General features: G+C 42.4%; 1 protein-coding gene across 1 annotated transcript; it reads left to right on the top strand.

Annotated features, from left to right (window-relative positions):
* The first annotated feature begins 6283 nt into the window (after window positions 1-6283).
* On the top strand, window positions 6284-37504 carry rbm28 (RNA binding motif protein 28). The gene is made up of 19 exons (XM_033040014.1): window positions 6284-6475; window positions 7730-7873; window positions 9288-9379; window positions 12769-12841; window positions 18669-18761; window positions 19266-19337; window positions 20047-20194; window positions 22166-22335; window positions 22561-22642; window positions 23105-23214; window positions 24085-24158; window positions 25435-25570; window positions 27460-27524; window positions 27983-28138; window positions 29910-30059; window positions 31282-31356; window positions 32635-32852; window positions 34213-34312; window positions 35748-37504. Exons 1-19 carry the CDS (start codon window positions 6319-6321, stop codon window positions 35883-35885), a joined length of 2253 nt encoding a protein of 750 aa, XP_032895905.1. The 5' UTR covers window positions 6284-6318; the 3' UTR covers window positions 35886-37504.
* Window positions 37505-72089: the final 34585 nt, after the last annotated feature.

A 72089-nucleotide genomic window follows, 5' to 3' on the forward strand; every position in this document is an offset into this window, starting at 1 on the left:
TCTGTTAATGGAAATGTTATTTCTTTTTATAACCTTCTGAAAACTTTAGGCACCTTAATTCAATATCCCAAGTGGCAGTGTGAGTTGTGAGGAAGATGGCAAAAAGATTCAAAGAAAGGTAGATAAGCTAAATGACTGGGTGAGAACATGGCAGATGCAAATGCAGTTTAGAACAATGTGCGGATTCCACTTTGGTAGGAAGACAAGAAAAGTAGAGGATTTTTTTAAATGGTGGGAGGTTGAACATTGTTGCTGTTCAGAGGGACCTGGGTAACCTTACACAAGAATCACTGAAAGTTACATGCAGGCATCTCAAGCACTTAGGAATGAGCTATTTACCTTGAGAGACGTTCAAATGCCAATGGCATGGATCTAAAGCACATGGTAGAAAGATTAGAGGGGAGATAACACGTTGTGGAGGGAACAGTCCCTGTAGAAACCGGTGTGGACGGGAAGATGTGACAGGTGGCGGAAATGTAAATCAGCTATTTGCATAATCTACAATTCCTCTGTCTACAATTCACGGTCGGAGGCCATCAAATAAATTACTTTTGAAACTGACAAGGCAATCTCTTCTATTGACACTTAGAACATACTTTATCAAACAATGTAACATCCATTGATATTTTAAGGTCATCTAAACTATCCGTTGGATATAGGCCATTCTGTTTTGTACTATTGTAACACATCAGACAATAAATCATTGTTTATGTCAATCCACTCTCAATGAAATTGTGTCTGACAACACCCAACCTAGAACTGGGACTCCCTGTATTTAATTGTGCTGTTGCAGGGGAAATCAAGGATAGTTAGAGAAGGGTTTTTTTGTGCATTGAGTATGTTTCATTATGTTCTGGCTCTTTCTGGACTATACATAATGGACGATTAAAGCAGTCTTGCTTACTAGATCTTTATTGTCTTTGTGCAGTCATCAACCGAACTAGCCCGGTGTCACCTCTAAAACAGTCCCCCGTACAACAGTACTTAAATAAACAATCCTATTGTTACATCTTTCTTTTTCTTTTTTCAAGTTAGTCTCTTTCCCTTAGGTATTCTAGTGCAACAAATTTGTACCATATGTTCTGCTCATTTACAACAGATCTAACAACATAAGCAATAATAAAGTTCAAAACATCCGTTTTCCAACAAGTGCATCAACAACACATTTTCATTTTTTTTCTTTTTTTTTTTCCATAGTCCATACTCTAATCACTGAGTATAGTCTGTCAGGTAGCGGGGTCTGACAACTTGTCGACCTGACCTGGTGACCGTGTCTTGGTTCTCTGCTGGGCCCCCTGGCGGTATGGCCGCCTCAGTCACTGTTGGTGTGGGTGTGTTTTGTGTTGGTGTGAGCGTGGTGAGATTGTGTCTGAGGTGGCGACGATTTCGTCTCAGAACACCTCCTGACTCTAACTCCACCTCATACGATCTCTGGCTCACCTGTTGGACCACTCTCGCTGGTCTCCAGCCCTTGTGTGTGTCACAGGGCTGTACTCTCACACTGTCCTCTCTTTTCAGAATGTCCATGTCTTTTGCTGTGCGGTTGTAGTACTTTTCCTGTCTCTGTCTGTTGTATTTAAGTCCCTGTTCGTCGTGTGTCACCTCTGGCTTCAGCAGAGTATCCTTTGTGGGAAGCAGGGTCCTGGTCCTCCTGCTTAGGAGTCTCTGTGCCGGGCTTGTGTTGAGGCCCTGGCTCGGTGTGTTGCGATGATCCAGCATTGCCAAGTACGGATCCTGTCTCGCTGCTGCAGCCTTCAGCATCAGGCGCTTGGCTGTCTTTACCGCTGACTCCGCCTTCCCATTACTCTGCGGGTATCCCGGCGACGATGTCCTGTGTTCAAAGCCCCACTTCTGGCTGAAGTGCTGAAACTCTTGTGATGCATACTGGGGTCCGTTATCCGAGATAACAATGTCAGGAATCCCCTGTCGAGCAAAGTGGGCCTTGAGTTTTTTTATCACTGTGTTGCTCTTAGTGTCAGGTAGATAATCGACCTCCCAAAAGTTTGAATAATAATCTACTGTTATCAGATAGTCTTTATTGTGAAAGGAGAAAAGGTCCGTTCCTACCTTGGCCCAGGGTCTGCTGGCCATGTCATGTGGATGTAGTGTCTCTCTTTGTTGCTTTGGGTCCACTGACCTACATATGTCACATTTGGCGATGAAGGTCTTGATCTCCTCGTTCATTCCAAGCCAGTATACACACTCCCTCGCTCGCCTCAGACATCCTTCTACTCCCAGGTGAGAGGAGTGGATCCTGTGAGTGATGTCCACCCTGAGTGCGTCAGGTATCACGGCTCTGTCTCCTCGGAACACTATGCCGTCCTGGAAACTCAGTTCATCTTGGAAAGTGTGGTAGTGCCTGATGTCACTTGGTAAGTCCTTTTTTCTCTTGGGCCACCCTGCCAGTATTCTGTTTGCCACACTCTGTAACTTTGCGTCATCTTGTGTTGCAGCCCTGATGGCACTCAGCCTCTCTGCTGAAATGGGTAGGTAGCTGACCATGTTCACAGTCTCTATATCTGTCTCACTCCCTTAGTGCTCTCTGGTAAGTATGCTCTACTCAGCGTGTCTGCAAGTAGCATGTCCCTGCCTGGAACATAGGTCACACTGATATCATACTGCTGCAGCCTGAGTAGCATTCTCTGCAGTCTCTTAGGTGCACTAAGTAATGGCTTTCTGTGTATATTTTCTAGAGGCTTGTGGTCGCTTTGTACTGTGACCTCTCTACCATAAGTATACTGATGAAACTTTTTCATCCCAAACACTATGGCTAAGCATTCTTTCTCTATTTGGGCATAGCCCCTTTCAGTTGGTGTGAGTCCCCTACTACCAAATGCTACCGGTTTACCTTTCTGTGTCAGGGCGGCCCCCAGTCCCGTGTCAGATGCATCACACTGAAGTGTCAACTCCTTTTCCTTGTTGTAGTACTGTAGAACTGGTGCTTTAGCGATTTTGTCTTTCAGTCTTTGAAACGCCCCTTCTTGGATGTCCGTCCATTCCCACATATTCTCCTTGTGCGTGAGTTGTCTCAGAATCTCAGAGTCATCTGAAAGGTGGTCATAGAACTTAGAAAGATAGTTGACCATCCCAACTAATCTCTGTACCCCTTTCACGTCCGTTGGCCTTGGCATCTCTCTGATTGCCCGTACTTTCTCCGGGTCAACCCTCAGTCCCTCGGCCGTGAGCAGATGACCTATGTAGGGTACCTCTTTTTGTCTGAGCTTGAATTTGTCCGCGTTCAGCTTGATGTTGCGCTCTCTGCACCTGGTTAGAAAGCGTCTGACTTTCTCGTCGTGGTCCTTTCCTGCCTCCTCTTGTGTTGCTCCTTCCCCCGTGATTAACACATCATCTGCTATGACGCAGACTCCTGGGAGGCCCTCCAGGGCCTGCATGAGCTTTCTTTGGAACACTTCAGGTGCTGGGCTTATTCCCATCGGCATCCTTAGCCAACGGAAGCGACCAAATGGGGTGGCGAATGTGGTAAGGAAGCTCGACTCTTCCTCTAGTTTGACGTGCCAGAAGCCTTGCTTCACGTCGCAGACTGTGAATACTTTTGCCTTTGACATCTCCGGCAGGATGTCATCTATAGTTGGGAGTGGATAGTGACTTCTTTTTAGTGCCCGATTCAGAGGTTTTGGGTCTATACAGATCCTCAGCTTCCCATTAGGTTTTCTCACTGCGACCATGCTACTGATCCAGTCAGTGATGCGTTCCACTGGTGTGATTATCCCTCTTCTCTCTAGATCTTTGAGTTCCTCTTGTAGAGGTGTCATCATAGCTACAGGCACTCTGCGCTTTGGCAGTTTCACTGGCGGTACTCTGTCATCTATCTCTATTCTATATTCACCCTCTATGCAGCCATCTCCGGTGAACACATCCTCAAACTCCTCATTTATTTTGTCCATGGTCACGTGTTTGCCACTTTCTCCCTTTGTCACTGGGCTCGGCTCTTTCTTCACTATGTTGTCTATAGCCAGAATATTCTCGTACTGTACTTTTATCAACTTCATTGCCTCGCTGGCTTTTCTGCCCAGTAAAGGGATTCTGCTACTCTGCTCAACCACTTGAAACTCTAGTCGGTACACCTTGTTGTTTCTGGGGTTTCTGACCTTAACCTTACATGTACCCAGAGGAGTCAACTTGGTCTTGTTATACATCACTAGCACCTTCTCAGTGTGCTCTAACGGTGTGTCTGGGTTTAGTAGATCGATGGGGATGATATTACAGGTGGCCCCACAGTCTATCTGGAAGTCAACTAACTTTTCCCCCATCTTCATTCCTGCAAAGAGCTGCTGGCCCTGACTGTGGCTGTTTTTAACCTGGTTTACAGTTTCATCCTCTCTATTTGCTTCAGTTATACAGTTGACATCCTCATAAGAGTCACTGTCACTAGTCTGCTCTGTAACTGCATGCACTTTCTTAGTTTTCCTACTGCTCTCTTGTCTCGATCTGCACTGAGCTGCAAAATGATTTTCCTTTCCACACTTCTTACACTTTTTTCCAAAAGCTGGGCATTTTTTCTTATTCCTCTCGTGTGTTCTACCACAAAACTTGCACAGTATCTCATTGTCTTTTTGTCTCTCTTCTGCCTGTTTCAGTGCATGTACCTCCTCCACTGTCTGTCCTTGCAGTGTTCTGCTATTCTCCCTTGACAGCTCTGTAGCTCTACAAATGTGCAGGCATGTCTCAAGAGTCAGCTTCTCTTCCCTGAGTAATCTCTCCCTCAGTGCTGAGCTATTTGTACCACACACAAGTCGATCTCTAATCAATGAATCTCTAATGTCCCCAAAATTGCAACTACTAGCAAGTATCTTCAAGCCTGTTACATAGCTGTCCACGTTTTCATCCAATCCTCGGTTCCTCATGAAGAATCGGTACCTTTCCACAGTCTCGTTTACCTTTGGGTTGCAGTACTCGTCAAACTGTATGATCATTGAACTCACTGTGGTCCTCGCTGAAGGGCTAGCACTCGACAAAGTTGCCCGAAGTTCTCTGCCTTTTTCTCCGATGAGATCGTTGAATAGCTTGACTTTTGTGGTCTCTTCGGCGTCTGGCATGGTAAGGTCTATGTACAGTGTGAACTCCTCCTTCCAACTTTTCCATGACTTCGCCAAGTTGTTGGAGTCCAAAACCAAAGTTCCAGGGGGTTTTAGCCCTTCCATCGCTGTCAGCTAGCTGTTGTTTTTTGTTTTTTTTCTTTGCCGGCTTCTGTAAGGCTAACGTTAGCCTGCTGCTAGCTAGCTAAACTTTCACTTTTCTAGTTAATTCTGACAATTTTCGACGTCGATCCCACCGCTGCCACCATGTTTCTTTATGTTCTGGCTCTTTCTGGACTATACATAATGGACGATTAAAGCAGTCTTGCTTACTAGATCTTTATTGTCTTTGTGCAGTCATCATCCAAACTGTGTCACGAGCCCGGTGTCACCTCTAAAACAGTCCCCCGTACAACAGTACTTAAATAAACAATCCTATTGTTACAGAGTACATATCAGCTCCATGCAAAAGTACAATAGTTATCATTTCTTCATAGACTTTTAAATTGTTTCACCTCACATACTTCTCTGACTCAGTTTTGAATGCTTTGATTGAATTCGTCTCCACTCAATGCATTTCAGACTAACAGACTTGAAACAGCTATATGTCGGGACCACAATCTGAATTGTTCTGAAGTGTGAAGAAGGGTTCTAACCCAAAACGTCACCTATTCCTTTTCGCCAGAGATGCCGCCTGACCCGCTGAGTTACTCCAGCATTTTGTGTCTATCTTCGGTTTAAACCAGCATCTACAGTTTCTTCCTATACATATGTTGGGGCCCATCCAGGTTTAAGAGAAATTGATTGTGAAAATATTTCACAAAGGAGTGCCCTCTTTCCCACTAAAACGAATTCCTTATGGGCACTTTATCTGCAAATATTGAATATGGGCCTGATCCAACCAGTCTTGGCTGAGTATTCGTCCTGCACTCATGAAACGGAAAGAAGTTGTGAATTGTAGTGGCTCAGTTTAGCGGAGCTGATAGATTAGCAAAAGAAAATCTGCTTTTTGTTACCAAAAGGTCGAATCATGAAGCAGGCCCTTCAGTCCACCATGTGCCGACTGACCATGTGCTGACTTAAGTACACGTCCACACTAATTTCATTTTATTCTCGTCAGATTTTAGTTATTATTGAGAAATCATCTTTTGAATGTTAAATCAAGTAATTTGAGCTCTTCTAAAAAGTGTGGAAGGAAACAGACTTTTTAATTTCTGAAGCGGACTGTTTGGTTTAACGGTTTGGTTCCCGTCGGAAGAGTTGTTCAGGCGGCGCAGTAAACATGGCAGCGCCCGCAGGGGAGGATCAGGCTGCCGCTCAAAGCCGTTTGAGGACCGTGTTCGTGAGAAACCTGCCGACCTCGGCTAACAACGAGCGGCTAGAGGAGATTTACAGCGAGCTGGGGCCGGTGAAGCATTGTTTCGTAGTGAAGGAGAAAGGTTAGGGAAGAGGTAGCGGGGTGCACACGTTGGGAACAGCAACAGCAGCAGCAGCAACGTGGTGCTGTTGTAGTCGGGGCTGTTGTCCTGCTGCTGCACTTTGGTTTTGGGTTGGTGGTCGGTTCAGTGGAAGGGGTGATATGAGTGAGGGGGTTGCTCCCTTTGATCAGTGGCTCAGGCTGACGGGACCCCACCATCTCGACGCTGTAGAATTATAACTCACCATTATGACCACCATTTCAGTGGGCTTCACCTGTAACGAGCTTGTTTTTCAACATAGCATATATAAATGTAAACACACAACGTGAATCACGGTCAGCAAAGCAAGAGTGACGAGTTAAAAAAAAGCTACGGTAGACAAAAATGCTGGAGAAACTCAGCGGGTGAGGCAGCATGGACAGCAGAGTTAAATCTGTGTTGAAGGTTGGCAAAATACCAGAAAAATCTTTAAGTTTGATCTGAAGTTTCTTGATCTAAGGTTGTCAGCAGGCTTGCTAACGCAGAAGTTGCTGGAATGACAGAATTGCATGAAAATTCATAGAAAAGTGGGAACTAGACGCCCTTCAGATTGTATTAAACGGAAAAAGTAAGGTATCTAAATTATAATGGGGCAGTGAGATGGAACCCCATGAAGTATTTACCTATATTATTAACGGATTAAACTTAATGTATAAGAAAGAAATATGATTGGCAGAAGTTATGAGTTAGTTATTAGGTATAGAAAAGGATATGTAGAGGAAGATAGGCACATCATTGAGGAGTAACTCAGCGGGACAGGCAGCATCTCTGGAGAGAAGGAAGGGAAAGTGGATTGGGTGAGAAGAAGTTGAAAGAATAATACATCTCAACATAGCACAACTTCTGGCTGGAGTGAGAATTAACAGATTTGTTTTTTTGGGCCTTCAAGTTTGAGTTTGTTGGAATTATTAATCCTCTCGATAGAATGGCTTTTACAAAGTGGATCTCCACCCCCTTGTGGTTCAGAACAATAGATACTGGCCAGTATTTTCAAATCTATACAGGTGTGGGGCCTGAAGAATGGATTGATATCTTCTGAATAATTTGAGTAAAGTTGACACAATTAAATTTAAAATTAAATTTCCAGTGCAGGATTGTCAAGTCATGATTTACATGGAATAACAGTTTGTGCTTCCACTTTATATACATGTGATGCTGTGCAATTTGGAATGTTGTAATTTATATAAGCAGATTTTGATGCAGTGCAGTAATTGATTTTTTCCCCTCTCTGTCTAGGTAGCCAGACTTGTCGTGGTTTTGGATATGTCACTTTTTCCCTTCCGGAAGATGCCAAAAAAGCGCTGAAAGAAACAAAGTTCTACGATAGCCAGAAAATATTTGCTTCTCTTGCTAAGAAGAAACTTCTGGGGAAGAAAGAGGGTGAGTGCTGCAGCTTCCAGGACAGATAGGACTGTCTGCCAGGGTAACCAATAACGTAGTAGCTCAAACATTGCATTTTTACATAGTCAGCAAAAAAGTTCATTCTTTCTATTAGCTGCAGGTATTAAATATATTTGGACACTCTCAAAACATTTTATAATTTGCATGGACTCGCAGCATTTTGGACTCTTCTCTACCAGTGAATTCTCTACAATATGTTATGCTGTAGATTCTGGTATATGCAGTTTGTTGTGTCGTCACTGTGATTTTCAAGCCTGCTTCATTGAAGTACAATCACAACCATAGGTTCAATGTTATCTCCTGACAGTGAGTTGGAGAGACCTTCAATAAATGCTGTTGTTAATACATTGCGTTTCAGAGCTCCAGTGACTTCAGCAAGTTAAGGTTCTGCTGTATACTGGATAAATAGAGTTTGGTTTCTGCATGTATATTCCATCCTGGTGTTAGAATCCGTAGTGACTTGGTTGAGAGCCCTCTCAACTTTTGAGTTAGAATGTTGCAGATTTAAGACCCACTCCAGAAATCAGCATAAATATTTAGGCCTCATTCCAGTGCCAGTACTGAAGCACATTGACATTGTTTGAACCTCATCTTTCAAATATGTAAAAACTGCAGAAATAAAACATTACATAACCTTCATTTGAAGAGGAGCAGTTAAGTTATACCTGAAGAAGGATTTCGACCCAAAAAAATGCCTATTTCCTTTGCTCCATAGATGCTGCCTCACCCGCTGAGTTTCTCCAGCATTTTTGTCCACCTAAGTTATACCTCATGTCGATGCCAATACTAATTCCCCAATCTGTTTTTGCAAAAGAGATTATTTGTATTTTATCATTCAGTACTGAAGGTCTCTTGCTCAAAGGAGTCGTATGAAAACTTAAGACCAGTCTCTTGCTAGTCTCTACAAGGTATGAAATAGCAGCACAAAATTACCTTTAAATTGGACAGGTTTCCAGTTATACTTTTAAGTAATCTGAAAATAGGAATAAAGATTGGGGGATAGAAATGAAGGTGGGATAAATATGCTCTGTTGTTTTACAGAGGGATCTTTACCCTGTATTTAAACTCAAGGGATTTATATTGTGTACTGACCAGGAATACTGAAAACACACGATAGACACAAAAAGCTGAAGTAACTCAGCGGGACAGGCAACTTCTCTGGAGAGAAGTAATGGGTGACGTTTCGGGTCGAGACCCTTCGACCCGGAACGTCACCCATTCCTTCTCTCCAGGGTTGCTGCCTGTCCCGCTGAGTTACTCCAGCTTTTTGTGTCTTATCATCGGTTTAAACCAGCATCTGCAGTTCCTTCTTGCACCTACTGAAAACACACTTGTTTATGAAATCATTTTCATTAATTTAAATTAAATTAATTATTACGTTTTAATTTTACAGCCCCCAAGGAAGCTCCTAAAATAAATGTACAACAGAAAACACAGAAATTGCAGAAAAAAGCAAGGTTGATTGTTCGAAACCTGAGCTTTAAGGTACTAATTAAGAATCAACTTGTGGTCTAACATCAGTTGTAATCGTCATTTAGTTTGACCATGTCTGAAATAGTCTGTTTACCTCTTATTTGTTAAACATGTGATGATCTAAACAAAAACCAAAATTGCAGTAACTGTGGGATGGGAATAGAAACAGGATTACTATTTCAGCTTGTCAGAGTTGGGAAAGAGAAAAGTTTTTTTCTAAATATTTAAAGAAGGCAGGGAAAGGGATGGATAGGACAAAAGAGAATAGCTGAAGTTCAGGCCAGTGTTGTAGGTATGATGGGAAGTTAGAAGGTGACAAAGGAGTAGAATATGGATGACTTACGACCAAAATATCCAATTCTTACCCGTACAGAGAAAGTGCCGTTCCCCAATCTCCCCCCCATAGCCCAGCAAATGCAATCCTTTTCGATGCTCATTCAGGCTTCCTTTGAACATAACTATCGAATAATCCTCCATTAGTATACTTGACAGTATTTAAAAAAAGTATCCTCATCAAATTTTTGGTGCTTCTGCCTATGTCCCAGGTTCTTGACCCCGGCCTCCAGTGGAATAGTTTATCTCTGTCAATCTGATGACACGCTCCTTGTTTTTAAATAGCTCTATCAGATACCCTCAAAACTTCCTATGTTTCAAGAAGAGCAATTCCAATTTCTTCAGTCCGGTCTTCCCTGGAAGCAGTGTGTTTTTTTTTTGGTTCTCCACCCTCATTAAGTGCTGCACTCTGAACGGGACATGGTACTCTGCGTCAGTGTTTTATAAGAGTTTGTTGTGACTTCCTGTTCTTGTATTCCATGCCTCTGTTAAACAATGCTCGGTATCCCAGGAGATGGTAGTTAAATTACCCAAGCTTGTATCCCACAATGGCAACTGTGGGAAATAGATTTGGATAATGTAAAAAAAAAACTAGCCAGAACTACAAAACCTCCATGTCGGTCTGACTGATTTGTGAAACAAACTAAACATTGTAATTGGCTCAACCACGACAGTTCCCTTGTACATTTGGATGGCTTGATTGTAATTATGTGTAGTCTTCCTGCTGAGTGGATGACACGCAACAAAAAAGTTTTCACTGTATCTAGGTAGACGTGACAATAAACTAAACTAACTCCACAACAATTTTATTGACTCTGAAATAGCCTAGAAAGCTAGGGGCAATTAAGAATGGCCAATAAATACTGGTTTTTCCAGCACTACCAATGTTTTAAAAATGAATAAATAAAAGTCTCTCATACTTTTTTTTGGTCATTTTCTTTACCTGTCATGCCACTTTTTATGAATCATGTACATATTACTGACTCCAATCCTGTGTAATCCTTATAGAATTGTGCTCTTTGATTGAAGTGTTTCTTTTTATTCTTCTTACTGGAAAGTAACCACACATTTCTTAGTGTTGAATTTCTTCTACCTTTTATCTGCTCATTTCACCCACCGTAATTTTTTTTCCCTTGATGTCTCGACTTGAAGTCTGCTGTTTTCTTTAGTTTGCCGTTTTTCTGTGTCTAGCACCTCTGGTGAATTTCACTGTACACTTCCCGAAAGTCCAATATCAATTCATGGTTTCCTAGCCAATTTTCTATCCCTGTTACTACACTCCCTTTCATTTTACACCACCAATCTTAATATACTTATTTTGTGGCTCTGTTTACTTATCAACCACCTTGGTCTACATCAATAAACTCCAGCAAGATTTGTTTGGTACCATTTGAACATTTGCATGCTGACTTTCTCTACTGAACGGACACTTGTCCACTTGATTCATAATTTATGTGAATGTGAATTTATGGAATTCTCTGCCACAGAGGGCAGTGGAGGCCAAGTCACTGGATGGATTTAAGAGAGAGTTAGATAGAGCTCTAGGGGCTAGTGGAGTCAAGGGATATGGGGAGAAGGCAAGCACGGGTTATTGATGGGGGACGATCAGCCATGATCACAACGAATGGTGGTGCTGGCTCGAAGGGCCGAATGGCCTCCTCCTGCACCTAGTTTCTATGTTTCTTTATGTTTCTATAATTCTGTCCCCAATTATTGTTTCTCATGCCTTTCTCATCATTGAGGTTAAACTGGTCTGAGAGTAAGTGACTTGTTCCTACAGCCTATTTTATGAACAATAATCTAGCATTTGCAGTTCTACAGCCTTATGCACCACCCCTAAATCTATTGTTTGGAAGGTTATGGCTAGGACTTGTGCAGTTTCCTCTCAACTTTCCATCTGGCCTCAGTGGTTTATCCATGTTAAATGTAGCTTGCTTGTCCTTCTAGGAGATCCTCTTTTTACTATTCCCCCCCCCAAGATTGAATCCCAACTGAATGTTTATTTGGTGAGACTTCAGCAGTATCGTTGTCCTTGGTGAGAACTGATGTAAAGTTACTACTTCAGCTGTGCCCTTAATGCTTCATGAGAAAAATCTTAATTTAAGTATATATTTAATGGTGGAAATTATATTTTTCAAGTATATAGATAAGTATAAAATACATAATTACATTTAAATTCAGCAAATTTTAATTTGTAAGTGGATCTGTGTGGGAATTTGGTTGAAATGATCATTGATTCAGAAAGTGACCCAGGATTTGAGTATGGAAATATTTGGGTTATCTCTGCGCTGTCATCTTTTGAGGGCAGGGTTTCTGATGCATAGTTTGTGAGAAATACTGACACCTTGAAGGGAATTTACATAAATGAGCGTTTCATTCACTGGGGCTCAGAACATTAAAGATTGAATTGACGGAATTTTTCACGATATTTGGACAACATGGTGAGGTTGGAGAAAAATTAATTGGAACCAGAGGATATGGTTTAACATTAGATCCAGGTGTTTCGGAGATGAAGGGCCAGGGTATAGAGTTTGTGGTTGGCAGAGAAAATGTTGGCTTTGGTATTCTTACTGTTGAGCTGAATAGAATTGTTTTTGGTCCAAGATTGGACACTTGAAACACACAGCCAGTAGAAGGGGAAAGTGAGGAGGAGGGTAGTGATATGGGCAGCTGTGCCAAATACTGCAGGCAAGATGATCCAAGATAATGCTACATGGACACAGTCATAGAGATATCAGTCGACCAGGTCTCTTAAATGATGAACCCGAGAGAGATTTGAATATACATAAGACGGTCATGGGTTTGGGGGATGAAGATAATTATATTGCAGAGGGATTGAGACATGAATCAGTATTTTGCACAAACTGTAATTCAGAATTAGTTTTCTTTGGACAAATTTATTGTTATCTTTTTCGCAAGAAGCATTAGAGATGAAGTTGTTGATGTATCAATCATCTCCAATTTCTATAGGCTACATTTTATCCATTTAAATATGACACTGCTTGAGAGAGTGATGATTGACCTCAGAACAGTAATGTTTTGCCCAATGGATGTTTCTTTCCTTTCAGTGTTCAGAAGGTGATTTGAAGACAAATTTCTCACAGTATGGGACTGTGCTGGAGGTCAACATACCTACCAAAGGTTGGTTTTAAAATCGGGAAACCCGGTGCTTTAGATGGTTAGCTAGAACCAGAACAGTACAACACAAGAACAAGCCCTTCGGCTCACAATGACTGTGCCTAACATGATTTCAAGGTCAACTCTTATCTTTCCATTCCCTGTATATCTGTATGTCTCTTAAGGTCTCAAAGGTCTCTTAAATGCAGCTGTCATATCTGAGTCCGCCACCACCCCTCGTAATGCATTCCAGGCACTCACCACCCTCCCTATTTTTTTTTTTTTAATTGCCTTGCGCATCTCTTTAAAACTCTCACCTTAAAGCTATGCCCACTAGTATTTGCTATTTCCATCCTGGGGAAAAAAATGATTCTGACTGTCTACCCTATCTGTGCCTTCCATATTTGTAGGTACTTTTATATAAGGCATGAGGAACGTGTAGCAGCCAATGCACACCCATTGCCAGACACCCATCCCTGAAAGGTACTTTTACATTCCTTGTAGCCTTTTATGCCACAGTCGCCTGACTTCTGTTTGATTACGGAGATCATACTTACCCTTCTTGGACAGTGTTTATCATTCTTCTTGAAATCTTGGATTTGCACTTTGGCACAGAGTGAATCTCCATGTTCATCCAAACCTCAAGAAATCACTCCCCAACTTCCACCAACATGTCTCCTGCTGCACCAGAGGACCTAACACCCTCGACCACTGCTACACCACCATCAAGAATGCCTATCGTTCTATCCCTCGCCCTCACTTCGGTAAATCCGACCATACCGCGGTGCTGCTTCTTCCTGCCTACAAGCAGCAATTAAAGAGCGCACCCCCAGAAGTGAGGACAGCACAGAGCTGGTCGGGGGGGGGGCAGAAGAACAACTCCAGGACTGTTTGGAGTCTGTAGACTGGGCAATGTTCAAGGACTCGGCAACGGACTTGAACGAATATGCCACAGTCGTTACAGACTTCATAAAGAAATGTGTGGAGGTCTGCATCCCTACAAAAACCTTCCGAGTGTTTCCCAATCAGAAACCTTGGATGAACTTTGAGATCCGCACTCTCCTGAAGTCCAGACACAGGGCATTCACCTCCGATGATACAGTGGCCTACATGAAGACCAGATACGACCTTGGTAAGGCCATCAAAAAGGCCAAAAGGGACTTCTGCTCCAAACTGGAGGACGAGACAGATGTTCGGCAGCTGTGGCAGGGTCTGAATGCAATCACCTCCTACAAGGCAAAACCAGGAGGCAGCTCGAATGCCGGTGTAACATCACTCCCTGACGAGCTCAATGCATTTTACGCACGCTTTGACAGGGAGAATACTGATGTGCCTTCCCGATCCCCCATTCGCTGCGATGGCATTTCAGTCTCAGTCACAGAGGCCGATGTCAGGAAATCCTTCAGAGGGGTGAACCCCCGAAAAGCACCTGGTCCTGATGGTATACCCGGCCGTGTTCTAAAAACCTGTGCGGACCAACTGGCGGGAGTTTTTACGGACATTTTCAACCTCTCACTTCTGAGGTCTGAGGTCCCCACCTGCTTTAAAAGGGCATCAATTATACCGGTGCCCAAGAAGAGTAAGGTGACATGTCTCAATGACTATCGACCAGTGGCACTAACGCCGGTGGTGATGAAGTGCTTTGAGAGGTTGATCATGGAGCAAATCAACTCCTACATCGACAAAAACCTGGACCCACTGCAGTTCGCGTACCGCCACAACAGATCAACGGTGGATGCGATCTCGCTGGCCCTCCACTCCGCACTGGACCACTTGGACAACAAAAACTCATATGTCAGGCTGTTATTCATTGATTACAGCTCGGCATTTAACACAATCATCCCCTCCAAACTGGTTACCAAACTCGCAGAACTGGGTCTCTGCGCATCCCTCTGCAACTGGATCCTTGACTTCCTCGTCCACAGACCACAGTCTGTTCGTATTGGTGGAAATGTGTCAGCCTCAATAACAATCAGCACGGGAGCACCTCAAGGCTGCGTGCTCAGCCCCCTGCTGTACTCACTCTATACCCATGACTGCGTAGCGAACCACAGTGCGAACTCCATCATCAAGTTCGCTGACGACACCACTATTGTGGGGCGTATCACTGATGGGGATGAGTCAGAGTACAGAAGAGAGATCGAGCAACTGTCCATATGGTGCCAGCGCAATAACCTGGCCCTCAACACCAGCAAAACCAAGGAACTGATTGTGGACTTTGGAAGGAGTAGGAGGGGGACCCACAGCCCCATTTATATCAACGGGTCGATGGTTGAAAGGGTCAAGAGCTTCAAATTCCTGGGCGTGCACATCTCTGAAGATCTTTCCTGGTCCGAGAACACTAATGCAATCATCAAAAAAGCACATCAGCGCCTCTACTTCCTGAGAAGATTACGGAGGGTCGGATTGTCAAGGAAGACTCTCTCTAACTTCTACAGGTGCACAGTCGAGAGCATGCTGACCGGTTGCATCGTGGCTTGGTTCGGCAATTTGAGCGCCCTGGAAAGGAAAAGACTACAAAAAGTAGTAAACACTGCCCAGTCCATCATCGGCTCTGACCTTCCTTCCATCGAGGGGATTTATCGCAGTCGCTGCCTCAAAAAGGCTGGCAGTATCATCAAAGACCCACACCATCCTGGCCACACACTCATCTCCCTGCTACCTTCAGGTAGAAGGTACAGGAGCCTGAAGACTGCAACAACCAGGTTCAGGAATAGTTACTTCCCCTCAGCCATCAGGCTATTAAACCTGGCTCGGACAAAACTCTGATTATTACCAACCACTTTCTGTTATTTGCACTATCAGTTTATTTATTCATGTGTGTATATATTTATATCATGGTATATGGACACATTTATCTGTTTTGTAGTAAATGCCTACTATTTTCTGTGTGCTTAAGTAAAGCAAGAATTTCATTGTCCTATACAGGGACACATGACAATAAACTAACTTGAACTTGAACTTGAGTTTCTGGTTAGGATGCACCCTAATTATCTTTGTCGTAGCGCAGCTGTCTATGCATTTCTTGATGAAATCAGTGCTGACCGAGGATGAAGTTGTCTTGAACACATTTCAGTCCTGCGACTCAAGGCAGTCCTGAACTAGGTACTCAAACCATTGCTGTTTGTTTTGTGCCTGGGATATTTGTGTTGGGCTAGGCAACTTCCCACTCATCTGAAAGATGTTTTTGAAAAGTAAGTGTCGCAAAATAAGTAAATTGTTTTAAATAGAGAGGAAAATACCTGGTACAAATATTTTGCAAGGAAGGGTGATCATATGAAAGAGCAGCAGAGACAGAATAATTGGCCATCACTTTCAAAGAATGGGTGGCGCAGTGGTAGTGCTGCTGCATTACAGGGCTTGCAGCGCTGGAGACCCGGGTTCAATCACGACTACGGGTGCTGTCGGTACGGAGTTTGTACGTTCTCCCCGTGACCGCATGGGTTTTCTCCGAGATCTTCGGTTTCACAGGTTATAGTAGAATTAGGCCATTCGGCCCATCGAGTCTACTCCGTCATTTAATCATGGCTGATCTCTGCCTTCGAATCCCATTTTCCTGCCTTCTCCCTATAACCCCCGATACCAGTTTTAATCAAGAATTTACTTATCACTGCCTTCAAAATATCCACTGACTTGGCCTCTACAGCTGTCTGTAGCAATGAGTTCTACGGATTAACTACCCTCTGACTAAAGAAGTTCCTCCTCGCCTCCTTTCTAAAAGAACACTATTTAATTCTGAGGCTATAAACTCTGGTCCTAGGCTCTCCCACCAGTGGAAACATCCTCTCTATCTACGCCTTTCATTATTCTGTACGTTTCAATTAGGTCCCCCCTCAACCTTCTAAACTCCAGCGAGTAGAGGCCCAGTGCTGTCAAAAGCTTATTATATGCTAACCCACTCATTCCTCGAATCATTCTTGTAAACCTCCTCTGGACCCTCTCCAGAGCCAGCACATCCTTCGTCAGATATGGGGCCCAAAATCTACTTGCAGTACTCCAAAGATACAGGTTTGTAGGTTAATTGGCTTGGGTTTGTATACTTGGTATAAGTATAAATTGTCCCGTGTGTGTCTAGACTTGTGTTAATGTGCGGGGATTGCTGGTCGGTGCGGACTCGATGGGCTGAAGGGCCTGTTTCACTCGTACCGCTAAACTAAACTAATCTGGTTTTCTGCTGCATCTTTGATTCTGTGCTGTATGATGTAGTTTTCTGTTTTCGTGCTGGAACTATGATTATTAAGGCTACAAAATCTAGTTCCTGTGAAATAAACAGTGAGTGAACATATTTGTTGTGCACTCAACAGCAGGTCAAGTCCCATGTTGAGATTACCTTGTGGAAACCATGTCTTTTAAAACCGCAACGTCCAGTTCCCATCAAATAAACAGTGAGCATGTGTTAAGGATCAATGATCTTAAATATTAGTTCTGTTTCTCTTTTTACCGATGCTGCATGATTTATTAGCTCCAAGCATTTTCTGTAACTGGCCCTTGATCTGCTGCTGAGTACACAACAGCCATGTTCGTCTTGACTCCCGCATTGAGATACCTGACTTGGTATTTTTAAAGTGGGATTACTGAGGTTAGATGTTACAGAGGTTCTGTTAATTCCCATAGTGCTTTTGTGATCAACTGTTAGGCAGGATTGGCTATGGGGATTTGGGTAGCTGGCACATAGGCAGGTAAAGGAAAACCAGGTGGGGTTCTCAGTGAAATCAAAGGATCAGTTTTTTGGTTTTTGCCAGGTACTCTCCCAGTAGGTAGTTTATTGATTAATTGAGCAGTGTTCAACTGCTCAAGGGCCAGTAACAGAAAATGCTTGGAACTAGTAAATCATGCAGCAAAAAGAGAAACAGAGCTAATATTTCTAATCATTTGTAAAAGTTTGCTTCTTAAAACAGACAACAACATACACAAACGGTTAAAGGTAAACCAAGTCAAGCTTTAATCGATCGTCAGACGGGAGTGGCGGGGACCAGTGCAAATAGTATACAGCTATACTCTTTTGCTCAACATGCTTCCACTCTCCGAGCAAAGAAAGGTTAGTACAGTTGTACTCATCCCTTATCAATAAAACACCCCTACCAAGTCCGAATATGACATGACTGAAAGATACTACAGCCTTTCAGAATACAAGAAAAGCTGGGTCCACATCAGATTCCTCCAATAACAAGTTATTGCTTATCTTTGCAATGTCAGCTATATTTTTCAATCTTGTCTCGTCGTCCTTCTTCATGGCCTTGGACAAACACATGTTATTACTGCAAGCTTCCATCTTAATTTCTATAATAAAACGACAACTTTTACTCCATTTTGTGTACTACATAATATCTGCAAAGTCAGCAGTATTATACAAACTTGGCACAGTCATTCTTTTGTTCTTCACCAGACCTTACGTTCTTATAGTAAGTTTCCATCTTAAATTAGTAAGAAGAACAATTACAATTACTCCATTTTCTGAACTCTAATAGATTTGACTGTATTAACTCGTTCACATTGATCCTTAACCCTTGCTCACGGTTTATTTGATAGGAACTGGACTTTGTGGCTTTAAAATACATGGTTTCCACAAGGTAATCAAATGCTACACCTTGGGCCCGAAATGTGCATCATGCTTGTTTCCAGCATTATTTGTTTTTATTTTGTGTCAGCTTTAAAAGAAAAAATTCAATAACAGATTAAAGCGGGCTTATATTGATGAGGATAGGACAAGTAGAAAAAATGGGATACACAGCAGCAAACATTTTAAATCCGCTGTGCAGAAAATAGTCAGTAAAATGATTCATGAAATGTTTTTTTGCAAATCATGCTCCAGGTTACTGAATGTTTTGGATATTTTCACTCTCTCTCTCAGATGGGAAGATGCGAGGGTTTGCATTTGTTCAGTTCAAGAATGTTCTGGAAGCTGGGAAAGCCTTGAAAGGAATGAACCTGAAGGAAATGAAGGGTAATGAGAGAATTTTGACAAGTACGGTGAAATGGGGAAGCTGGGTTGAGGGATAGCAGGTTGAAGGGCACAATATCACTGATTTGGGACTCCTGTGATTTTTGGGGGTAAAGGTGGATGTGGGATTGGTTGAGGTGGAGGGACAGGACAGAGGCAGAGTGGGTGAGGCGAGACATGATTTACAGAGGGTGGGGAAAGGGGAAGGATATCAGCAGGTGGGTGGCAGTGGAGGAGGGGTTGCTGAGATGAGAAGGGGAAAGTTGGGAGGAAAGACAGGAAGGCTGATTGGGAGGGGTGAAGGAGAAAATAATGAGAATTGGGAGTTGGCAATGAGATAAGAAGGGTGGGGTGCATACAGGAGGATAAGGTCATTGGTGGAACGACGAGATGACGGAAGTAGTGGGATCTAGTGAGAATGGGCAACTCTGGGGCAGACGGAGAAGTGGTGGGTGGCAGCAATGGCATGTGGAATGGATTGTGTCTGATCTTGTGTTGTTCATCCAGGGCGTCCGATGGCAGTGGACTGGGCAGTGGCAAAGGACAAATACAGAGCAAAGGTGGATGCTGCTAATGCAGGTAATACTAATACAACAACCTCTTACAGCTTATGAATAAATTAAAGTTGTGGGGAGTAAAGAGTTCGGGGACATTTTCCAGTGTTTTCCCACTCAGCAGCTTTTCCTGCAGTTTGTTGCTCATCTTTCTTTACTACAACATTAATTGCATTTATGTAGCATCCTCAACATAATTCCAGTGAATGCTTCAATTCTAATAAGAGTATACATTCCAATAAGTCTAAAAAGGACAGAAAAATTGGTAGGTTTTAGAGATTTTAGAAATTTAATGAATGACAAAGAGGAATATGTCGAGAGGGTTTTCAGATGTGAGGTGATTTAATTTCAATGTCCAAGAGGCCAAAACTGAAGGAAAGTAGTGATCTACAAGGGTTGTAGAATTGATAAGTGATGGAAATTGGAAGGACTAGAGCCTGCAGATATTTGAAAACAACTGAGCTGTTTAAAAAAAAAAAAAAAGACAAAGTGCCGGTGTAACTCCAGCATCTACAAACTCCATCCTCCTGTACGCACCGCCCCTTCTCATCCCACTGCCAGACCCAATCAACCCCATTCTCATTTTGTAAACCAGCATCTGCATCCTTGTATCCACATGAGCTGTTTTAAACTAGGCTTTTCTGAACCGGGTGTGAGTGTTGCTAGTCAGGAAATAATTTTCTCTTTTAGTGCCATTTGGAATTCTCAATGCAATACATGATTATTATTGACAGGAGCTGGGAACAAGGAAACGCATTTGGATGTAGTTAATGATGAAGAGAATGAAGAAGAGGATGGTGAGAGTTCGAGTAACTACAAAAATACTGAACCTACAAAAGACCAGAAACCCAAGGTGCCTTGTAAAACAGCTCCCAAGAAAAGGTAAATGAGCATAAATACTAATTGTCCCAAACACTGTTTTCCTATCCATTGTTCCTGGACCAAACAGCTGCCTTCTCTGTAGAAAAAAACTGTCCCGTGATTGGTGTCACTGAAATGTGAGCTGAAGGGACTGAACAGTTTCATTGTGTTCATAATACACAGTTTACACAGTACAGCAAGAAATGGTCAGAAGCAAGAGCCATGATTGTTTGGAGCATAGAGACACAAAATGGTAACAGCCCCTTCGGCCCAACGAGTCCATGCCGAACATTGATCATCCGTTCACACTAATTCTACGTGATCCCACTTTCCCCATTTTCATTTCCTCCACAGCCAGATGCAGTGGAAGCTGATTCTTGTATCCATTCTACTGTCCGGTTGGGATCCTGGAATTCTAGAAATTGAATTGATTATACTAGACAGAGGGCTTGTATACAAAAACAGGGATGTAATGTTGAGGCTCTATAAGGCACTGGTAAAGCTGCATTTGGAATATTGGGAGCAATTTTGGGCACCATATCTGATGAAGGGTGTGCTGGCTCTGGAGAGGATCCAGAGGAGGTTTACAAGAATGATCCCAGGAATTAGTACGTTAACCTATGATGCGGATTTGTCGGCACTTGGCCTGTACTCGCTGGAGTTTAGAAGAAGAGGGGGGGACCTCATTGAAACATACAGAATAGTGAAAGGCTTGGATAGAGTGGATGTGGAGAGGATGTTTCCACCAGTGGGAGAGTCTAGGACTAGAGGTCATAGCTTCGGAATTAAAGGACATTCTTTAGTCAGAGGGTGGTGAATCTGTCAGAGGGTGGTGGAATTCTTTACCATGGAATGCTGTGGAGGCCAAGTCAGTGGATAATTTTAAGACAGAGATAGATAGATTCTTGATTAGTACAGGTGTCAGAGGTTATGGGGAGAAGGCAGGAGAATGTTGTTGGAGAGATAGATCAGCCATGATTGAATGGTGGAGTAGACCTAATGGGCCAAATGGCCTAATTCTACTCCTATTCCTTATGACCTTATAGAAAAGAGTGCAGAGAGGATTGATCAGGCTGTTGCATGGGATGGAATATTTGAGCTAAGGGATAGACTGGACAGGCGAGGTTTGATTTCCTTAGTGTGGAGAAAACTGATTAAGCTATTCAAAAGTATGACATTGATCTCAGTCCTACTGAAGAGCTGGCCATCTGATGAATGACCTGTCCTGGCTTCCCACTGTTCCCAAGGCCCCAAGAAAGCCCCCCTTCTTGTTTCTAACTGCATACCAATCTGCTTTTCGGTTTTTACCTGTGTAGCAGTGGGAGTAATCCAGAGATTACTACTTTTGAAATCCTACTTGTTCAACTCTGACCTAAAAAGATCTCAGTTCCTGTCCTCCTTATATCATTAGTACACATTTAAAAAAAAATAATATTTTTATTAGAAGTAGACATATTATAAAGTATAGTTCATATTATAGTAAAAAAACTTTTCATATACATCAGTCATACATTATTAAAATTTTCAATTGTCGATTACTTCTACTTCTAGTGGTTTTTTTTATATATAGAAAAAGAGAAAAAGAGAGAATAAAGAGTTACAAATATCAAAAAAACAAAAAAGGTGGAATGGATTACTTATAATACGTCATTAGATGTATGTAATTTTTTAGCTAACTCACCTCATTCATCTACTTTAACTCTGTCGCTTCTTTCAAAACCTTTTCTAATCCTGAACAACTTTCGTAAATTCCCATCTCCAGTCTCTGTCTTGGGGAAATCTGCCAGCTCCACGAAACGTTGTGATGTTATTGCGCTCAGAATTCCACGTGCAGCTCAACCTTAAAATGACAACTAAACCGAGGTTGATACATCAATCTGATGAAGACTTGGGCTCATCAAATGTTCTGCATTATGGATTATATTGCAACTATGTCACAGGAAAAGGTAATTTGGCCCAATTTGTCCATGATCAGAATACAATGTGTTTCAGATCAGTGGTGGAGGAAGAGGAAGAGGAAGAAGAAGTCACGGCATCAGATGACGAAATGGGAAGTTCAGAAGCTGAGACTAAAGATGATGACGATGACAATGATGATGATGATGATGATGATGTGTCCATTGATGAAAACTCAGAGGATAGCGACTTGGAGGAGGAAGATGGTACGTTATCTCTTTAAGATATATTTGAAAATTGGTGAAATTTGGGACCTTGGCCAATGATGGAGGGGAAGAACTTTGTGTAGAATTTGCACTCTTTAGTTTAGAGATACAGCACCAAAACAGGCCCTTCGGCCCACCGAGTCTGCGTCGACCAGCGATCCCCGCACCCTGACACTATCCTCTTAAGAGGTGGGTTGTTTTTATATTTCTGTCTTTTTCCTTCAGATGAAAAGCCTGTGAAGAAAAAGAAGTTGAGCAAGGCCAGTCTTTCAGTGGATGTCCATGAAGGACGGACGATCTTCATCAGGTAGGAATAGAAGCCTATCATGGAAGAGTGGACGAGAAATCCAAAAATAATTTGATGCCTTTGAATTGTAGTCTTCAATGCAGCAAAACTAGTGGTGAAACACTCAACACAGCTCATAGAGAAAAGAATCTGGTGACTTTAAAAGAGGATTTGTACATTTACCGTTGCCCTCCAGATCAGTAATATTTGTGCACCCAAACCTCTGGAAAAGTTTGGAGGAATATATATATAAAAACTGAGGCATGGGTGATCAGTCAAAGTCAGGGGCTTTGGACTTCTTTTTCCCTAACAGTGGTCCAAAAATCATCACTGATAGATCATTTTGTGTCCAGCTATGTTCTTAACATGGATCACCCTCTGGTTTTAATTCATTCTGTGCTGTTTGATGAGTGTAACCTTTTGGTTTCAGCTGGTTTCTCTTGATTTATATCATAGTTTACCACTTTTCTATTTTTCCTGCAGGAATCTGTCTTTTGACAGCGAGGAAGATTCACTGGGAGAGCTATTGGAGCAGTTTGGAGATCTGAAATATGTTCGTATTGTCATGCATCATGACACAGAGCACTCCAAGGGTGAGGCAAGAGACATAGAACGCTGCTTGGCAATAAAATAAATCAGTGCTCAATTGCTGATATTAATGACAAATGCACAATCCATTGTACAGGTCCTCCCCAGGTTATGAATGCCTGATATGTACAGCCCATACATACGAGCTTTTAGGAGAGTGGCGGAATGGCTTTGCTTGCTGCAGCGGGTCTGCTGGCATCTTCTGCCGTGTTTGTGGCAATATCTGGTTAAATATCTGAACATAGTGCCTTCAGATGGCTTATGTTTTATTTAAATATATTGCTGGGCGGCTGCATTTGCATTCGTGAACTTGTTTGGGGTTATGGACAGTTCTCCGGACTGGATTCCTGTCATAATCTGGGAGGACTTTATTTAACATAGGTGGAGAGCGGAAAGGTCTAAGAAGTGCTGAGGGTGAGGAATAGTAATTTAGTTAAGTTTAATTTAGAGTTACAGCATGGAAGTCATTCCGCTCACCGAGTTCTTGTTGACTAACAATCACTCGTTCACACAAGATCTATGTTATCCCAGTTTCTCATTTACTACCGACACACTAGGGGCAATTTACAGAGGTCAATTAACCTACAAACCCACATGACTGGAATGTGGGAGGAAACCAGAGCACCCGAGTAAACCCACGTGGTCACAGAGAGTTGAAACGAGAGCATTTTAGACCAGCAAAAAACTGACAAAGAAAAGAATATGGAATATAGAAACCGATGAGAAACCTAAAAACAGAGTGGAAGGGCTCGGGAGTTGGTATTAAGTCGATGGACTGAAGTGGCCACCTCTGTAAAGAAATATGGAAGAGCAAAGTTTATTTAGCTTGTTTTGTCTTTTCTTTCTTACAAGCACTTGATTTCCACTTGTTGCAGGTTGTGCATTTGCCCAGTTTGTGGCAAAAGAATCAGCACAGAAGTGTGTGGAAGCAGCAGACAACCAGTGTGAGGTGAGGAACTGGTGTGTTACCTGAACTGGTGTGGCTCTCTCCAAAACGCTTGCCTGGTAACCATCATCATGCCATCTCCAATACTCTTCTTCCTGGGAGCTTGAGGATCGCTATACCTCTCTTATTCTTCCCTTCCTCTATCCTTTAATAGTCTTTAAAACAAGAATCCATAGTCATTTGATCCCACACATTGAATTAATGGGATTTGTTTTCATTCATTGGTGATATGCTGCACAGTAAGCTGCAGTAATGCTTCAGTTTCCATAGGCCAGGAGGAAGAAAGTCCATTGATAAGGGAGCGACAAGCACATTTCACTCAAACATGATGATTCTATGCTGAAAGGACAGGGCTGCTGAGTGGGGGATGTACTTGTGGGACATTGTGCACAAGGTTTTTTTCCTTAGTTTTTTAGTCAAGAGCGTCATAGGCAAGGTCAACATTCATTGGCTCCCCTTCATTATGCCTGAATAAAGTGGTTATGCCATTTCAAATAATATTATTTTGTATTGTCCATATTGCTGTGTGTCTGGAATAGCATATGGGCCAGTTTGCAAACATGGCATATTTCCTTCTCTGAAAGACTTTGATGAATTAGATGAGTTTTTAAGGTTTTGTGATCATCATGAGTTTTGGTTTTAATTCAGTTTATTAACCTCAATTTCCATAGTGGGATTTGAAGTGGGCACTATGGATTGTTAGCCCGGGCCTCTAGGTTACAATCCCACATCTTAACCATGGCACCAATAAAGTGGTTTAAGGTATATGACTGTGGAGTATGACATGTTGATTACCACTTTTTCCCCCAGTATGGAAATAATATACTACTAGTAGCCTGTAACTCATCATCTCCTCAACTCCAAAATACTTCCTGCACTAACTCCATCTCAGTCCTACCTCCTTCAGAGTCATGGTCATCTATTACAGTACTCTTGTTCTACTAATGTTGTACTTCAATGAAACGGGGTCAAAATCATCATCTGTAATTTGATGACCTTGTCTCACACCACCTGAGGCACAATTTCAGCTGTTATGTGGCCATCCATTCTTCATTGGTGGAAGAACAACTTTATCCTGCTAATACAGGATTGCTTTGTAGGCTTGTTACCATTCTCCTGTCCCTGCTCAGAACCCTTGCTTTGCTTATTTCTTTAACTAGCTCATGGGATTCTTGGGAATTACGTTGGTTGTTTACTGATGTGTGACCCAGGCCACTTTTACCTTTCTTTGAGTATGTTCATGGGCATCTGACGTAAACTGGATATTTTTGGTTTTCAGACTGGAGGTCTCAAGCTGGATGGGAGGAAGCTCAACGTGACCATTGCAGTCAGTCGTGATGAGGCTAAGAAACTGCGGCAAACAAAGTCGGACAAGCCAACTGGAACACGCAACATGTACCTGGCACGAGAGGGCTGTAAGTATCCTGAGTAGCAGTTGATCAGCAGGGTTTCACTGCATAATCCCTAAAAGATCTACTGTAGCTAAGGTGTGATGGAGTCATAGAGTGATACAGCGTGGAAACAGGCCCTTCTTGTCCACACCGGCCAATATGTCCCAGCTGCACTAGTCCCACCTGCCCGCGTTTAGTCCATATCCCTCCAATTCTGTCCTATCCATGTACCTGTCTAACTGTTTCATAAATATTCAGATAGTCCCTGCCTCAACTACCTCCTCTGGCAGCTTGTTCCATACATCCACCAGCCGTTGTTACCCCTCAGATTCGTATGAACTCTTTTCCCCTTCGCTTTAAACCAATGACCTCTGGTCCTCGATTCACCTACTCCGGGCAAGAGACTCTACAATACAATACCGTTTATTGTCATTTGAACTTCAAATGAAGTTTAAACGAAATTTGGTTTCTGCAGTCATACAACAAGAAAAGAACCAAGACACACAATTAACACAATTTACACAAACATCCATCACAGTGAATCTCCACCTCACTGTGATGGAAGGCAAAGTCTTGTCTCTCCCCTGCTCTCCACTTCTTCTCCAGATGTCAAAGCCCCCGGCGGGCAATGGTAAGTCCCGCGGCCATTAAGGCCGCGCCAGGCGATGTAAGGCTCTGCCCAGGTCTTGATGTTGGAACCCCCGGCGGGCGCTAGCATGTCCCGTGGCCGTTAAAGCCGCGCAGGGCGATGTAAGGCCCTGCTCCGGGTCGCCTTCAATCCCGCAATTCGGGCAGGAGAAGATGCCGTTGCGGAAGCTCCATAAAGCGGTCTCTCACCAGGGACCGCGAGCTCCCGATGTCAGCGGCCACCGGGCTTGCGGCCGAAGCTCCGGAGTCAGGCCGCAGCAGCGCGCCACCACGGCTATCCACGCTCCAAAGCCGGCCAGCTCCACGATGTTGAGTCCGCAGGCTCCGTGACTGGAGCCCCCAGGTCGTTCCGGTTGGAGGCCGCTCCACGGTGCTAGGCTCCAACGACAACGGAGACACGACGGGAAAAAGTCGGGTCTCCGGTGCAGGGAAGAGATTTAAAAGGTTCCCCCACTCCCCACCCCCCACACAGTTAAAAACAATAAAAAACCACTACAAACTATACACTCAACGGGACAAATTTTTTTTTAAAAAGACAGACGGACTGCAGAGGCCGCTGCAACATCGGTCGCGCCACCTGACTATGTGCATCTATCCGATCTATTCCTCTCATGATTTTATATACCTCAATAAGATCACCCCTCATCCTCCTATGCTCCAAGGAATAGAGTCCCAGCCTACACAGCCTCTCCTTATAGCTCAGACCCTCTAACCCTGGCAACATCATCATAAATCTTATCTGTACCCTTTCCAGCTTGACAACATCTTTCTTATAACACGGTGCCCAGAACGGAACACAATACTCTAAATGCGGCCTCACCAACGTCTTATACAATTGCAACATGACCTCTCAACTTCTATACTCAGATCATCAGATGTCGGCCATATTTCAATGAGCATCATTCTCGCCTCTGAAATACAAGGTTGTGGGGGCTCTAAACCATCGCCGGAGAACTGAGAGCCCCTCTGATCCATGCTATGATGGATAAAGAGGTGCAATTGTCCAGACCAATATTTATTTATTAAACAGGTATCATTGGATATCTAGCTTTTGTCATGTTGATGTTTGGGAAACTTTGGTGGGTGCAAATGGACTACTAAATTTCTCAAATAGCAACGGTGACTGTTCAAACGAATCTTAGTTTTTTGCAGAATATATTTTGACATTGTAATGTTTAAAAAGGTGAAAAATAATTTTGTCCATTCAGAGCAAAAATCTCCTGATACTGGTAGGAGAAAAAAAGTAATGTTTTCTTTTTTTCCAGTAATTCGAGCTGGAATGAAATCTGCTGAGGGTATGAGTACTTCAGACATGACCAAGAGGATGCGGGTGAGCTATTTGATCATCCCTCGTTACAAATACAATTACTGTACCCTATTCTCATCCACTTGTTTCTGGAGGTTGAGAGAATGCTTTCAAGCAGGATTCTTAGCTGGGAAAGATATTTACAGAATGTCAAGTGTCCCAATATATTGGGGACCATCTTCTCAATGGGTAGAGCATTGCTAGTGGGTATATTTAGAAGATACAAATTGAACAACCAAGTCTGTGTTTACTGGTTTCATGCTGAGAGTGTGCATAGCAGGCTGGGAGTGCATGAGGGAGGGAGACATCAGCTAATTCAGGTGGGAGCAATGTAAGGTACGTGTTGTGGCTCCAGTACCCCTCAGTCCTGCAGTTCTTTCCTGACCATTCCGCCTTGATGTCCTCCACGAATAACCATCTTTGTCCAGTGAAACAGGTACAAATTTATTGCAAGACTGACCCCACACTTGTTTTGTGTTTAGTTTGAGGAGCTTAAGCGGCACAAGTTGAAGGATGTGAATATTTTTGTCTCGCCAACAAGGCTGTGTGTCCACAATGTTCCAAAGTCAGTGACCGATCAACAGCTTCGGAAACTTTGTTTACAAGCCGCTGGTACAAAGGAAGCTCGGATAAAGGAGGTAAGAGCTAGTGACAATGACATTGTAGTGATATTGGGGGGAGGAATGCACAGACACATTTATGGAAGAGGAAAGAAAACAAAGGGATACCTGACTTTTCTTGATTAGTACAGGTGCCAGAAGTTATTGGGGAGAAGGCAGGAGAATGGCATTAGGAGGGGGAGATAGATCAGCCATGGTTGAATGGTGGAGTAGATTTGATGGGCTGAATGGCCTAATTCTGCTCCTATCACCTATGATCATATGACCTGACTGTTAATCCACCTCCTGTAGTTTGCAGTAGTAATGCTTGAGAGAATGAGCCCAGGGCAGCAGTCAGGTTGAATATTTGAATCATTTTAAATACAGTTGATAAAGTACTTTGTTTTTGAAATGCTTTTATTTCAAAACCTGACAAGTTGTTTGGAAATACAGGCAGTCCTGCTCTAACTGGGTAGTTGCGATCTTATGAAATCTCCCATTATAGAAGATTGCATCTTAAAACAACTGTGCCAATGGGGGAAAAGGGGGGTTAGGAGCTGAAGAGCTTCAAACTTGCAATAATGTTGTTTTTCCTGCAAGATTTTCAAATGTCACAACCTCTTTAATACCCCTGCTTGCAGGAACAAAAATTAACTTATGGGTGTTAAAATGACCATTCTTCCTTAATGTCTTCCTGTGTGTGAAGAAGTTGCCCCACGAGTCATCTTTCAATCATTCCCCTCGCTCCTTAAACATTCGACCTCTAGTACTGGATTCCTGTGCCTTGCGAAGGAGACTGACCATTTACCTTATGTATGTCCCTCATGATGTTGAATGCCTTAATAAGGTAATTCCTCAGCCTTCTACAACCCTGGGAAAAAAACATTCCAGTCTATCCATTTTAACTCAAGTCTTCAAATCTTGATATGGTCCTGGTTAATATTTGCTGTATCATTTCTAGCTTAATGGCATCTTTCCTATGGCTGGGTGACCAGAACTGCACACAGTAATCCAAATGTGGCCTCACCAATGTCTAGTACAGCTGTAACATGATGTCCCAACTCCTGTACCCAGTACCTATATTGATGAAGACAAGTGTTGCAAATATCTTCTCACCAGAGTTAATACTTATCTCAAATAGTTAAAAATGAGCTGCTGGAGGAATTCAGCAGGTCAGCCAGCATCTGTGGAGGGACTGTAGATATATCGGGTCAAGACTCTTCATCTGGGCTGAAAGGTCCATTTCTCTCCACCGATCCTGCCCGACTTGCTGAGTTCCTTCAGCAGCTCATTTTTTGAGCCTCTTGTCTCAAATGAAATAGTTAATGTTTCATGCAGTAATTAGGCAGTATCATGGTTTGGGCTGTTTGGTGGCAGATACATTTGTGTTGGGCAAATGTGACACAATGACCATCACCAGCAGGAGGGAGAATCGATTTCTCTACTGGGCACGCAATGGCACTGCTGTCAATACATTATGCGGATCACCAGTGATGAGAAACTTGGCTGACCTGGGCTTTTGTTCAATGTGGCAGCTAAGTCGAATTACTGGCCACTTCAATACTTTGTGGTTCGTAATCACATTTCAGTTGACAACTAGGAATGGACACTAGGTGTGGTATTGCCTGTGAGGATGACATCCTGTGTGTGAATAGTAGTAAGAAAATCATGAAAGGAACAATGTCAATTTAGTTTTTGAATCAAATGTTGATTGCTTTATTTGTGAAGTTTAGGGTGACAACTGTCATTTAATATAAGACCTTTAGCATATAATGCCCTTGTTTCACATGTTTTCTCCATTTTCCACTAGTGTCGGATAATGCGGGACCTACAGACAGCAAAAACTAAAAAGGATGGACGGTCTCTGGGCTACGGATTTGTAGATTTTACGGAGCACAGCCACTCCCTGGCCACTCTGCGCCACCTGAACAACAACCCAGAACCCTTCGGTCCAGAGAAAGTGAGTGAAGCCAAATTTGGTGGGACTGTTCCGATTGGGATTGCTGAAATGTTTGCGGTGGCATTGGCTTTCATTGGCTCCAGGGTAGGCACAAATAGCTGGAGTAACTCAACGGGACAGGCAGCATCTCTGGAGAGAAGGAATGGGAGACGTTTCGGGTCAGGCTGAAGTCTGAAGAAGGGTCTTGACCTGAAACGTCGCCCATTCCTTCTCTCCAGAGATGCTGCCTGTCCCGCTGAGTTACTCCAGCATTTTGTGTCTACCTTCGATTTAAACCAGCATCTGCAGTTCTTTCCTTTACGTTTTGTCCAAGCTCCAGGCTTTGGTTCAGGGCTGCAGTTGGGACATAGAACCTGAAGGCTTTCTGCACTTCGGACTAGGCAGAAGCCGTCCACCCCCTGGTCATGTGTTTAGATACAACAGAGAAGGGCAGGATGCAAGTCTCTACTAATAGTGAAATAGTTTTGGACAAGATTGTTTTTGGCCAAAATCCCAGTTTCTATCAAGCTTACATTAAATAAATATAGCTTTTTCTCCAATAGTTAGTCCACTGCATTCTCCAATATTTCACCTATTCCCCATAGCAATTAGTGGGGAGACTGGGAATGTTTCCACGCAGTGTCCCCAAATTGACATCAACACTCATCCCCATTATGGGAAATGTTTTCTTAAATGATCAAGTAAGAGAAGCAGTTCTTTCCTGGGAAAGTGTTTGAATGTTACTGCTCTTAGTTTCAAAATAGTTAACAGGACGCATTTGTAAGAGAAGGAGCTAAGAAAACTGGGGAGAATCTAGATTGAATATCATTTGAAGAGCTGGTGGGGGTATGATGTATTGAATTACCATTTTTCAGAGCTGTAAGATCATATATGTACCCAATACAGGGGCAGAGGTCCCATCCTGTTTCACTGTCAGAACTAATCTGAATAAGAGGGGAAACGGATACTAAATCTTACACTTTAAATTAAAGGCTAAAATACATTTCATAGTTTAGATAGCATTCCTTCTATGCCTGTTCTTTGCTGGTTACATAGAGCATCTTGTGCACTGTGGAAGAGGGATATCTTAAGGGTTAAAGAGGACCCTGCCTCCATTAACTGACATGAGATACTTCATTGACCCAATGCAAAAGCTGGAGCACAGTGTGCGGTGCTTTAATGCTGTGTCTCTTTCGAATCTGTAATATGATTCTCTCTGCTTTCCGTTCTTCCTCTGAAACAGAGACCAATTGTGGAATTTTCACTGGAGGATCGGAGGAAACTGAAGATCAAAGAGATGCGAGCACAAAACAATCTGGTAAGGACTCCGATCTAGGACATGATTTAGCTGAGTTATGCGGCACCAGTAGGGTTTACATCTGATGTTCCATTTGGGTTTCAATGGATTCTTTTTGATATGTCAAAGTATACAGTGGGATATAGATCAGCTATAGTAATGGGCGGAGAAATGGCAGATGGAATTTAATACAGGAAAATGTGAGGTGTTGCGCTTTGGAAGGTTGAGTGTTAAAGGGAAATATGAAGTTAATGGCAAGACCCTGAACAGCATTAATGTACAGAGAAATCTTGGTTCCATGTTCACAGCTCCATCAAAGTGGCAATACAATAAATAGAGTGGTAAAGAAGGCATATGGTATGCTTGCCTTCATTGGTCGGGGCATTGAATATTATTGTCATGATGCAGCTTTGTAAGACCTTGGGTAGGCTGTATTTGAAGTACTGTGTACAGTTCTGTTTGCCCCATTACAGGAAAGATGTGGAGGCTTTGGAGAGGGGACAGAGAAGGTTTATCAGAATGCTGTCCACACTATCCATTGATCACCTGTTCACACTAGCTCTATGTTATTCCACTTTATCCACTCCTTGCACACTTAGGGCAATTAACCTACAAACCTGAACGTTTTTCATATGTGGGAGGAAACCGGGGCAGATGGACGACATCAAAGCGTCACAGGGAGGACGTGTAAACTCCACACAGACAGCATTGAATCCGGATGTCTGGTGCTGTGAGGCAGCAGCTGCACCACTGTGCCACCCTTATTAGAGTTTTCTCTCCTGTGTTCTTTTGGTCAAGCCTCTTGTCCTTCTGTGACAGTGTTTGGAGGTCCCATATTAGCCACCTGATTACCCAGAGAGATGGAGTCACCCTCAAAATGTGACACCATCAAAGCAAACAACTATCTATCTGTAAAACAACTGATTCTGTGGGTTAAGTGATAGGTTGGTCTGTTTTGGGATGTGAAGTGTGTCAAGATATTCTGAGGAATTGATAAAATTATATATAAATACGAGATATTTGTTTAACCCGTAGGCGCCTAGCACTGGTTAATTTGACAAGAGTTCCTTTTATAACTGGAGATGCTGCTCTCACCACTTCCAACCACAGGAGTGTGCTGTTACACTGCTGTACTTCAATTGGCCCCTGCGGAAAACAGGAACTGCGAAAGGAAGATAAACACAGGGGATAGCTCAAATCATGATTAATTTTATTGACTGAAATTTGGATCTTTAAAATAAATAATTTAGCGGTTCACGGGATTTTTGTAATTGCTGAATGTGTTTTCTTTTTCCACAGAAGGCACAGCAACTTAAAACAGGGGTTCCGACAGAATCCAGAAAACCCAGTAAATCTCTACGTGACCAATTGCAGCATAATTCCTCAGACAGCTCACAAAGCAAGAAAGTATGGTCCGGATTTTGCACCAAGCCTGAGGTAGAGGAAGTGGAACTGGCCAATGGCAAGAAGCGGAAGAAGGTGTTGCCTTTGCCATCACATCGAGGTCCCAAAATACGGTATGGCCTCAATAGGCCTGACTTTGGGTGAACTGGGGATGGGGACTGGACATTGTGCCTTCCCCCACAGTGGTAACCATTGTGGGGGGATGATTTTTTTTGTGCGTAAGTTAATATGTTAGTCTGTGTCCAAGATGGCTGTCGGAAGGGAGAGTGTACGCTGCCGCGTTTTAGCTGCCGCTGCTCTCTCTTCACATTGTGTTTTTTGATTTTTTGTCTTTGGAGCGATTTCTGTTTTTAATTTGTGTACTGGTGATGTCCTTATTATTTATTTTATTCCGACTATATGTTTTTTCTCCTCTGTTAATTTCTGTAAGGTGTCCTTGAGACTTTGAAAGGCGCCCGAAAATAAAATTTATTATTATTATTATTATCCTAGGAAATGTACCACAGAATCTCACAGCACAGGAGAAGCACACTGAATCTGTGCTTGTAGATTGAAAGTTGTCCAATTGTTTAAATATAATTATTTTATGAAAATTCCTTCAGAATGTTCCTCTATCATCATCTGAAGTAATGTATTGCAGACCTTAATGTTCTCATGTAGGAAACAAAATGCTTCTCCCTCGTTCCTTTCCAATTATTTAAAACCTGTGACCTATGGCTCCCTATGCAAAGATGTTTTGTAAGTTTCAATGCCTCCCATAGCCTGGGTGTGATGGGAGGTGTTGGCTGGGAAGAAGGGGCTTTTGGTTACTTCATCATGCACGTACAAAGGACAAAAGTGGGGCAGCATGCCCAAACTGGATTTAAAATATTTGTCTGCTTTATGTAGTACACACCTTGCACAATAATACTTATAAATATGTGCAAAAGCTGCTCCCCTTTAAAAGAAAAGCTAACTTCCCCAAAGTTAAACACCGAACCCACCATATTTACTCACGTCCCAAGCGCTAAGGTTGTATAGAGGAGGTTCGGGGAGGATGGGGGATAAGGTGCTTTGTTGAACTGAATAACAGGACATCACCAGTGGTATGACCTGGGCGAGGTGGGTAGAAGTATCGAGTAGTTCTCAGCTCAAGTCTCTCTCATAAAACAGGCGGGGCTAAGCTCTAGTGAACTTTGTGCCAAGTTAGCTGACCTCCTTAGCCAGGGCCAGACTTACAGCACACCTGTTCCCTGTTTGGGGTCTTCACCACAATTCGGGAAAATTGTAGGGGTGGTATTGTATCTTTGAACGATACTTCACTGCTCTCTCCACGACCCTCTCAGCATAGGGCGAAGAACTTTGGTTCCGGTGTAAATGGTCTTTCTTGAGAAGAAGTGAAGCTTGCATTAACTGTATCATTGGACCTTCCCCAATTTCACAGAATGCTGTGGTTGGTAATTAACATGAAGGCTTGAATACTTTTCATTCCAGCAAGCGAGATCAAAGGAAAGCTGCCACAAACATGCCCAAGAAGGTGGAAAAGTGCAGCGAGTCGGGCGCAACAGTGAAGCTGGCATCAGTTACCAAAAAGGTGAGGTGCTGTAGTGGAGGTGGATGGGGAGGATGGCGATGTTGAGGGTTCTTATGAGGGGCCTTTAGGTAGGGTAATGGACAGATAACATGCAAGGGCAACAGGTTAACCAGGTTAAGGTACACAAAATTGCTGGGGAAACTCAGCGGGTGCAGCAGCATCTATGGAGCGAAGGAAATAGGCGACGTTTCGGGCCGAAACCCTTCTTCAGACTTCGGGGTCTGAAGAAGGGTTTCGGCCCGAAACGTCGCCTATTTCCTTCGCTCCATAGATGCTGCTGCACCCGCTGAGTTTCCCCAGCAATTTTGTGTACCTTCGATATTCCAGCATCTGCAGTTCCCTTTTGAAAACCAGGTTAAGGTGCCTGATCATTGAGTTTACTCTGCAGTTAGTCCTTTAATATCTTACTGGTAGATAGGTTGTAAAGTCATGGAGCTATCAGCACAGAAACTGGCCTTCACCCCAACTCGTACATGCTGGCTTAGGTTGTTTAAGCTAGCCTGGCCATAGCCCTCTATACCTTTCCTATCCATGTATCTGTCCAGGTTTTTGTTTAAATGACATAATTGTACCCACCTCTACCACTTTCCCTGGCAGCTTGTTCCATGTATGCATCACTCTTTGTGTGGAAAAAGTTACCCATCAGGTCTGCCATCTCATCTTAAACCTACGCCCTGTTTTATTTTACTCCCCTGCCCTGGGGAAAATGCTGTTATTCACCTCATCTTTTCCTATCATTTTCTATACCTCTGTAGGGTCCAGGGAGGGAAAAAAAGTATCTATCCTCTCCTCATAACTCACAATTTCCAAATCCAGTAACATTTGCATTTGTACCCCAGAATATTGAGCTGCCAGTCCCAGCTACATTTCTGTATTAGCTATAAGATCCCAGTCCCATATACCTATCCATGCCCTGAGTTTGAGTGTGAGGTTAAATTGACTTGCTTCCTAAACCCCATCTTCCTCAAATGACTTCTGCTGGGCATGCTTCCTCCTCTTACTTTTGCTGAAGATTGTTCTTTTTCTGCACATTCTGGCATCTGGCTCAACTCAAGCAGCTCACAAGATGTTCTGCGAGCACTCGCATGTACAGAAGGCCTATTTTGATGATATTATTGAGATTGGAAGGGTCAGATGGTGGGGTTTCCATTTGCTTCATCCTACTCTGACCTGAGTCTAGGACTTCGAGAGGGGAACCAAGGGGTTGCGGTAACACTTGGAAGATTGACAATTTTTACGGGGATGAAGAGAATAATCGTTAAACCAGCAAATTCTGCTCCCTCGTCAGCACTAACTGCTTCCCTGTGCTGGCCCAGGAAGGGTGAAGCCTTTCAGAGGCCTTGGTTGAGAGCCAATCTAGGAATCAGCATGGTTACTTACAAATCGTTTCAGTGTGCTTGTCATTTTGTTAAATTTTCTTTAAAATCTTTTGAAGGTTGGAAAGGCCAAGAAAAATAAACAAGACAAGGAAGAGATGAGATTTAATTCGCTGGTTGAGCAGTACAAGAAGAAGCTCTTGGGGGCATCCCCAGCCTCCTGCTCTGTGAAGAAAAGCAAATGGTTTCAGGACTAGAGTGAAAGACAAGAAGCCACGGATTGAACATGGGATAGATCCAGAATGAGACTTGAATAAGATACCCTTTAAGTACCTTGATTGCAGGACCCCCTCAGTAACATGACTCTTCAGCTACATGCAGGCCATCGACATTGTATCGAGACCCTCTGGGTGTTTGTGAGAAATATCAACTGTGGTGAAGAAGCTATTGGTTTCTGCTGAATGTTGCTGAAGACTGAAGTCTATCTGGTGGGAGGATAACAATGTGCTTGAGGCAGCTTGACACATGTGTTATGCACGTATGTTCATCTCTGGAGCTTGCTAATTGTCATAGGTTGCCTGCACCCCTCCAACCTTCATCCATTGGATCGAGGATTGGAGCAGGACGGATGTACTGGGAATTGAAACTTGGTCTCTTTAATTTATCATTGTCAACAGTCCTTCGAAGCAGGGAGAAAATAGTAAATCCCAAATGGTAAAGTTAAAATGAACCATAAGAGGTTTTGTGGAAGTATGCTTTTGAATGCCTGGATAATTGTATAATGTGCCTTGGTCCCTGCTCCTGACCAGCAGTGTTCTGACACCCTAGCTCCACTGCTTTGTGGTATTTCCATAAACTGCTGGGATACTTTTAATGGAATGTCTGAACTAACGTTTAAATCTGTATAGCACTACAGTGTGTCTGGTTTGAACATAATGTGATTTGAGACTTTATTTCCCCCCTCCCCTCCCCCCCACCCACCCGCCCCCCCAACCACAATACTGAGAAAGGTGCTATAGTTCTCCCTGTTGCCCTTGGATGATCCAGGGAAATTAATATTCTCCTGACTCCTGGTTCACATCTACCATTCCTGGCTTTTGAATAATGAGAGAGGTGAATGTATTGCCATTTGCTAAACCTGCCAAGCTTATGTGTGGTTGAGAAGTATGTGACTTTTGTGAAAGGGTCCATGGAATTGTAGTGGAAGGTAAACGTGTTTGCATCATGTATGTTGCCAACAAGTGACACTAGCTAGAGTTCAATCAGACCTTGACTCTGGCTTAGTGTTGCATGGGCTCAATCTGTCTGTTCATTATATAAATATGATTGTCACTCATGGACCAAAGTGCAACTGCAGATCTTTTAATGTGACCATGGTTTAAATGTACAAATTCATTTTGTGTACGTTATATTTTTACATCTTAGTTGAACTGTCATTGCCTTATTACAGCAATGTTTAGTGCTGATGTTTTAGCTGATGACAATGTGTAGTGAGATAAACAATTTGATTCTCCCTTTCACGAACAACCTTGGCTTCTTCCACTTATGCCAACTCTGCACTCAATAATTCCAGTACTCTCCCACTCTTCGGCATTTCTTCTCGTCTACCTTGCTGCCTGCCCATCTCTTATGTTTTCTTCCTGCTGTGTTCTTCTGATTGCTTGCCTGTGATATCTCTGAGAGTATGGTGAGTTTTTAATGTGAAAATTGTACTTTGGTCTGTTTTATTTGTTGACTCCTTGGCTTATATTCAAAAGTACTTTTATCCCCTGTAACAAACAATTTGAAAATTTAAGTCAGGTTACTCAGATGTTTTCTAACCCCAAATGGATTTATTTCAGTGTAAAACTTAAAATTGAAGAGGCTTTATCTTAAATGTTTGACTTGTGTGATTGTAGCACCTGATATGAGTATAAATGTGTGGCACAGTGGAGCAACTGGTGGAGCTGTTGCCTCACAGCACCAGTGACCCAGGTTCGATCCTGACCTTGGGTAGTGTCTGTGCACAGCTCACACATTCGCCCTTTGACCACGTGGTTTTCCTCTATGTACTCCAGTTTCCTTCTACATCCAAAAGACACGTGGGTTTGCAGATTAATTAGCCTCTGTATATTGCCCCTAGTGTGTAGGGAGTGGAGAAAGTGGATAATATAGAACTAGTGTGAATGGGTGAGTGATGGTCGGCGCGGACTTGGTGGGCTGAACCAAACCAAATGCAATACCAGGAATGCTCATAAGAGCAAAAGATAAATGAAAAGAGCCATCCTGTCCAACTCATCCATGCAAAAATAAAGTTTCTTACGGCTCCCAATGCATTATATTCCATTTGCCACTGCACACATTGGTTCAAACTCCTGCTGCTTGGATTCTCTCCAAACCCACTTCATCTGAGGTTAACATTATATAATGATTTCCCAAATTCAGCAAACTCCAGATCACATGCAGTATCCCTTGTAATTGATCCTTAATACTTTCCATTCAACAGGGTAATCCCATAGTCCCAGCAATTTGGGAGCTATCTTGTTGCCTAAAAACACAGTCCAGTTGGATTTTTAATGTCAGGGCACTATTTGAGAAGCAGCATTCATTCCTCCCAAATGATACAGCAATGATGCCAAGCGTTAATGATCTAATCAGAAGGTTCAATCAGCATCTTGTGAAGATGCTGATTAAATCTCTTCGAATTCACTATTGCTAATTTGTTCCGATGTGGATGTACTTGTCCTTGCCATTTTTCAATTGATCTGAAACTTCTAAATTACAGAAACAAAGGATTTTTTTCAGAATATAGATTGACTTTCCAAGCTGCCCTTTCCAAAAATCCTTAGACACACAGCAAAATCATAGTTCACTTCACCCTTTACTGTTATCTTTCCGTCTGTCTCAAACCTTACAAACTTCTCACTGCTCACCTTAATTGTTACGTTTATAACTGATCATCTAAGGTCTTCGTCTCGCTATCGACTCTGCCCAACTGTCCCTTGTACAATGCCCTCCATAATGTTTGGAACAACGACCCATCATTTATTTATTGGCCTCTGTACTCCACAATTTGAGATTTGTAATAACAAAAACCACACGTGGTTAAAGTGCACAATGTCAGATGTTATTAAAGGCAATTTTTATACATTTTGGTTTCACCATGTTGAAATTACAGCTGTGTTTATACATAGTCCCCCCATTTCAGGGCACCATAATGTTTGGGACACAGCAATTTCATGTAAATGAAAGTAGTCATGTTCAATATTTATTGCATATCCTTTGCATGCAATGACTGCTTGAAGTCTGCGATTCATGGACATCACCAGTTGCTGGGTGTCTTCTCTGGTGATGCTCTGCCAGGACTGTATTGCAGCCATCTTTAGCTTATGCTTGTTTTTGGGGCGAGTCCCCTTCAATTTTCTCTTCAGCATATAAAAGGCATGCTCAATTGGACTCAGATTGGGTGATTGACTTGGCCACTCAAGAATTGACCTTTTTTAGCTTTGATAAACTCCTTTGTTGCTTTAGCAGTATGTTTGGGATCATTGTCTTGCTGTGGAATGAATTGCTGGCCAATGAGTTTTGAGACATTTGTTTGAACTTGAGCAGATAGGATGTGTCTGTACACTTCAGAATTCATTATGCTACTACCATCAGCAGTTGTATCATCAATGAAGATTAGTGAGCCAGTACCTTCAACAGCCATACATGCCCAGGCCATAACACCCCCACCACCATGTTTCACAGATGAGGTGGTATGCTTTGGATCTTGGGCAGTTCCTTCTCTCCTCCAACTGGGACCAACCTCGAGGCTCCGGAGGCAGAGCCAGGACTTACCAACTCGGCCGACTCGGGGCTGCGGCGGTGGCGGCCTGATTCGGGGCTGAGGCGGCGTTCCGGCTTTCGGCGGTGACCCGACTTCAGAGGTTCGGCCGCGGGCCAGTGGACGACATCGTCGGGAGCTCGCAGGTCACAGGTTGGTGACCTGTTTTTCCGGAGCTCCCGCAACAACAACTTCATCCGCTGGACTGGAGGGTGGCAGCTTCGGCAGCTTCGACCACCCCGGGCCGCGGAGTTTGAACCGGCCCGTTCGCGGACACTTGCTTACCATCACCCGGTGGGGTCACAACATCCGAAGCCTGGATCGCCTCAGCGCAGAGGGAGAGCAAGGAGGGAAGACACAAAGACTAAGACTTTTGCCTTCCATCACAGTGAGGAGGTGGCTGGTGAACTCACTGCGGTGGATGTTAAATTTGTGTTTATTGTGTGTTTTGTTATTTTTATTATATGTATGACTGCAAGGCAACGAAATTTCGTACAGACCGAAAGGTCTGAATGACAATAAAGGATACTTTGACTTTGACTTTGACTTAAAATACTTTGCTGTTGCCATCACTCTGATATAAGTTCATCTTCGTCTCATCTGTCCACAAGACCTTTTTCCAGAACTGTGGTTGCTCTTTTAAGTACTTCTTGGCAAACTGTAACCCGACCATCCTATTTTTGCGGCTAACCAGTGGTTTGCATCTTGCAGTGTAGCCTCTATTTCTGTTCATGAACTCTTCTGCGGACAATGGTCATTGACAAATCCACTTCTGAAGAGTGGTGCTGATCCGTCGGACAGGTGTTTGGGGGTTTTCTTTTTATTATATTGAGAATTCTTCTGTCATCAGCTGTGGAAGTCTTCCTTGGCCTACCAGTCCCTTTGCGATTAGTAAGCTCACCAGTGTTCTCTTTCTTCTTAATGATGTTCTAAACAGTTGATTTTGAGAAGCCGAAGGTTTGGCTGATGTCTCTAACTGTTTTATTCTTGTTTCTCAGTCTCATAATGGCTTCTCTGACTTTCATTGGCACAACTTTGGTCCTCATGTTGACAAACAGCAATAAAGGTTTCCAAAGGTGATGGAAAGACTAGGTGCTGAGAGCTCTCTTATACATGCATTAAGGAGGCAATTAAACACACCTGAGCAATTACAAACGCCTATGAAGCCATGTGTCCCAAACATTATGGTGCTCTGAAATGGGGAGACTATATATAAACACAGCTGTAATTTCTACATGGTGAAACGAAAATGTATAAAGATGGCCTTTAATAACATCTGACAATGTGCACTTTTTTGTTATTACAAATCTCAAATTGTGGAGTACAGAGGCCAATAAATAAATGATGGGTCTTTGTCCCAATCATTATAGAGGGCACTGTGTAACCTTTTCTGGATAATCTCTTCCTTAAATCTCAACCATATAGATTAACTCTTTAAGCTAAATGGGAAAAAAACCAGAAGGAGATAAGGTTTTTTTTTCACACAACTGGAAAAGGTAGAGAAGGATTTAAAATAACTAAAAAGGGGAATTTGATAATTGGGAAAACAAATATAGAGCTCCAGGGTAAGTGATATTTCTTTCAATGACCCATGCAGACACAATGGCCTATATGGTGACCTTGTCTTATTTCATTATTTTTAATCATCCAACTCATTTGATCTTGTGACTAGACTAAAATCCCATACTCTATCTCATTACAAGTTATTCAACTGATATTTAAAAAGGAAGGTGACATAATCTAGTAATTTATGACACTTTCAAAGTACTTATTAGCTATAAAGTATATTGGGACATCTGAAAGCAATGAAAGATGTTTTATAAATATACATCGATTCTTGGTTTATGATTGCAAAGATATTAACTTCCCAGGATTGGCCTCTCAGGAAGTCTGGGATGGTAAGGTCCAAAATGGTATGTGGTATGTGGCATGTCGGGATTAACAAGGGCATAACAAGGGATTAACATTTGCCCGGAACTGACAATCTGTGGGTTAAAAGAGAGCAGCCAGAAAAGTTCTGAAAGATTGCATGCAAGAACAATACCGATAATTAAACTGAGGTTTCTAACGTTGCTTCAACACCCAACAGGGTGGTAAGTTGGAGCCACTCCCGTGGCAGCTGGATCCTGTGATGCACCTTTCTCGCTAACCGCAGGAGGACACACCTTTGCTGCTAATCAAGCATTTCAAAACATATTAATTTCATGATGTGGCTTATTTACTTCCCACCTACACCATTGAGGGCTCCTCACGCAGCCACTAACGAATTAATTCATTGTAGTTGCACCTATATGAGTGATGTGATGGTTATTAAATTACTTAATTGAGACCGCTTCCCTAAAAAGTGAATGCGCCCTTCTTGCGTAAGACATGGACCCAGCCTGTATTTACCTTGGCCTGAATTTTGAAATTGAAATTGTCAGAATCCTGCCCCAGGAACATGCTTTCACTTTTTAACAGTTGCTTGAGCCTGCTAGCAAAGGCACCACAACTGGCCACTATGCTTCGGGGCTGGGAGGGAGACTTAATAGAACAGGATCCCAGGATTCCAATGAAAGTGCAGGCATCTCTGTGGAAAGCACTTTGGGGTGTCTTTCTTCATAAGTGATGAACAACAAGCCTACAAAAAGCTCAGTAAAAGTTGTTCCACCTTTTAGGATATTCTGACAATGATATCATTTGGATGGAATTGGGGTTTAAAGGTGTAGATAGAGATAAATCAACAACATGAACATAATTAAAGCAGAGAATGTGATTTTCAAATGCATCTCTATCTGGTTTAATGCATTGTCGGCATCCATTCCTCCCAATAATGCATCAATGATGTCAAGGTCTGATCGTAATGTCCTTCCTATGAAGGTTCTGATTAAATCTCTCTCCTTTGATGAATTTACCATTATTCATTTTCCACTGGTGGATGTGCTTGGGCTTTCCACTTTGTAATTCTAAATTATTAAAACAAAGGATTTTTAGAAAGAAATTATCTTTCCAAGTGTTAAATACTGCTCCTTGCTAAAACACTTGTAGACAAGATGAGGTCATTGTTCTTCACCCGTTATTCTGTAATCTTTCCATCGCATAATGTTACAACTCGCCTTAATGATTACTACTAACTTTTTTCATGAACTCTTTGACCCTTTTTCCTCTTCTGCCCGACTGTCACTTTCAAGATAACCTTTTCCTAATAACTTTTTCCTCCCTCAAGTTTCAACCAGGTTTTGTGCTTGAGGTGCTCTTCAGAACTTTGAGTGGATTGTTTCAGTCAACGGTGGAAGTTCAGCTATTGTTGCTCCGCCACATTCAGCTAATTCATTAACTCAAGATCCCATCTTTCCTCTTTGGGTGGATGTAAAAGGTTCCCTCGAATATTTGCAGAAGCGTTGGGGAGCCCTCCTGATGTCCCACCAATATTTGTCTCTCACTACTGGCATAAGGTGGACCTTATTTGCAAATCATTTTTTTTGGTATTCCAACGTTGCATGCGAGTGCACTTCTTTATTGGTTGTAACATGTTTTGGGATGTCAGGAGGTCATGAAAGTTCGTTGGTAAGTAAGTACAAGTTCTTACTACACCAACTATGTTGAACTCATTCCGCCCTTAGTCTCCCCTGACGTTCCCAGCTCTTCAAAATTTGAACATTCTTCATACATTGCTCTCATGCTTGGGAAATTCTAAATCCTCTGATTATTAATACTCAAGCTTGGCCTTTCTGAACAATACTTCCTTTATGGTATTTTGACTTGTTTGGGGTAATTTACATGGGATGCTCTTCAGTATGTTTTAGCTGTATATGGGGCGTTGGTTTGCCGTGTGTACTGAGATATAGGGGAAAGATTTCATTTTGTGTGCTATCCAGGCACATCGCCATATGGGTGAGTACATCAGGTAGTGCAAAAGAGGAAATAAACAGTGCAAAACAGAGCGTTACAGCTACAGAGCAAATGCTGCATGAAGTAGAGATGGAATCGATGGCAAGAGGCTGGTGTGCTTGATGGACTGGGGTCCGATCACAACCCTGCAGTTGCTTGAAGTTTTCAATGGTTCAATGGGTCTTTATTGTCACGTTGGACAGAGCAGAGCAGTTGCCATATCAAGCTGTGAGGCATCCGGATTCGATTATTTCTACGTGATTCTGCCCAACTATGCTTAGCTTGTTATAACATGCAAGCCTTGCCACAATCAATGGATGTCTGTGTGGTTATTCTGGGATCTAGCTTAGTCTAGAATGATCTCTTGGCCATGATGGCTTTGTGAAGGTCATACCTTCATTTTCTGCACATGTCGGGATCACCCAATGTGAGTGCCTCAGACTTGGTCTTCGCTTGGGAATGGATTTCACAGGTTATCAATTATATTTTGTTGTGGAACACACAGATTGAGCTGTTTGGCAGGCAGTCCTCCGCACAGGTACTGATGAGCTCTGCGATGCCAGTGGTGTACTGTTCTCGGTTAGATTGTCCGCTGAGTCCTTGACTCGGGCAATGATGTAGGAACTCGCCTGTTTCCTCAGTCCAGCACTATGTCATTTTCTGCACCAGATCCTCTCACTTCATTTTCTGAGGATCTGGTGCAGAAAATTACAATGCATATCCCAATTTGGAAGCCCATGCATTATGATTTCATCATGAGGCCCCTTACAAACTATTGTGGATGCTTACAACTTGCCACGAGTTTGTAATAAATTGTCAGCTTTGTTTAAGTGAGAGATAGTTTATAGCTTAGAATTTATTGAAAGAGACAAACTGCAATCTCCAAATTATATTTTGAAAGAAAAAAATGTATCTAATCTATGCTCCGCCTCTATAAGAGACTATTCCTTACCTGCTTCATGAAACAGTATAGGGACCACACCTCACCTTGTAATGTTCCATTAGCAGTTTCGAGGGCACTCTTTACTTGATTTGTACTGTCACTGCCCCGCACGTATTTGTTGGGATTGATTAGACACAACATTGCTCTTCATCTCACCTGCCCAGAGTGTGTCTGATGGAAATGTGTAGCAGGACCTTTACTCCGCATATAACTTGTGCTGTGGGAGGGTTTTATGTTGCTGTTGGATGCAGAGAGCAGGAAAATATTTCCATTTACTCAGGGTAACAGCCCTCATCTTGAACGGATTCCAATTCTCATTATTTTGCCGTATCCTTGGATACCGATGTAAGCACATTTCCAACCCCCACCCTCCAGGCTCAGCAACAGCAGAGTTTTTAAAACTCATCAGTCAGTCACTGTGTCAACGTCAAGCTGGGTATTTTAAAGGACCTTTGGTTTGCAAGTGCAAGCATCTAAAACCAGTGACTAAGGTGGACAGAAGCAGGTCAAAGAGCTGTGTAACCTGCAATGTGAATGCTCACGGTTTATTGATGATTCATGGACCCAAACCTCTGGTCCGTGATGCAGAAGATCAAACATAAGTGATGTTGGGCCAGTGGTGAAGGATATTCCTCCCGCAGGCAAATATTTTCAGAGTTATGCTCGTCTCTGAGACAAACTCCAATGGCTGGAGGCCAGCAAGCACAGGAAAAATTAAATTGCTGTGAATTTTAACTGGTTGCTCTCCAAAACATTGAGGTCAAAGTCTTGTTTGACTGCATGTCTCCTGAGGAAGCTGTGTTTCTTGTTAAAGAAATCATTCATGTATGCTTGGCTGGTATCCTCCCCCCCACCCCCCCTGTTTCTATAACAACTTCATGTCCTACTATCCAAAGAGTCCTATATAATCTTTATACACCTTTATTTTAATCAGTCCTTCGCTAGTAACTCTGCCGCCAAACCGTCTGGAATTCTCTCAGTAAACACTTGACTCTTTGCACCTCTGTTCTGTCTAGATACTCCCCAAAACCTTATTCGCAAATGTTTTGGACACTTGTTCCAACATCTCCTTGTGCGATTTACATTGACAATGCTCCTTGGAATATTTTATGGATGTCATGTAAGTCCAGGCCAATTTTCAAGAATGCCTACATTGGGTGACAATTAAACACTCTATAATTTTGTCCCATGACCTGTATAATCAAAGGATTATTTGCTTTCGTTTGTTTTACATTCAGTTTATGGAACGTTTATAATTCTAACAATATCCACCGGACTATGTTTCTATCCGTCTCTATGTTTCTAGACGCTAAAAGACTTACCCGAGCATCTGGGTACTACTTCTAAAATTGCATACCAGGTTCAGTCTGAAGAAGGGTTTCGGCCCGAAACGTTGCCTATTTCCTGCGCTCCATAGATGCTGCTTTCTCCAGCATTTTTGTGTACCTTCAGTATGACAGCAGGTCTGTGAAATAGAAAACTATGAATAAGAGCAGATAGTTTAGTCCTTGGAGTCTTTCCTTCCATTTAGGCATTTGACTGCATCTGCTGCTATTTTCAAAAGCGAGGTTTCCTACCCTCACAAAAGAAATGCCCATCTCTGATCTTTTCGGTTGCATCTCTAAGTCCTAAATTCCCAACCAGCAGAAATAGTTTCTCCCTGTCTACATTGTTATCCCTAACACGTTCAAAAATATCACTAAATGCCATTCATCTTCCTAAATTCCAGGCAATAAACCTCTAGTTTGGGTCTTTGCACTTAAGAAGTAAGCTGTGAAACGAAATTTGGTAAACCCATATGCGTTCTTACCGGGGGCCAATGCATGCTAAGTAATGAGGCTGAAATCTCTTCATGGAATTCCAGATGTGCTCTAACCAGGGGTTGGCATAGATTTAGCATCACTGTTACCTCATTGTCATTCTCTGGAAGTAATATCCAAGGCTGTGAATCCATATTGCTTCTAGCTTTTCACCTTTGAAAGATTATCTTCTATCCTTTTTATGTCATAGAAACACAGAAAATATTTGCAGGAGTAGGCCATTTGGCCCTTCGAGTTGATCATCTGAAATCAGTACCCCATTCCTGTGTTTTCCCCATAGCCCTGGATTCCTTTAGCTCCAAGAGCTAAATCTAACTCTTGAAAACATCCAGTGAATTGGCCTCCACTGCCTTTTGTGGCAGAGAATTCCACAGATTCACAATTCTAGGTGAAAAAGTTTTTCCTCATCTCAGTCCTAAATGGCCTACCCCTTATTCATAAACTATGATCCCTGGTTCTGGACTCCCCCAACATCGAGAACACTTTTCCTGCATCTAGACTGTCTAATCCTTTATTAAGAATTTTATATGTTTCTATAAGATCCTCTCTCTTAACACAAGCCCAGTCGTCCTATTATTTCATCATATGTCAGTCCTGCCGTCCCGGGAATTAACGTGGTGAACCTACGCTGCACTCCCTCAATAGCAATAATGTCCTTTCTCAAATTAGAAGACCAAAATTGCACACAATACTCTAGGTGCGGTCTCACCAGGGCCCTGTACAACTGCAGTAGGACCTCCTTGCTCCTAAACTCAAATCCTCTCGCGATGAAGGCCAACATGTCATTAGCATTCTTCACTGTGTGGCGGCTCCCAAGGATCGGGCCGTTCCCACTATCATACCCCTGGATGAGTCCGGAGGCGGCTCTTAACTAGAGGGATAAAGGGCAGGGGTTCAGGTGCCATCTTCTTCTAGCAGACTCTTCTGGAAAGGAGAAGGACCGCTATTAAAAATAGCTCCCGAAACACCCGGCTCCTCGCCTTCATTTCGGGATTGTCGTCGCACTACAACTGCCTGCTTACCTTCAGTGACTGATGAACAAGCACACCCAGGTCTCGTGGCACCTCCCCTTTTATAATCTGACACCATTCTGATAATAATCTGCCTTCCTGTTCTTGCCACCAAAGTGGATAACCTCACATTTATCCACATTATACAGCATCTGCCATGCATCTGCCCACTCACCCAACCTTCCAAGTCACCCTGCAGCCTCATAGAATCCTCCTCGCAGCTCACGCTGCCACCCAGCTTTATGTCATCCGTGAACTTAGAGGTGTTACATTTAATTCCCTCGTCTAAATCGTTAACATATATTGTAAATAACTGGGGCCCCAGCACCGAGCCTTGCTGCACCCTACTAGTCACTGCCTTTCATTCTGAAAAGGACCCGTTAATTCCTACTCTTTGCTTCCTGTCTGCCAACCTGTTCTCTATACATGTCAATACCCTACCCCCAATACCATGTGCTCTAATTTTGCACACTAATCTATTGTGTGGGACCTTGTCAAAGGCTTTTTGAAAGTCCAGATACACCACATCCACTAATTTGAAAGTAGGTGGGCCTAGGAAACAAGTCAGTGGAACGATGAATGCTCCCCAATGAACGTAACCATTCACTGTTTGAGGAAGATATGACTAGCCAGTGGAGAATCTTTCATACCTAATACGGAAATTTAACTAGGAAGGGAAGTATATGGTCTAACACTCCTACAAACATATCTATCTATGTATATATGTGTGTGTGCGCACATACGTACACAAATGTTCAAACTACTGAAATAAATTGACTGAAATGTATTCCTCTTTGTTTGCTGTGGAAAATACTTTTAGTCTTGCCTAACCTAGGGCAGGTTTAGTGGGCAGATTTCCTGGTGCAACAGCTGGGAATCTACAGCTGTTGTACTCCATGAAGAGAGCAACATTAGCAGAATTTCACGAGCGACAATTGTGAGCAGACTGGGAATCACGTGAGGGTCCCAAACTACCTCATGGTTACGTAGGTGAATGTTTCCCACAGAGCTGCTTGTAATTGCTGATATTTCCGTCTCCTGAATGGCTGATCACTAACCAGAGGACATGATTTAAGGTGATTGCAGACAGAATTAGAGTCAGCAGCGTGAGACTCTTTTAAACACGGAGCGTTCATACGATGAGGAAAGCATTGCTTGAATGGGCAATGGAAGAAGGTACAATACCTTGAATGTATTGGATAAATCTGTGAAAGGGAAACACAGAGAGGATGATGAAGCAAGAGGAAGCGAATGGCTTAAGTACTTGGTTGAACCAGATATTCTGTATGGTCACAATGGGCTGGATGTTCTGCACTATCTCTTCTCACATGCATGTCGATGCACACTTACCAAAATATAGTTTCTGTTGCATTCCTGTTTCAGTGCTTTGTAAAAAATTATTCTGAACCACTTTGACTCATCACTCTCTCAGTCCTGATTGTTTTGAATATGTTCCTCATGTTGCTGTTGGGTACATGATGTGGGTTATTGCTTCTGGGCTTATTTCAATACAGATTATTTAAGGGTGCTTGAGGTCACTACTTCTGACCTGAACGTTCAGGTCAAGCACAAAGACAGAAAGCTAACTAGCAATTTAACTCGCCAATCAATAACCGTAGACATTGTTCCTGGGGCTTGTGTGCGACAAAGAACGATTGGGTAATGTTGAATTTTAAGCCCACACGATATATGCAGCGAAACCAAATGTCACAATCATGACTCAGACCATCTTGGTGGTCAAGCAGGAGATGATTAGTTAAACTGGGAACTGTAGCCAAACAGTTTCAATAGACACAACTTGGGAATGTTTTGAGTAAAACAAAATCTACACGCCAATATCGAATGAAAGAAAATGCCTGGCCAGTAGCTCTGTAAATTCAGAGAATCTTTGCAAGATTGTTCGTGTCACACCCCTTTTTACAAGCTAGAAACATTTTCTTCTTTAACATTTCGCATTATGGTAAAAGTACAGCTAAAGATCTTGTTTATAGCACTCTTTCAATTTGGAGTCGCATAGGAAAATTGGAAAAAAAATCCTGATTACCTAACCTAGGGTGGTGAAAAACTGATCCATTTCCTTCATCATGTAACCCAGGGATGGGGAACCTGCGGCCTTCTCGGCCATTAAGTGCGGCCTCTTGAATGAATCCTTTTATTTTTATTAGTCTTTTATTATTTTTATTTTGATCTTAAAATGAACGTATTTAAAATACCAAAGCGTAAAAGAAGATTCAACGAAATAATCCTCCCCGGCTGACGGCCACAATTAAAACATTAGTAAGTTATGAGGGCTATTTTAACAAAATAATGTACATTTTGAAGTATATCTAATTGAAGTTTCTTGGATGCGGCCTTATTAGATTACAGCTAACTTAATGCGGCGTTCCAACATGAAAATGTTCCCCACCCCTGGTGTAACCTCTTGGGAGGAGCTCGAGGCTAACAGAAGCTATTTGTGGGCCTTAAGCGATTGACCAGTTCTATTCCTTGGGTCTTGATGAGAGGCCTCCCCCAAGTTTTTCCAAGAGAAGCCTGAAATTTTCCAAACCACAATGTTTTGTACTTGACCAATACAAGGACATCTGCCAAGGACAACAAGATGATTTCCTAATGTTGATGCAAGGAACTGCAGAAGCTAGTTTACAAATAAAGATACAAAGTACTGGAGTAACTGAAGGGGTCAGGCAGCATCTCTGGGTCGTGAACCTTGTATATTCCAATTCACAACTATTCAATCTTTTGCCTTGCAAAGTCTGTCTTTTCATCTCTGGCCTTTGTCCAACCATCTGCCTATCTACCAATTAACTGCCACACTTTGTCCTGCCCCTCCTCTCTTCTAACTTTCTTCCACTCCCGACAATCGGTCTGAAGAAAGCTCCTGACCTAAAACGTCACCTGTCCATGTTCTCCAGAGATGCTGCCTGACCAGCTAGCTGAGGGTCTGCAAGGAACTCAAGCTTTGAGGAAAAGGATTTGGGCTCAACAAAGGATTGAATGAAAACGTTGGAAAACCAGGACCTGCGCAGATAGAAAATGGGGTGGAAGAGATCAAAGATATGACAAAGGAGTGTAGGCAGGGACGTAGGGATATCTGGTGGATATTTCACTCCTCAAGTGTGTACTGTGCCAATTAGTTATATCATGCCTGAACAATATCTAAAACTCATTTACCTGCTTTGATTCCATAATGTTCCATATCCATTCATAACTGTCTATTACTTGTAAAGTTTAGAAACTTCCAGTATTTGGCTCTGATGTCATTATCTTTTTGTGGATAAAGCATCTGTGTGAAGAAGTGCTTTATGATTTTGTTGTGGATGGCCTGGATCCATTTTAAGATTGTACCCTTTTTTTCTGTAGGAAATAATTTATCTTGCTCCACTTTATCAAACCCTGCAATTATCTTACGTACTACAAATAAATCCCCCATTAATCTCCATTCAAAGGAATAATCCATGTCTGACAAATGTTTGGTGGAAAAGTTTGTTTTGTTGAAAAGGCAGTAATGTTACCTGATAAAGGATCATCCGCAAGCTTTTTGTCCCTGGCCCCGTAAATATTTCAACTGTCTTCCACAGGATTAACTCGTCTAAAGATGCAGCAACATTCAGCAAATGATAGCTCAACTGTGGGAGAGGTTGAGTTCCAAAAGTGATAAGGTATTGAGGAGGCTGTCTTGTGGAAAGTGAAGTTTATTACATGAATAACAGAATGAGGTGGTGCTATGAAAGATTATATTTCTCACGTAGCCAGAGTGAAAGAAAAGAAAGATGTTGTACTTTGTGTTGAGAGTAGATATTTCAAGCCAGAAATCAGTAACACCTTTGGAGCTTGATACTGTAAGTCTACATGTGTCATGTATCCATATATGGGATGTCAGGACTGTCTTATGAAGAAAGACTGGATAGACTTGGTTTATACTCTCTAGAATTTAGGAGATTGAGAGGGGATGTTATAGAAACTTACAACATTCTTAAGGGGTTGGACAGACTAGATGCAGGAAGATTGCTCCCTATGTTGGGGAAGTCCAGGACAAGGGGTCACAGCTTAAGGATAAGGGGGAAATCCTTTAAAACCGAGATGAGAAGAACTTTTTTCACACAGAGAGTGGTGAATCTCTGGAACTCTCTGCCACAGAGGGTAGTCGAGGCCAGTTCATTGGCTATATTTAAGAGGGAGTTAGATGTGGCCCTTGTGGCTAAGGGGATCAGAGGGTATGGAGAGAAGGCAGGTACAGGATACTGAGTTGGATGATCAGCCATGATCATATTGAATGGTGGTGCAGGCTCGAAGGGCCGAATGGCCTACTCCTGCACCTAATTTCTATGTTTCTATGTTTCTATGTCAATACTATGATGATTATTGCCCTAGTGCCATTGTTGGTCATAAGGGAGCTGACCAAGACATTGGAACAGTTTAATATTGAGGTGAATAAGTGTAGAATGTGAAACTTGCTGTTTACCTTCTCTCCTGTCACTGCACTATGTTGTTCTATGAGACAGGTCAGTGCAGGTCAGCTAGTGAGTGTGTAATGTTGAAATGAAACTTTTCCATGACTGTGACAGTAGATGTACTTTCGTGCAAAACAGTTGCTAATACTGAGTAAATGGAAATCATTCAACTGCATGCTTGAAATGACATTCACTAATCATTTGGTATTTGCCTTGTGGCTTACAATACGCCATCCACCGCCCTTGGTTGAATTTCTGACTGCTTAATCAATTGCAACCGTCTATGTGTAACATTGCCAAACTAAAAATGGGTTTATGTGGCTCTGGAGTCGAGCCATATTTTCTGCTCACAATTGTGTGGCCAAATTCCACTTTAGTCCCTTTCCAAATTTGCAGATGACACCACTGCAGTGGGCTGAATCAATGATGAGATGAAATAAAGAAAGTGACAGAGAGCTTAGTAGCAGGGCATTAAGCCAACCCTCTCTCAGTGTCAGCAAAATGACGGAACCGGCCGTCAACTCAGCAAGCAGGGTGAAGTACATGACCCAGTCTGCATCAGTGGTGCTGAAGTGGAGATGGTGCAGAGTTTCAAACATCTGGGTGTGAATATCACTCATAATCTATTATGGTCAAACCACATTGATACTGTGGCCAAGAAAGCATACTAACACCTTTAGTTCCTCAGAAGGCTAACAAAATCTGGCCTGTCTCCAAAGCCGGTTGCCAATTTCTACAGGTGCACCATGCAAAGCATCCTACCTGGAAGTGTAAATTGCTCGTTCTAAGCTTCCCCCCAGTCTAGTTTCAGTCAAAAACCACTGAATCAAGCACTTGATCAACTAATCTTTATTTTGACAAAACACAATTACAGTTCCCACCACTGTACCTAACCACTGCGGGTTCGATCCTCGTATCTGCCTGTTCAAGCCCTCCAGGCCTCGCTCAAACAGAGATACTCCAGAAGGTCACGCAGTCCTAAGTGCTCTCCCAGAAGATCGATGCGGGACCTCGTGGCAGCGGACTTTTATAGGTCCCCGGTCATTGAGGGGCCGAACCACATGGGTGTGGTCTCTTTACAATCAATTAACCCCACACATAATAGACATTTCCCTAACCCAATAATACAGCAGCTGATACATTGTATTCAACCATGGCTTCTCAGGTGAAGCAAACAAAGCAACATTTGCCCTGATCTGCAAGAAAACCAGACAAGGTTCAATACTCATCCAATCAACATTCGGCAAAGTAGAACTCTGCAACATTATTTACAATTACCTACAAGGTGTATGTCTGGTTTGTAGTCATCCAATCCATTCTATGCATTTTGCACCTAATTGATAGGGCCTGCAAATGTTCATATTATTTTCCTGCAGCTTGGATCTAGGCTCTAGACAAACTGCCACCACTCTGCAGCTTGTTCCAATTCCACAGAGAGCACTTCCAAATTGACCAAATCTCCCAGCAGCCCTGAAGCTTTTACCCCATTTTAGTCCTAGCCTCTCCAATCTGGCCAAGATTAACATTCCTTCCTTTTTATCATATATGATAACCCATCATTTATGATAAACAAATAGTCCAATAATCAGCTAACCAGATATACATAAGTGTGTCCATTACATTTCCCATCTATCAGCAACACAAGATGATGATGTTTCTTCCCAGAACCTTGTCAAGCTTCCCGAGTTTTCATGGGCGTAACTTCACAATTTTCGTCTGATGAGTCTAAACCTCCCGAGTTTTCGTTGGCGCGAATTCCCTCCATTCGTGTTGTTGCCCATTCTTCCATCCCTTTCCATAGTCGAACCTATAACCTAAAATTTCTGAAAAACTTGGGATAAAGCAAGTTACCATCATGCACCTATGCTTTCCCATACATTCACTATAATTTTATTTCACTCGAACCTATTATATTCTGCACTGTATTCCTATCCCTATTCTGTTCCCTAATATACTCTTTATTATCCTAGGATCAACACTAATCAGCCCTCTTCATATTCACATGATGTTATAATATGTATATCTGATGATGGGTTCTCATATAAATTTCATCTGGGTTCCGTCCAGATTTCCCTACAGGTGTGACTCTAATTTAAAATAAACCATGATAAATGTTCCAATTTAACCAAATTCAGCCTTCAATTTACTGTTTCAAATTTCAGTGTCCATCTCATCCTTCTCATTCCACAGCATTGTGACCGATAACAATTCCATTCCAATTGCTGTGGAATTCCCAGTGTTCAAATTTAATCAATTTCTATATATCGTCAATTTCATCATAAATCCAATTAAGAATGCCGAATCCAGGGACAATTTCTTTCCACCTGGATAATTGAAACCGCTTTACCATCAAGGGTTAAACAATTTAAATCCATCGGTTAAATATGCATCGGCTCTGCTATTCCTACACTTATTAAAATTTCTCCATTTTCACTCAGTCTCTCCTCCAGTACCTCTTCCTATTTATGTATGTCTCCTTACTATATTGACTCTTCACTCTGTTGGCTCCATTCTCAGTCTAGGGGTTCTTGCTTATACTAGTTCTTAACTACTGAATCATTTCTTAGTCCGGCCGCTTAAAGGGAAGTCCTGCTGCTTACAGTTCCTCTTTTGACCATTTCCAATTCCAACTCCAATTTCAATTCCAATTCCAATTTTAATTCCAATTTTAATTCCAACTCTCATATTCCCTAAATAATCTCCATGTTACCAGATCTTCCCAAGTTCCATCCTTCCTGATGTCCTCTGAATAATCCTTCCCATCTTTGGCTGCCTATCTGGGGATGAGATAATAAGAATATCAATTAATAATCAAACTCCAAATATTCCTAAGCCAAATTCCACGTCTGTTCCAATTCTCAAAATTTAAAGTCCCTCCAATTCATTACCATACAATGTTGAGACCGAATCCAAAATTTCCTAAATTTATTTCTAATTATCACAATTTGGACGCAAATTAGGTATTTTACCCCAAATCACAGAGGAATGCTTTTCTTTTCAGATTCAGTCCTTTAAAGTGGGGCTTGTCCCAATAGTCGTATAGGTCGTCGGTGTTGTTTCTTTTTGGGAAGATGAGATAGTCCTTTACTCTCCTTTCTTTTCTTTCTTCAATAACTAGGTGATATTAAAGTTGGGCATTAGGGTAAGTCTTCTTCTTCTTTTCTGGTGTCAGTTTCAATTTCAAGTAGGGGTACTGAGAAGCTCTGTCTCCGTGGGTTGGCCTGTGGAACACAGAATGGAGTGTGGCGTGGAAACTGTGACTGATGGTGGGATCACATTGTAGTTGGCTGAAATGTCGATGAATGATGTGCTGCATGCAGTGAATCGTGGTGTGAAAGGTATGAGCTAAGCGATACCAATAAGGAATTAATTGAATGATAGAAAGCAAACTTGTTTGAGAAGTTGCTTGGATTGTGAGATGGAGAAGTGTACACAATGGAATAGTGTATCTTGGGGATTGCTGCTGGCTTCCAGACTTCATTTACATTTGAAACATTTGCGTTAATAAGATGGGGAGCAGGTAAACACAAGAAGGCAGTTCAGATTTGTGATTCAGTTTGTTCAATTACAAAAGAAGGTGAAGAGTCGCAGGTAAGGTTTCACAGGGCAAATGCAAAACACGACATGATTAAGGAATGTGGGAAATAGAGGCTGTCAAATAGTGAATGTGAACACAGAGACATCTGGAGCACTTCAGCAGATTTACTGGTGAACTGACAAACATCAGCTAACAAAGTCAGGATGAGCTGGCAGTCTAAAACTACAAAGTCTAAAGTCTGCAGTTTCTTGCATACATATGGTGGAGGAAGTGAATGGTTCAAGCATCTTTCAAGCAGCCACCATTGCCCTCGGTGGTGCCAGGCTTCGTTGATACTACAGGAGCTTTATTTCTGATATTCTGCAATATCCTTATGAGTGGTGGTCTCCATCACATTCCTAACATGTTTTGTGTTAGTGGAAGAGTTTTTCAAGTTAGGAAGCAATTCACTTACTGGAGGAAACCAATATTTATTTGTCCTAAATTTCTAATGAATAGTGAGCTCCAACGTATTGACGACCAGTAATTTAATATCAATGAATGTCACAAGAAGTAGTTAAATCCTTGTTTTTTTGGAGATTATTAATACCTGGATGATGTAAAGCAAATACGTGGCTTGTCACTTATGTACTCTTGATACCCAGGTCCTACTGCATGTGGAGATGAACTGATTCCTTAATCGAAGAGTGAAGCATTCTAAGGGATGATCCGAATGAAAACACAAAAATGAATTTCACAACGGAAGCGCCAGTTTGGTGGGAAGACATACAAAATATCTAATGGAGAACTGACATCAGGAAATTTCATTTATACTAAAAGTAAATAACATTCTCAGTGATGTTTTTTTAATAAAGTGATTTAAATGCTAACCTAGAATCATCGGATGACCTGCACAGAATAAGCCGACCTGGGTTCCTTCCTGTCCTTTTCAGTCAGCGAATTCCACATCATAATTAATAACACACTTCAAACAATGATTCAAGTGTCACTTTGGGTTCTTTCACCAATCACTTTTAAATCCACATTGTTTAGTTGCCACGCTTTTGACATTCTACCTCTCTCTACCTTCTCTGCTCTAATTATCTCCAAATAATTGAACATCTTCATCTGTGATAACATTCAAGTAAAACTCCTCTCTTGGGGCCTTGCGAATGTGCGATGCCCAGACTTAAACACAAAATTCCACCCAAGTACTAATCCGTTTTTGATAGAAATTTAGCCCAATATTCTTGCTTTTGGATTTATGCTTGCGCTGATAAAGCCAAGAATTCCATCTGTATTTTTATCCGTGTACACAACGTCAGCAAGGTTTCATGCTTTGTGTGCATTCTAGCCCAGGTTTCCCGCTCCGGCACCTGGGATGAAAGTAATTAAAATTTCTAACCAGAATAGTTTATACTGTCTGTTTACATCACTTTCTTACTCGTACGCAGTATAAACAAGTACCAGCTTCATTTCACCTCTGGTGTGTGTCCTCGTTGTAACTGCACCAATTAGTTCTTGTATCTCTTATTTTTCCTGTAAAAATGATTTTACTTTGTGCTTGACTGTATTGGATGCCATCCATTCAACTAGCCGTTCTCCCAAGTCTGTTGTTATACACGTTTCGTCACATTTGCAAATTTAGGAATTTGGCCCTATTTATCCAACCCCTGGCCAGTGATAGTTATCCGAAAGAGCTGCAGTCCTACAACTTACTGGTGGGAATCACACCATATATATCTACTTCCCATCTGAAAAACAAGAGTTTATCAGTCTTTCACATCCTATCCACAAAGGTCCCTTTCATTGCTTTAATTTTAATTTCCATGTCAGAATCGCTTATTAACCCAATGCCCAAACTGCCCAAAATGACAATGATGAGCACTTGTCCTCTTTCTGTACAATACCTTTATGAGCACATTACCACCGTCAGCAAAAGTTGTGCAGGTAAAAAACAAATTGGAATAAGCGTTTTTGTAGATGATTGGATTAGGATGAATTTAAATTCCTTCTTCGTCAGTGTTCAAAACCCTTCCCTGTGAGATACGCTGAGACGGATAAAATGTCTCCAACTAGGAATGCCTTCAGCAAGAAGTTGGAGAAACATAGAAACATTGAAAATAGGTGCAGGAGTAGGCCATTCGGCCCTTTGAGCCTGCACCGCCATTCAATATGATCATGGCTGATCATCGAACTCCGTATCCTGTACCTGCCTTCTCTCCATACCCCCTGATCCCTTTAGCCACAAGGGCCACATCTAACTCCCTCTTAAATATAGCCAATGAACTGGCCTCAACTACATTCTGTGGCAGAGAATTCCAGAGATTCACCACTCTCTGTGTAAAAAATGTTTTTCTCATCTCAGTTCTAAAAGATTTCCCCCTTATCCTTAAACTGTGACCCCTTGTTCTGGACTTCCCCAACATCGGGAACAGTCTTCCTGCATCTAGCCTGTCCAACCCATACAATACAAAGTGCAATCCGGAAATACCGCAGGATCATCTTTTCACTTGTTTTTCCAATGGGATGATTGGGCTGGGGATCAGTTAGAGATTTCAAACATAGGATTGGTAAAGTTTTGTTGGGTCACCTTATTTAGGGCTGTAGAACTAAGGTAGATGAATGGTATTAAGATACGGATCTGCCGTATCTAATTGTGAGTATAACAACCTATGATGAATGAAGGGTTAAAATTGTAGAATTTCTCCAAATGTCTGTAAAATTGGTAATCAGGGAAGTTCTATTGCTCATGGACTAATTACAGTCATTTTTCCCAATGTCCTAATTCCTGCCTTGCCTTGCCCAAGAAACAAGGTAACATTATTAAAAGGTATTCTCCAAAATGAATTTTCCTTTTGTGATTTATTAAATATTGACATAGATCAACTGCAGCCCATGTGACTCAGTTTCCTCAGTCTTTCCCCAAACTGCATTAGCTCCTCGTTTAGTTTTCCTTCCCTAGTAATGTTGGCAAGAGCGTGGAAAATTGCGCAAACCACGCAGTTGTAGAGCAGACTGACTCTTTCAGTTGCCAAAGACTCACTAGCTGGGTTTCAGACGGACTGGGAAGGGACCCAACAGGACATGCACATTTAATCTCTTACAACACACAGGCTGTGAAATAAACCAGAAACATTATCCACATCACGCAGTATCAATAAAAAGCTTCTGAAACACTTGCCTCTTGTGTGCCGACATGGATCATGCTAACGGTTACTCTGCTAGAAAAGTGGAGTCTTGCTGAAAATCTGCAATAGATCAAGTGTTTTCATAAGGTGAATTCATTATTGAACCTGGATTTTGTATTCATGACTGCTTTTGTGTTGCTTGGGTTGATATCTGAGAAAACATTTATTTGCCATAGTGAGGGTGCAATTGAGGTTCACCAGACTGATTCCTGGATAGTTGGACAGCAGTCAAAATAGAAATAGAAATAGAATCACCTTGGCCTCTATTCACTGGGTGATCTTGTTCATGTTTGTGCTACGGCCCAACTATCCCAGGCAGGGGTAAGAGAGGATCTCATTGAAACATGCAATACTCTGACAAGAAACAGTTTCCCCTGTCTGGGTTCTCTGGAGCCATGATTCACAACTGCAGGAGATGGGGAATGATGTCCAGGACAGAGATAATGAGAAATGTCTTTCCTCTGGATGGTGAATCTGTGGAATCTGTCATCACAGAGAGCTGTGAATTTGTTTGAGAAAGAGACCATATAACCATATAACCATATAACCATATAACAATTACAGCACGGAAACAGGCCATCTCGACCCTTCTAGTCCGAGACCAATGGGTTTCGAAACACGAAAGAAATCTAGAGGAAGGGGGAGAAAATGAGAATGTGGTATTGAGATTGATGATCATCACAGTTAATAGTGGAGCAGACTTGCAGAGCCAAATGACTAACTTCTGCTGCTCAGTTTCCATGTTTAACGATGAGGAGGGAGATTTTATTTTATTCACTGCTTCTCGATTAGGTCAGTAAGGTTTCTTACAAACTAAAGCTCGCTCCACAAGATCTCAACATACACTTCCCAAGCAGATCTTTGATCTGGTATTTTGGTTCACATGTTTGAACAATGGTGTTTTATCATTAATGTTTTATTATTATTAATGTTTATAGTGTTTTCTGAGTCATTCGTAACTGTCACTGTATGTCATGTTGTTACTTGTGGGCGGAGCACCAAGGCAAATTCCTTGTATGTGAATACTTGGCCAATAAACTTACTTACTTACTTATTCAAGGAGCTCCATGTTTACGTTACCCCAACTAGCAATCCCAATTTCAAGCAGTTTAATTCTGAATTGAAGAATGATTCTACCTGCCATCATTTAGAATTGAATTAGTGATTACTGATACAACCTGCTTTGGGGAGGCTGTTTGGAAAAGAGAAAAAAGGAAACTCTGTTAATATACCAGTTTAGCTGCAGCTTAAACGTACCAATTTGAGAAGAGAATTAGTTGGCTTATCCACCTCATTCACTACAAACTCACTTCATAAATAGGAAGATTAATGACCAACATCTACCACAAACCCACTGACTCCCATGGCTATCTGGACTACACTCCTTCCCATCCAGCTTCTTGTAAGAACACTACTCCCAATTCCTCCGTCTACGCCACATCTGCACCCAGGATGAGGTGCTCCAAACCAGGGCATCGGAGATGTCCTCATTCTTTAGGGAATCGACAATAGATGAGGCTCTCACCAGGGTCTCCTCTATATCCCGTAGCTCCCCTCTCACTCCCCATCCCCCCCACTCGTAACAAGGACAGAGTCCCCCTTGTCCTCACCTTCCACCCTACCAACCGTCACATACAACAGATAATCCTCCAACATTTTCGCCACCTCCAACGGGATCCCATCACCGGCCACATCTTCCCATCTCCTCCCCTTGCGGCTTTCTGCAGAGACCGCTCCCTCCTTAACTCCCTGGTCAATTCATCCCTTCCCACCCAAACCACCCCCTCCCCTGGTACTTTCCCTTGCAACCGCAGGAAATGCTACACTTGTCGCTTTACTTCCCCCATTGACTCCATCCAAGGACCCAATCAGTCTTTCCAGGTGAGGCAGAGGTTCACCTGCACCTCCTCCAACCTCATCTATTGCATCCGCTGCTCTAGGTGTCAACTGCTCTACTTCGGTGAGACCAAGCGCAGGCTTGGCGATGGCTTCGCCCAACATCTCCGCACAGTTTGCATTAACTAACCTGATCTCCCGGTGGCTCAGCACTTCAACCCCTCCCATTCCAAATCCGACATTTAGGTCCTGGGCCTCCTCCATGGCCAGAGTGAGTCCCACCGCAAATTAGAGGAGCATCACCTCATATTTTGCTTGGGTAGTTTACACCCCAGCGGTATGAACATCGACTTCTCCAATTTCAGGTAGTCCTTGCTTTCTCCCTCCTTCCCCTCCCCTTCCCAGCTCTCCCACAGCCTACTATCTCCAGCCCACACCCCCACCCCCACATCAGTCTGAAGAAGGGTCTCGACCCGAAACATCACCTATTCCTTCGCTCCATAGATGCTGCCTCACCCGCTGAGTTTTTCCAGCATTTATGTCTAACTTCGATTTTTCCAGCATCTGCAGTTCTTTCTTAATCATAAATAGGAATGATCAAAACCTCCGTGCTTTAATTCCTACCCTAAGGTTATTGTCAGTTGGTAGTCTATGACAAGATAGAGTGAACCCAACCCACACAGCTACTGTCTACTCGAGCTAGGACCCCACTTACCTATTCAATTTCCTTCCACGGACCATATGCATTATCTCCTATTGCTCATGCTGCCCTTCCTTTAACTTCCTTCTGCAGCCCACGTACTTCCTATTCTTTTGTAGTCCTTATTCCTCTCATGAACATTTCCAAATCTGTACTAACTAGCCTTTCCAATTAGTTTCAACTTATTAATTTATGTTTTACTAACAATAGACTCTTTGGAAAATGTAACAAACTATGGACTACCAGTTGGTGGTACTGGGAAGATGTAGGTGGTGATGATAGGAGGTTCAATACCATTTCCCTCCAGCAAAGGGCACTGTTGAGCTAAGTAACATGTGGGTAATTTGCCCAATTTTGCAGAATAGAAACATAGAAACATAGAAACATAGAAATTAGGTGCAGGAGTAGGCCATTCGGCCCTTCGAGCCTGCACCGCCATTCAATATGATCATGGCTGATCATCCAACTCAGTATCCCGTACCTGCCTTCTCTCCATACCCTCTGATCCCCTTAGCCACAAGGGCCACATCTAACTCCATCTTAAATATAGCCAATGAACTGGCCTCGACTACCCTCTGTGGCAGAGAGTTCCAGAGATTCACCACTCTCTGTGTGAAAAAAGTTCTTCTCATCTCGGTTTTAAAGGATTTCCCCCTTATCCTTAAGCTGTGACCCCTTGTCCTGGACTTCCCCAACATCGGGAGCAATCTTCCTGCATCTAGCCTGTCCAACCCCTTAAGAATTTTATAAGTTTCTATAAGATCCCCTCTCAATCTCCTAAATTCTAGAGAGTATAAACCAAGTCTATCCAGTCTTTCTTCATAAGACAGTCCTGACATCCCAGGAATCAGTCTGGTGAACCTTCTCTGCACTCCCTCTATGGCAATAATGTCCTTCCTCAGATTTGGAGACCAAAACTGTACGCAATACTCCAGGTGTGGTCTCACCAAGACCCTGTACAACTGCAGTAGAACCTCCCTGCTCCTATACTCAAATCCTTTTGCTATGAAAGCTAACATACCATTCGCTTTCTTCACTGCCTGCTGCACCTGCATGCCTACTTTCAATGACTGGTGTACCATGACACCCAGGTCTCGCTGCATCTCCCCTTTTCCTAGTCGGCCACCATTTAGATAATAGTCTGCTTTCCTGTTTTTGCCACCAAAATGGATAACCTCACATTTATCCACATTATACTGCATCTGCCAAACATTTGCCCACTCACCCAGCCTATCCAAGTCACCTTGCAGTCTCCTAGCATCCTCCTCACAGCTAACACTGCCCCCCAGCTTAGTGTCATCCGCTAACTTGGAGATATTGCCTTCAATTCCCTCATCCAGATCATTAATATATATTGTAAATAGCTGGGGTCCCAGCACTGAGCCTTGCGGTACCCCACTAGTCACTGCCTGCCATTGTGAAAAGGACCCGTTTACTCCTACTCTTTGCTTCCTGTTTGCCAGCCAGTTCTCTATCCACTTCAATACTGAACCCCCAATGCCGTGTGCTTTAAGTTTGTATACTAATCTCTTATGTGGGACCTTGTCGAAAGCCTTCTGGAAGTCCAGATACACCACATCCACTGGTTCTCCCCTATCCACGCTACTAGTTACATCCTCGAAAAATTCTATAAGATTCGTCCAAATGTGCTGCTATCCCATCTTTAATAACTGACTCTAGCAGTTTCCCCACTACCGATGTTAGACTAACTGGTCTGTAATTCCCCATTTTCTCTCTCCCTCCCTTCTTAAAAAGTGGGGTTACGTTTGCTACCCGCCAATCCTCAGGAACTACTCCAGAATCTAAAGAGTTTTGAAAGATTATTACTAATGCATCCACTAATGCATAGTACTCTGGGATGCAGCCTATCTGGCCCTGGGGATTTATCGGCCTTTAATCCATTCAATTTACCCAACACCACTTCCCGGCTAACCTGGATTTCACTCAATTCCTCCAACTCCTTTGACCCGCGGTCCCCTGCTATTTCCGGCAGATTATTTATGTCTTCCTTAGTGAAGACGGAACCAAAGCAGTTATTCAATTGGTCCGCCATATCCTTGTTCCCTATGATCAACACACCTGTTTCTGACTGCAAGGGACCTACATTTGTTTTAACTAATCTGTTTCTTTTCACATATCTATAAAAACTTTTGCAGTCAGTTTTTATGTTCCCTGCCAGTTTTCTTTCATAATCTATTTTTCCTTTCCTAATTAAGCCCTTTGTCCTCCTCTGCTGGTCTCTGAATTTCTCCCAGTCCTCCGGTATGCTGCTTTTTCTGGCTAATTTGTACGCATCATCCTTCGCTTTGATACTATCCCTGATTTCCCTTGTTATCCACGGATGTACTACCTTCCCTGATTTATTCTTTTGCCAAACTGGGATGAACAATTTTTGTAGTTCATCCATGCAGTCTTTAAATGTCTTCCATTGCATATCCACCGTCAACCCTTTTAGAATTAATTGCCAGTCAATCTTGGCCAATTCACGTCTCCCTCACCCTCCAATATGTGAGGGTGATGTAATTTATGACACCTGAGGTGTGTTTTGCTGTTTTCATGTGGAGGGACTTTGAATAAATTAGACATGCCACATTTAAGCTCCTCATGATATCCTGCACATACTCCAGTAGATTTTGCTGGATATTAAGAGGAGGGTGCCTATGCTGGAGGCAAGAATAGCCTGGTGATGGATCACAGCCATGGGAAGTGACCAAGTTAGCAATGATGCCGAGCGGCTGCATGGCTGTGTGTTTAGGTGAGCCAAGGAAGCTCCAGGCCAATCGTGACATGTCTGAGGTGCGGCCATGAGCACGAGAAGCGGCACCCACAGATCCAAACACATGCCCAGCGACTGCTGAAGGGGAATTCAGCACAACATGGAACTTCTGTCCCAAACAACAACAGAAAATGGTGCTAACATTTCAGGCGGGATCTGTGGGAAAAGAAACAGTTGATGGTTCTGGTCAAAGACCTTTGCATCACCGACTGGTTATTGGTTAAATGCTGGTTTTATTGTCACATGTGCAGAGTGGAGATGCACAGTGAAATTCTTTACTAATGCACAATCCAGTAGAGTATTGCCATACCTAAGCACATCCCTGATTGGCAAATGTACAGAAATAGTCTACTGTGCCGGCTATTGCTTTTGGCCGTGGGGGACCAGCTCGGGGGTTTCCCCTGTAAGCTGCGATGCTGTGGGAGCTGTATCTGCTTTTGCTACATGCACCGTCATGTTGATAGTCTTGGGGAAAGTAAGCAGGCTATCCTGTTTGTCAAAATGGAGCTAGACACTTTGGTATCTCATTAACTAAAGCAATAGACAGGCTGCAAAGTTCAGGCACATGAGTTCAAGATTTCCGACAGCCTGCGGTGTCATTGCAATTCATGGATTGCACACTATAAAATAAGTTTGCATGCAGGCTAACTCTGGGAATATCTAGTCCAAGTTGCTAAACATACTGGGTCTAATATTTGAACAGGCATGCAAGATGGAAAGAATGGGGGAACCAGCCTCTAATGATGCCAAGGTACCAAGTGCAACTGGTATTGAATGTCAGTTCCAACATGGTACGCGGACTATTGATGGGAGCAAAGGTGGGCATCTGGGTCATGTAAACCTGAATGACCAAAAAATGCAAGTGTGGCAGGAAACCCAACCATGTTTGCAAGTGAGCTTGTAGCACAAGTGTATGCGTTCAGAGCCTCAAGGTGGTTTAACTGTGCAAAGCAAAGGCACCTCACCTCAGTATGCTGCACTAAACACCTGGTGGCAGATCACTCCCCCCTCCCCGTCACATTTTGCTGCATTTTGATCATAATTTTGATATAAACTGTTCTCAACTGGACAATTTTGACAGGCAGCATGAAATGTTCTGATGATACAACTTGACTTTTAACTTCAATGGAATAAATGCCATTTTCCATTTTTTCTTAAAACGCTATCCTCAGTGGCACAAGAGATAGAACTCCTCACAACTTCATCAACCTGGTTCAATTCTGACTCCTGCTGTCTGGGCAGAAATTTCCTGTGTTGTTCCTCTGACTGCTCTAATTTCTCCCTCATCCCAAAAATGTGTGAATTGGTTCTGGTGAGTGGTAGAGTCTGGGGAGAATAGGTTTCAGGGGAAATCAATGCGGGATTGGGACTCTGTGAGTTGGTGCACTTAAATAGCCCCCTTCTATATAATTTGAAAAAAAATGGGGTAGTTTAGTTTGGCTGTTGACAGTGAAGATGATTTGACTCTAGCTAGACAACCTCTAGCATAAAAGTGCTCACTGATACAGTGAAGGAAAGACACTTGATTAAGGTCAAAGGGTAGTAATGAACGTGAGACCCCAACAGGAGGCAGCATCTTTGTGAGGGGAGTGAATGAAGCTCAACATGAGTTAGCATCATCCGGATTTAGTTAAACAGAATAATAGATCCTGGAATGTAAGATTGAAAACATTAACTTACTTTAACATACTTTAACACTTAAACTATGGCTTCCACCCCAGTCGAGGACGAGAGAAATTGAAGACCATCCTTTTGCAGTTATTAGTTAATTTGTCCACTACCATTCACGACCAGATATGGCTGCTCTGCAGGTTTGTTGGATTCCTTAGGTCTATTTATAGCATTTTCGGTCTGAGGATTGCGTGATTTGGAATAAATGGCAGAGTTACTTGGCTGGGTGATCCTTGGCGATGAATAATAACTACTAATTATTTGCAGCAAGTTGTAACATCCCGGACCGAATAAATGATTGGGAATTTCCTGCTCACACCTGCTCCAATTAGTGGTCAGATCAGGCAGTGGCAGTAATCTATAATGGGCTGGTGACTAATGCAATTTCCAATTAACATTTTTGTTTTAATTAGTTTTTCTTTATGAATCAACGTGATTTAAACTCACAAAGCCAAACTACCACATAATAAAATGTGGTGATTATAATAAACAGACAGATTAAAATGATTATTGGATCTCTCTTGATGCAGCTTGTGGGGACTTTAACACACTGCTGTTTAACCAGCAACCTGATCTGTGGATTTAGATGATAATTCATACAGATCAGAGAGAGGCCATTCAATCCTTCCTGCTTATGATAAAGTCAATGGATCTCATAGCTCCCCTATTACTTCCCATTCCTTTGTCTGATGTACTGCAAATTATTCCCTCACCAGTAATGTTCAGGAATGGGCCTTTGAATGAACTAGGTCAAGAAAACAGCTCAGGCTGCTTATAAGTAAAGGTCAATTAGTATGTCCTGACTTTTAGACGCAGGCAACCGATAACTTCTTTTCTTTCTCCAAAGCATATTTGATGTATTCAACCGAAAATGATGGTGCTATCTACAAGATTGCCGGGAAGCTGAATGTTTTCAATCTTACATCCCAGGATCTATTATTCAGGCGATAAAGTGAATCCTCTCTCTTCGAAACATAAAAGTCACCAAAACTGTTATGACTGACTTTTATTACCCTTGGTGTATAATTGAGTGGTAGAACGATAGAAAAATAAATGAGGCTCATTTAAATGGATGCCTGATTGTTGGTGGTGACCCACGAAAGGCCCATTGCCATGCCTTGTCATTCTACAATTCTTCAAGTCTACCAATTGAAGGTCAGAGATCGAATAATTAAATTCTTGTGTGATCAAGAATCAGGAATTGGAGGAGCGAAGAGATTAGAAATATCAAATTGACTGTGGTGAGGAAAAAGTAATTAACAATTTGGTAAGGCAAATACGAATTTTCAAATGATGACATTATATAACTGGGAAGCAACACAGATCAACCAGTACTGGAGTGATTGTTGAACGAAGAGATTTGGATGATTTCAAGTTTATGACAGCTGGCCAGGAAAGCATTGATACATTAAATTTACAAGTAGAGGAGACTCAAGCAGCAAATGAATTGACTGAGGAATTAATTGCTATTACAGAAGGGGAGATGTATGACTGATGATTGAGCCAATATGTGGCCTGAAGATAATTTCGGGGTCAAATATGAGACCAGTTATGTGCACCCTGATTCATTTCCATACAGATACTAGTGAGGAGATATTGATGGTGGTGAGAGAATGAAATTTGTGACTCAAACTGAGATGATGACTTTAATCTTCTCAATATTTAAAGGATGTTTGTAGTGTTACTTGCACAACATCATGGTGTCATGCAGTTTTCTGATAGCTGGATGTTCAACATAGGTCACCAGCTCTTGGATAACGTTGACTATGATTAAACATTAACCAAAGAGACCAGAGATACTAAGATGGAGAAGGATAAGGAGAGGATTAAATAGGAACTCGGAAATTCCTAATTAAAATAATTAAGTGTTTTGAGGAAGCAAGGAAAACCTGTTGGCAGCATGACCATAAAGGCCACAGATTTAACGTAATCACCAAAAACATCGGGGCAAGCGAGGAATCTATTTTTACATCCAACAGAATGGTGTGATCTGCATTGCATCAATTGAAAGGATGGAAAAACATTTTTTTTTTTACCTTTCAAAATCAGCTCAATTATTTCCATACAAATGCTGTGGTCGTGAATAGGAAAGTTATTAGATAAAGAGCTAATGTGAAGGGTCCATAGGATAGCTCTTTTGAGACCTAGTGCGAGAATGTCCTCAATGGCCTTTTGTACTGTTCTAAAACTCCAGAATAGTTAAGTGCTCAAACCAGACCATTTCCAGACACAACCATCAGACTCACATAATGCACACATGGGCAGATTTTAAACCATGTGACTTGGAAATTATAGACATTAATGAAAGATACAAAAAGTGGTGATGTTGAAGCCTTGCTTTTTAATAAATTAAAAATATAAGCATTAATCACAAAATCTATATTATTACAAATAAGTTATTTTTTTTATATTCAAGGAATAAAACAATACAGTTCCCTCAACATTGTTTTATCAGTCCCACTTCCCCTTCACTTGGATAATGTTTGCACATCCAAAGGACCATAACACACATTCAGTAACTATCGTGTTACAGTTGTTCAAGACACGTGGGAATCACTGGCGGCTTAAAAGCCCTGTCTTTCAAATAAATACAGCCTTCATCAGAGTGACAGCAAGTGACTGGAAAGAAACCAACTAACCAGAAGGTTATATTGCTCAAGGCTTCTGGTGAGGTTTGGGGGAGAGGGGGAGAGAGAGAGAGAGAGAGAGAGAGAGGGAGAGAGGGAGAGAGGGAGAGGAGGAGAGAGAGGGAGGGAGGGAGGGAGGGAGGGAGAGAGAGAGAGAGAGAGAGAGAGAGAGAGAGAAAAAGAAAAAGAAAAAAGAAAAGAAAATGTAGGGAAGCTTTGCACTGCATTAAATCCTTGTACCAAATGGCCCTTTTAAATGTTTAATTAGGTGCAGATAGGGAGCTGGTCCGTGCTGGACCAGGTCAGAAAGAGCTCAATACTGTGGCAAACAAAACCCAGTAGGAACATTATTAATTCTTTGTTCTAAATCATTTCAATGCGGGAAAGTCTATTGGTAGTAAATAAATAAATAACAGTTACCAACCCTGATGTGGTAAACATTACAGAAATCAGTGCACTTCCTGTAGCTGCATAACTCTAAAATAAATCCCCTATGTGGGGATTGCTTTGATATTACTTCATTTAACACTGAAGTACCTACATTCCAAATATTCGGATGAAGGGTCGCAGACTCAAAATGTTGACTGTTTCCCTGGCCACAGATGCTGCTCGCCCTGCTGAGTTTTTCCAGCATTTACTGTATTTGTTTCAGATTTTCTGCATCTGCAGGTTATCTGATTTACATTCCAAATGTATTTTATTGACTGGTATTTGGGTGGTCCTGAAGTTTTGACTTTTGACAACATTAATGAAAGTCTCTCTACTACGTTCAGCAATAAAATGATTTGCATTTGTCAAAAGTGATCTTATTTCGGTTCACCAAAAGCCTCAATTGAGAATCCGACTTTAAGGAACACCATTAAGGTAAGAGACGATAGGCAATAGACAATAGACAATAGGTGCAGGAGTAGGCCTTTCGTCCCTTCGAGCCAGCACCGCCATTCACTGTGATCATGGCTGATCATCCACAATCAGTGCCCCGTTCCTGCCTTCTCGCCATATTCCTTGACTCCGCTATCTTCAAGAGCCCTATCTAACTCTCTCTTGAAAGCTTCCAGAGAATCGGCCTCCACTGCCTTCTGAGGCAGAGAATTCCACAGATTCACAACTGTCTGGGTGAAAAAGTTTTTCCTCATCTCCGTTCTAAATGGTTTACCCCTTATTCTTAAACTGTGGCCCCTGGATTATCTGGAGCAGGGTCACTGAATCCAATTATATTGCTCCTATAGAAAATTGAAAAATGATGAAGTTAAAATATTTGCAGCTAAGGAAGTAAAATGTATCTGTAAAGCATACGCTTCTGAAGTGGGTATACTTTCCAATGCTCAAAATATATAACGAATAGACCTTTCCAGGGGTGCAGCACTGCAGGTCAAAGGGTTTCTGAGTAACCTGATCAGTCTTTGGAGGTACATTTCGAGTCTGTCCAGAACCGTGTATCGAATGGTGACAGCAAAAACAGTGTGCTTCTGTATTAAAGCCTTCAGTTGGTCCTTTGTTCCACACAGCGGGCTGGGGCAGGCATGAGGGGTCGCCAAGCTTTTGACAATGCGTTTGAGGCCCCTCATATCAGTTAAGATCTGCTCAGTGTTATTTATATGGAGATTGTAGACGCCCGCAAGCAAACAATCCAATGCCCTATACACGGTCCCCAGATTCTCCTCGGTAATGTTCAGTGGTTTTGGAATCAGGCCAAGCCCTCCTATTTCTATGCTTGGTGCACGGTTGATCTGAAAGAAAAAAAAATGCACTGCAAGTTTGTAACCACTTCTCAATACCATTAACTTATGGAGCTATTTCTCTGCCAGCATCTATTACCCCACATCTTCAAACAAGTGCTACCCATCTACTGATGTCATTCATACATCTACTTGCACGTCGCTGTCTTAAAATAAGGGTATTAATATGGCCAATGTAAATAATGCCATTGACCTAGATTTACATGTTTTTAGTATCTTCTCTGACTTCTAGGGTACTATGATAAAATAAAATTTAATAATCTGTTCAACTGAAAGGACATTGACCTGAAACGTTACGTCCGCTTTTCTCACAACCAAGATTCTGCCCGACCTGCTGAATTTATCCAGACTTTGTTGCGTTATTGTCAAGAATAATAGCAGCTTCAAAGATGTAGCACTACCTCACTTTTGCATTGAAATGCTAACCTGAAATACATGGTAAAAAGATTTGTGTAAGAGAGAATTGCAGATGCTGGAAAAATCGAAGGAAGACAAAAATGCTGGAGAAACTCAGTGGGTGAGGCAGCATCTATGGAGAGAAGGAATAGGCGACGTTTCGGGTTGAGACCCTTCTTTAGACTACTGGTTAGCACGAAACAAAAGCTTTTCACTGTACACGTGACAATAAACTAAATCCAAACTCTTATTTAAATAAACTCTCTTTAAATAGACTCAACAAACTCAACTGTTTGCGGCTGTGGGGGGTTTAAGTAGTCTGATTGCTGGGAAAATAATATTTGTGGTCAAATTGATTGTTGTGGATGGGAAAGGAATGGAGGGTTATGGTCTGAGCGCAGGTATATGGGACTAGGGGAGATTATGTGTTCGGCACGGACTAGAGGGGTCGAGATGGCCTGTTTCCGTGCTGTAATTGTTATTATATGGTTGTGTGTCCTCCCTCCTTGATCCTCTTCCAATGCATAGGCTTACATGCTGATGTACAACATAGGCATCTCTGATGATCATATTACAGACAATAGATAATAGGTGCAGGATCATCCACAATCAGTATCCCGTTCCTGCCTTCTCCCCATATCCCCTGACTCCGCTATCTTTAAGAGCCCCATCTAGCTCTCTCTTGAAAGTATCCAGAGAACCGGCCTCCACCACCCTCTGAGGCAGAGAATTCCGCAGACTCACAACTCTCTGTGTGAAAAAGTGTTTCCTCATCTCCGTTCTAGATGGCTTACCCCTTATTCTTAAACTGTGGACCCTGGTTCTGGACTCCCCCAACATCTGGAACATGTTTCCTGCCTCTAGCGTGTCCAAACCCTTAATAATCTTATATGTTTCAATAAGATTCCTTCTCATCCTAAATTCCAGAGTATACAAGCCCAGCCTCTCCATTCTCTCAGCATATGATAGTCCCACTATCCCGGGAATTAACCTTGTGAACCTATGCTGCACTCCCTCAATAGCAAGAATGTCCTTCCTCAAATTTGGGGACCAAAACTGCACACAATACTCCAGGTATGGTCTCACTAGGGCCCTATACAACTGCAGAAGGACCTCTTTGCTCCTATACTCAACTTCTCTTGTTATGACGGCCAACTTGCCATTCACTTTCTTCACTGCCTCCTGTACCTGCATGCTTACTTTCCTTGACTTATGAACAAGGACCCCCAGATCCCGCTGTACTTCCGCTTTTCCCAATTTGACAGCATTAGAAAATAATCTGCCTTCCTGTTTTTGCTACCAAAGTGGATAGCCTCACATTTATCCACATTAAACTGCATCTGCCATGCAACTGCCCACTCACCCAACCTGTCCAAGTCACCCTGCATTCTCATAGCATCCTCCTCACAGTTCACACTGCCACCCAGCTTTGTGTCATCTGCAAATTTGCTAATGTTACTTTAAATCCCTTCATCTAAATCATTGACGTGTATTGTAAATAGCTGCTGTCCCAGCACCAAGGTACCTTTGCACCTCACCTTTTCTCCCCGTATTGCCCTTTTAGTTATCTTCTGTTGCTCTTTAAACATTACCCAATCCTCTTGCCTCCCACTCATCTTTGCTATGTTGTACTACTTCTCTTTTATGTTTATACTGTCCCTGACGTCCCTTGTCAGCCATGGTCGCCCCTTTCTCCCCTTGGAATCTTTCTTCCTCTTTGGAATGAACTGATCCTGCACCTTCTGTATTATTCCAAGAAATACCTGTCTGTTGTTCCACTGTCATCCCTGCTAGGGTATCTTTCCAGTCAACTTTGACCAGCTCCTCCCACATGGCTCCATAGTGCCTTTTGTTCAACTGTAACACTGACATCTCCGATCTACTCTTCTCCCTCTCAAATTGTAGATTAAAACTGACCATATTATGGCCACTACCTCCTAATGGCTCCTTAACCTCAAGTTCCCTTATCAAATCCGGTTCATTACACAACACTAAATCCTGAATTGCCTTATCCCAGGTAGGCTCCAGTACAAGCTGCTCTCAGAATCCATCACGGAGGCACTCCACAAACTTCCTTTCTTGGGGTCCAGTACCAACCTGATTTTCCCA

Source organism: Amblyraja radiata, chromosome 21 (genome assembly GCF_010909765.2).
Source record: "Amblyraja radiata isolate CabotCenter1 chromosome 21, sAmbRad1.1.pri, whole genome shotgun sequence".
Taxonomy (NCBI): Eukaryota; Metazoa; Chordata; class Chondrichthyes; order Rajiformes; family Rajidae; genus Amblyraja; species Amblyraja radiata.

Excerpts from the sequence above, each read along its gene's own strand:
- rbm28 (XM_033040014.1), top strand. The coding sequence starts at position 6,319 with ATGGCAGCGCCCGCAGGGGAGGATCAGGCTGCCGCTCAAAGCCGTTTG. Across the intron at positions 19,338-20,046 it reads GGTGGATGCTGCTAATGCAG|GAGCTGGGAACAAGGAAACG; the intron begins GTAATACTAATA and ends TATTATTGACAG. Across the intron at positions 20,195-22,165 it reads AAAACAGCTCCCAAGAAAAG|ATCAGTGGTGGAGGAAGAGG; the intron begins GTAAATGAGCAT and ends AATGTGTTTCAG.